Here is a 72,089-nt window from a genome sequence, read left to right on the forward strand (position 1 = left end):
CAGGACAGACGGCAACCACACGAGGATTCTTCTCAGATCACACTTTATTGGAGCACTTCTTGGTTGAAGGGAGAGCTGAAGGTGAGGGGCCCCGGGGAGGAAAAAGCAGCTGCTTATATATGCTACTAGGCAACGGGTCGCAATCTCATAGGCTCAGAGGACCTCGCCACAGCATTTGAGCCACGGGATTGGCTAGGGAACGAGCAAGCGCACCGGAGTACTACCATCAGGCAGGCATATGCCCAAATAAGGTAAGGCACCGAGGGTGCAAGAAGGAGGAAGTTCGCCATCTTGTAATGGCGTTCTGCTGGCGGCTGCCCACAGACAACTGCTAACCAAAGGCACTTAGTGTGATGGAACCGATGTTAGTCTGGTGTAGATGGTATTGACTGACTTCAATGTTGGCCAAAAACACTGAAAGCAAGATTCTTCGTGGATAAAAGATAAATTTATAACGTTTAATTTTCATGGCCTTTTATTCACTGATAAGGAATTAATATTCCTTATGTGATTAGTAAAAAATAAAACAACTAGATTATTCTGGCTTCTATTCACTTATAAAAGAGAAATTGGCAATTCTTTATGTGAATCTTATTGAGTACATATGATGTCATTTGTGAGGAATGAGTACATATATAAATTCTTTTAGGATAGGGATCTGTTGAGACTTGCAGTTCATTGCTAGGTTTATATCTCTAAATATTTAATCATATTTTCATAGTATTGTTCCTAGTTTATTTCATTGAGTTCCATTGAAAGCAATGATTTCTATTTTGGATTATGATGTCACTCTTTCTCTTTTACTTGTACTTCAGAATTCCCAAAACTCATGACTGATTGTGTTCAGTGGGGTGTGCTAAAAGTGAACAGCACTGGGATCCAAAAGTTAATAATTAACTTGATTTGTTTAGAAAACCTTAGGGAAGACTATGCACATCCAAAGAGATTAAACATACTTTCTTACAGTACTTTCTCACATGAGAATTTGATACTCACTGGACCTTTCATCCTTGTCAGTCATCAGGGATCAGAAAAATATAAGGACTTCTCCAAACACATGGTCTCACTGGATACATTTACAAGGAACTTGTCACTGTCTTTGCCAATAATCAATTTGAAAATTTCAAAAAAGTTCTTGGCTCCCAAATCTAGCTTTGTCATCATGACTATTCTTGAGAAAGAATTGCACTTCTGAAGGGATTTGATATCATGGTGTTGTGAACCTATATCTTAGGATTGGGCTGCCTCTCTCACCCATAGTGTTGACTAACATGTCAGGAGCAGCACATTGTGTTGAATGTTCTTCAGAGAGAAAAGTCAGGTGGGCATATTGTTTTTCATCCTCAACGGCAAAAAATCAGGGAAAGCAGGTCTGGTAAGTACACAACTCTTAAAATTAGTTCATGGTAGGAGGAGAACTATAGAGATTTAGTCAAGAGATAGAGCATTAACTTAAAAAGAGAAGACAGTATCCATAAACTCATGCTAAGTTTTCATGTAGCAAAAGTACAACAAAATCCTCTCTCAGCTTTCCTATTGACAACTATAAAATCTAAAAATATATAATTTAGAAGGTAGTCCAGGATTTCCTCAAATGCATCATTCAGGTTTCCATTTATTGTGCACATGAATCACAAATTAATTTTGCAGCATGACAATCACAAATTTTGGAACATGACTTTGTGTTTGTAAATAGGCTATAGAAATGGAATTAAGAAAATAATCTAATCCTAGGAAAGAGCCAGGATCTGTCCTCCTGGGGAAAATGTTTCTGTGACTGGGCAGGATCTTTGTCTCCCTAATGGTCACTGTTTTCCATTTTGAACTTGGGGACACCATGTTAAAGTTTAGATGGCAATGTCAGTGTGAGTCTTACAAAATTCTTGTCTTGTACACATACAATTTCTGTCATTCTCCCCCACCCCACACACCTTTTTCTTTTACTTTTTCTTTTCTTTTTCTTTCTTTCTTTCTTTTTTTTTTGATATTCTGTATTTACAGCTATCCCATGATGGTTTTTTCACTTTTCATTACTGAAGTTTCCAGAATTTAGAGCCTTATATTCATCAGGATAGAGGTTAAATCTAGACCTCATACCATACTTACCCCTTGATCTTCTAATTATATAATCCATAAGATTACATATATTATAAATTCTATCCATGTATATGTTTTTATTTATAAGATTTTCAAGAGTCTTGACTTATTACAAATAGACAAGACAAAGGCAATATAAATAAAACTTTTAAATGGAAATTATTGATAACTCAATGTCTTACTGTGTACATATGTCTTCATGTCTGTGTGTAGCAGCTTTCTTGTGTTCAGGTAATTATGAACTTATGAGAAAGTGATGGGTCAGACTAAAATTTCAGTTGTTCCTCCAATATTTTTCTCTTCCACTCATCTGATCATATGAGATTATCACTCATCTGAAATTCCAAGGTTATATTAGGCCTTCTGGTGAGCCTCACCTAGAGATCTAACTGACTCTGACACTTACCTACTATTTGAATTATCACTGTGAGTTCCTGAATCCAGATTTTTATCTGAATTTTGGAGATTGAACACAATATCTTTTTCTGGTAAGGCAAAATTCTAACAGCTTAACTAATAACTGTCTACATTGGCAATTCCTGGTCTTATGGTAAAGATGAAATCCTGAATGCTTTCTCTCTTTGTTGTATCATTTCATTTTTTCTACAACTTCTCCAGGTTCTAGTCTTTATGTGTGATTCCGAAACACAGGACAGATTCCACTGCAGTACATTGTCTTCAAAATGTTGACATCTCTTGTGTTAAAACAGACATATCCTTGAATTTGTATGTTTGTTTATATTGTCACAGATCATAAATGAAAATAACGTCCCAAGTTTACGCATTGACTAAGAAACTGAAGGCTGGCTTGAGGTATCAACACTAGGAAACCATGGACTAACACAGGAAGATTATTGCATTTTCCAAGCCAACTTGCATTATTGAAGAAGTGTCTGAAAAATAAAATCATACTATAGAAAATATTTTAACTAGCTTTCTTTTTATTTAAGTCTTTGCATCAATGCTAGAGTTCTATTTGTGTTATTGGCAGGAGTGGAAACTATTAGAGGTAGGTTCATGTCTCTGCTAAACTGTGAAAGACAAGAACACTATTTCCCAGTATTAATCTTTGTATAGCTTGAATCATAGTGAAAGATCTCTTACATTTTTTAAGTAGATTTCAGTACATTTTGGTGCTGTGAATGCACTCCTGATTTCATGTATATTGTTATAAACTATAGCATTATGAAAATATTAGTAACTCCATTGCTTATGGACAGGTATGGATGGTTTGTATTCTTTCCTTTCAAGTCTTTCGTTGGCTATAAGTCCTGAGTACTAGGAAGGCTTATCTATTCCATAAATGCTAGGTTTTCTACATTAAGGTGTTCATGTATTCTATACACTCACAGCCTCTCATATGTGTAATTATTCGAACTAATGTGAACAGCAGAGCCAAGATTCTTGTGGTGTTCATATGTTTGTCAAGAACTACTGTTTCCTAGACTCGGGTTTCATATTTCTACTGCTGAGTGAGGCGCCAGGTAATAGATCAGATTGTAATGATGGGCATTCTTCCCTTATATATTATTTATAAATTATCTTTTTCTAACTAATGTATGTTGGGATCATTCATCTGTTTTCTCTGCAATGTGTTAGATAACATTAATGCAAAAGAATGTCTCCTCCGTCCACCTCTCAACTCTGCACCACCATTCTTTAGTGGGCATGTGTAGGGGTTGTAACTTAAGGCATTATCTCTTAATGTATAACATTACCTCATTCAACTTCTTCACATAATGATTAGTGCTGTGTAATGAACATAATTGCCAAAGGATAGAAAACATTTTTCTGTTGTAATATTTTCAATTTTAATGTTAACATTGACAGGAGAAAGTCATTCACAGTGAATTTCTTTCTTGGAGAAAATGACGAGAGAAGACATTTTCCCCCCATATGGGTAGACTTGTAGAATTCAGCATTCTTTCATTTTGAACTCACTGGCCATTGCTTCTGGCAGGATAACTTTGGCCTATTCTTAGTGCTGACTTTTGTGAGAAATGTAATCGGAACTTACTCCATTAATATGTGCATTTTGAGGCTTCTGCAGTTCCTATAGACCATTGTCATTAGTGCTAAAATACCTGTGTGAGGTTGTATGAACAGAGTCTATTTTTTGCTGACAATCTTGTGTTTTCACACTGCAGCTAATGTGATTCTTGTGCATTTGTGACATCAGGTACACAGGACCTTTTCAGCAATTAAAACAAAATTCTGAGAAGTGATTGCTGGCATATTTTGAAGTAAATTTTGCTCAGTAATAAAATGGACTTCAGGAATTTGGGAATAGGAATAATATTATTGCTAGAGAATACAATTGGACTTCTGGGAAATGTTTCTCTTCTTTCTTACTACCTATTTATATATTACAAGAAACACAAAGTAAAGCCCATGGATTTAATTAGCATCCATCTGATCATGGTTAACTTCTTGATCATTCTCTCTAAAGGAATGGGCCACACAATGACAACTTTTGGCTTGAAATATTTCTTCAATGATTGGAGCTATCAACTTTTTATGTATGTTCAAAGAGTTTTCAGGAGCATGTCCATTGCTACCCTCTCTCTCCTGAGTGTCTTCTCGGTCATCATCATCATCCCTGGAAACTCCTGTTGGAAGAAACTTAAAGCCAAAACTCCCAAGGACATTGGTATCTACATTTCTATCTGCTGGATCTTGTACATCATGGTAAACATTCTTTTCCCTTTGTACATGTCCACACAATTAAGAAGAAAAAACAGAACAAAAGAGACAGGCTTTGAACGTTATACTGTTGCAGGCCATGACAAAATCACAGTGTCCTTATATATAGTTTTATCTGTGTTTCCTGAGCTTCTATTTTCTGTCCTGATCACATGGTCCAACATCTTAATGATTGTCTTTTTGTATAGGCACAAAGAGAAAGTTCACAATATTCGCAGTACTTGTGTTTTCCACAGTAACTCCCCAGAATCCAGAGCTACCCAGAACATCTTTTTCCGAATGTTTATCTTTCTGGCTATTTATACCCTTTCTACCATCTCACATGGTTGCAGTGCTCTATTGTCTGTTCAAAATTGGTTTCTGATGTATATCACAATCATTACTACTTTGTCTTTTCCTACTTTGAGCCCCTTTGTACTTATGAGTCAATCCTCCCCTCTCTCCATACTCTGCTTTCATTGGATAAAGGATACAGAATAGGTACTTAAACTAAATGCTTTTTCATGAAAAAAGAAACAACCTAAACATTCTTCAGGAAACACATTTGTCTATTTAAGGTAAACCTTAGGGTTATTCAGGTTTCTTTCAGTGGTGGGACTTTAACCCAGTTCTTGTAATACTTTTGTCATCCAGGCCTATTCACCTTGTATAAGACCTGTTTCACAGCTTTTCTTTGGGCCAGGCTGCCTTGAGGTATACATGCTCAATATGTTTTCAAAAAATTATCCCCACATTTCACATAGGGTGGATGTACATATAACATGCTGGATATGGAAGTCAAACTCCACAGGCACAAGACTCTGAAACCACAGCTACTGTTTAAGTCATAAATTTTCAAAAAGGAAACCTCATTCAGTTAATATGGTTTTCATAACCTAAGTGCCCAAACATCTGTTATGGGCAAGCTCCTGATTACTTGCCTGGAGCTGATACAGATGTAGGAGCCACAACCTGCCATGGGCCAGTATGTAGCTATACTCTATCACATATGAAAGTTGGAATCATACCTTTCATGGGACTATGTTAGCACAAGCTATTGAGAAAGAGCATCTTCTCCAGGTTTGATTAGAGATTTATATTAACAATTCAAGCTATATGCAGCAATTTATTCAGCACTCTCTTTAGGTTAATCAAGCCTGCTTTTATTCTATGTTCCTCCACCCATCAATGATGTGACATTTCAATTTTTGGAAGATGTTGTCACCTTTTGGTCTTCATTATCATTAAAGAGGGCTGTGCTGGAGTATCCAGTATCATCTCAGATTCACAACAATGTCAGTAATTACAGCAGCAAGTGCCTGAATTTGGGTGAAGATAGAAAGAGAGTGACCATGAATAGCATCTTTTTGAGACATTGGAAGAAGACATCGCAAAGAGGTGATATTATTCGTACATTAGTGTGGAGAATCCAGAGTTCTGAAAGGAGTTACAGAGCCAGTAGTCTATCCTTCAAGGATATAGCCATGTTCAACTTCTTCTAATTACATTTGACTTTCTGATGTTCCAAATACATCCTAAAATATTGGCACCCCAATATTTAAGGCATTTGTTTTTTTTTTTTTTTTTGAGGAATTCTTATTCTGAGTCAGCTTAACAAATGGGTCCTAGGAGGAGATGGTGGACCTTCAAAGGAAGATAAATGAACCACAACAGAGTGAAGTAATGTAGCACAGGGGTCCTTTGTGTGTTAAAAGACCTGATAAAATTTCAAGTGTTGTGTTTATAGGTAGTTGTTTATAGGGATTTCATAAAATATTGTAAAATTTTTGAGAAATGAGTGCTTATTTCTTGGACACTGTTTAGTATAGATATAAAACCATCTGTAATAAGATGTAGGGTGTTTGTTTATAAGGTCAAAAGAGATAACTTGATATTATGGTAGATCAATTTTCATGTTTTTGAGGACCCATCCACATTGATTGGTCCTGATTGTATCAATTTTCTTGCTTAATAGCAACAAACAATTGTTTCACTTCTTACACATCATTGCTGGCATCAGTTGATAATAAATTATATCTAAACAAGTCTATTGCAAGACTGCTTTTGAGCCTTAATTGGCATTCTCATTTCAGACTGTTCCATCCTAGGCCATCATGGCTGCATGTACTGGGAATGACATGGAAAGATAACTTGAATACTGCCAACATCACAGCCTATAAAAATAAATGAAAATAGACAACTTAAAGGAAACTCCATCATCACTGAAGTCCCTTAAAGCCTGTTGAATTTTGAAAACATAGCCCATTGCTAGTTGGGAAATTAAAAAACAACTAGTCTGGATTCAACTCTGTAGCTAAATCTTGACAATACCTTCTGAAGTTGGTACCAGTGTCCTTCTCCAGTATTTGTTTAAACTTACATGAGTATGTTATATCTCAGATGCAGCTATTTGGTACCAAGAGCTACAACATCTTCCCCATGGTATGCATATTGCTGCCTTTGAAAGGAAAGATGGCAAACTCTGTTTACTGGCTTTGAGTAATAGCATCCAGTATTACAGACAAAGCTTGGGGTAAGCAGGGGTGTGTGATGTATTCTCCACACTGGGTAAACGGGATAAGAGTACCCAGAAATATGGTTTCCATCAGATGTACTAGGAAATATTGGAAAATATCTATAAATCAGTAGGGCACTGTGGTAAGTTTAGCAAATTTTAGAGTACTTCTTTATATGGCCTACCTTATCATAAGCACTCAGTTTAATAAACTAAGGTATTACAGATGGGAGAAATTTGAATCTCTTGCTTCTTTCCAGACTGGCTTCTGAATCATCTAATAAGCAGCTTAATGAACTGCAGTGGTACTTTTGAACTACCCAAGGATAAAACAAGTATCATACATGGGAACTACCACTACTTGCTGCCCAACTACATAGGCCTTTTGAAACATTCTGTGTCATATATATATATGTAAACTTGAGTATTGAACTTTTAATAAAAAGAATATTTTTATGTAATTTTTGAAATTCTCCTATATGCCTAAAATGTATCTTGAATATATTCATCTCTCCTTTTCCTCTAGAATGTTTTACCACACAATTACAAATAAAGGATTTTGACCAAATTATGATGAAGTATTTTGAGAATTTATATTACATTGTGTTTAGTTGAAGTAATGTTGGAGCTGTGCTCAATGAACTCTTTCCAGCAGCAAGTTGAGCCTTACTTGGCACAACCTAAACAAACAAGTATTTGATAAAATATAAACACTAATCATTCACTATTCAGTACTCCATCCGTAGAGAGAAGATTCCATATTAGAATCTTAGTATATGCTGCATAAGCTAATATAAGTAGTCATTGATGATTATGGTGTCTAGAACTGTTAGGCAGCCAAAACAGATTAGGGATTCTTAGGCCTGACTGTAATCATTGTGATCAGAGAAACCTTCCTTATCTTCCATCATCCAACTCCTGTGTTCTTTACACCCCCAAATATCTGACTTCCACATAGACTTTCTAGGCTATGATGCCCCTCAATCATGTTGTCTTTCTGAGATGCACCTTCGTTCACTCCCTCCAGTCAACTCCAACAATGTCAATTTTAGTTGCCATCTTTATCTATCTGTTTACTCAACCTAAATATCTTATCCCACCAACTATGCCTTTTTGGATTGAAAATGTAGGCTATAACTGTGTTCAACTTTCAGGAATTTTCAATTGCTCATGACTTTAGTGGCTGCCCAAGTCCTGCCCATGATTCTTGATACATGTCACTATCATTTGTGACATTTTGCCTGGCCTCTTTTTAATCCTCTACTACCTCTAATTTTGCCAACTGCCTTTCAATTTCCTGTTCTGTTTTTTCTTTACTCTCCATTTCTAAATATCCCAGCAAGTCTCATATCTTTATTAATACAACTTAAAGCTCAAATGCCCCCTTCACAACTCAAGTTTTGGACCTTTGCCACAAAGTTGCTGCCAATTTTTGTGGAAATTTTAGGAACTTCATAGGTAGGACATAACAAGGTAATAGGTTCAGGGCCAGAGATTTCCTGGAATGGTAAATCCTGGCTTTTAGAGTGTGAAAACTCTCTTACAACATGGTAGGATGAGACTCATCAGACATAGGAGAGAAGGCTTTTAGATCAATTCAAAACCATCAGGAATAGCCTGTTTGTCATTAAGACATAACCTGGTATACACAAATGTAGATGGTGTTTTCTGTCTTTCCTGGATCCACAGCCATTTGGCCCTGAATAAACTCACAGAGAGAGGCTTATTTGCACCCCTTACCAGCAGGAAGTAGTTTGGAAAGAACGACGCCCAAATTCCCAAATATTGTCTATAAATGTTTGTTTTCATTTAAATGGACTTGGTTATATAAAATAAATAAAGAAATTTTAAAAAGATTTATATATAAAGAATGATCACTTGACTCATTCGCTCTGCAAACCATCAATTCAGGGGGTGCTGTCATGGGGGGATTCGAAGAAGATTCAGAAATCCTGGCTGTAGTCTGTCAGGCTGCTTTGTCCAGCTGTTTTGCATGTAGGATCACTTGGTACTCTGTTTCAGGTGGTCTGGCTTGATCAAACCACATTAGTCTGGAAGGAATCCACAGCTTTTCATTTTCTGTGGAAACAAAAATAGAAATCCTTTTTGCCAGTAACTTGTCCTTGAACTTAAATTTTGGAGTCAAAGCATTTTTTTTTAATTTAATTTATTATTTTACATGTCGATCCCAGTTCCCTCTCCCTCCCTCCCTCCCAACCTCCCTCACTTCCTTCCTCCCTCCCTCCTTCCCTCCCTCCCTTTTACCCTCTCTGCCCTCTGACATGCACTATAACCACCCTCCCATCCCCCCACCCCAATTCCATATGTAGGGGAATGTCATCCAGTAGGGGTCATGTAGGTCTGACAGGTCATAAGAAGTAGGGACTAGGGCTTCTCTCCTGTCTCTAGATTAAGGCAGTTATCCTCCATGGGGGATGTGTCAGCAAGGTCATTTTGTGCACCAGGAATACATCCTGGCTCCACTGTCTGAGGTCATTTAGACTGCTCAGTCCTTCTGGCTGAGACCCATATTCAAGGGGGCCTGAGTCAGCCCCATGCTGGCTTCCCAGCTATCAGTCTGGTGGCCTGTTAGCTCCTCCTTGTTCAGGTAAGCTGTCTCTGTGTGTTTCTGCCGCCTGGTCTTGTCCTCTCCATCTGCATCTGGGTTCTACTTCGACTCAGTGTTTATGTATGGGTGTTTGCTCCTGTTTCCAACAGGCATTAGTTGAGGGCTCCATGGAGAAGTTAGTTGTTGATCTTAATCTCCGGGAAGGGCATTTATTATAGCCTTTCCACAGAAGCTCAAATTGTTAGTTGGCAGCAGTCTTGTAGTTCTCTAGACCTTTCTTTGTGTTCAATTTTATCTTCAAACCAATATTGGCTCCCTCTTTTATGTCCCCTCTCTCTCTCTCTCTCTCTCTCTCTCTCTCTCTCTCTCTCTCTCTCTCTCTCTCATTCTCTCTCTCTCTCTCTCTCTCTCTCTCTCTCTCTCTCTCTCTCTCTCCCTCTCTCTCTTTCCTGTCTTCTATTCCTAACCAGGCTAAAACTTTCTGGTCACACATGTTTTCCTTTCCTCTCCCTTGTTTTCTCCTACTTCTCTCTCTATTCGCTGCCCCCCCACTTCCCCTGAGCTCTGGGGGACTTGTCCATTACCAGTTCTGTGAGGGACTTTATATGAATCTCTTAGAATACACCTTGTTCCTCTGGTGTGTGAATTATAGGCTGGTGATCCTTTGATCTAGGTCTAAAATCCATATATGAGTGAGTACATACTGTGTTCCTCTTTTTGTGACTGGGTTACCTCATTCAGGATGGTTTCTTCAAGTGCCATCCACTTGCCTGCGAATTTCAAGATACCATTATTTTTTTCTGCAGAGTAGTATTCCATTGTGTAGATGTGCCACATCTTCATTAACCATTCTTCAATTGAGGGGCATCTAGGTTGCTTCCAGGTTCTTGCTATTACAAATAGTGCTGCTATGAACATAGTTGAACAGATGTCTTTGTTGCATGGATGTGAATCCTTTGGGTATATGCCTAAGAGGGGGATTGCTGGGTCCTGTGGTAAACTAATTCCCATTTTCCTGAGGAACCGCCATACTGATCTCCAAAATGGCTGTATGAGTTTGCACTCCCACCAGCAGTGGAGGAGTGTTCCCCTTTCTCCACATCCTCTCCAACATGAATCATCATTGGTGTTTCTAATTTTAGCTATTCTGGCAGGAGTAAGATGGCATCTCAAAGTTGTTTTGATTTGCATTTCCCTGATAGCTAGGGATGTGGAGCATTTTCTTAAGTGTCTTTCAGCCTTTTTGATTTCCTCTATTGAGAATTCTTTCTTCAGTTCTGTACCCCATTTTTTAATAGGGTTATTTGGTGTTGTGTTGACTAGTTTCTTGACTTCTTTGTATATTTTGGAGATCAGCCCTTTGTCAGATATAGGATTGGTGAAAATTTTTTCCCAGTCTGTGGGCTGCTGTTTGGTCTTGTCCACTGTGTCCTTTGCCTTACAGAAGCTTCTAAGTTTGAAGAGGTCCAATTTATTAATTGTTTCTCTCAGTGTCTGTGCCCCTGGAGTTATGTTCAGGAAGCAGTCTCCTATACCAATTTGTTCAAGGGTACCTCCTACTTTCTCTTCTAAGAGGTTCAATGTGGCTGGATTGATGTTGAGGTCTTTGATCCATTTGGACTTGAGTTTTGTGCATAGCGACAGACATGGGTCTATCTGCAGTCTTCTACACACCCTCATCCAATTGTGCCAGCACCATTTGTTGAAGATGCTGTCCTCGCCCCATTGTATAATTTTAGATGTTTTGTCGAAAATCAGGTGTTCATAGGTGTGTGGGTTAATATCAGGATTTTCAATTCGATTCCTTTGGTCTACCTGTCTATTTTTATGCCAATACCAGGCTGTTTTCAGAACTATAGCTCTGTAGTAGAGCTTAAAGTCAGGAATGGTGATGCCTCCTGAAGTTCTTTTATTGTATAGGGTTGTTTTGGCTATCCTGAGTCTTTTGTTTTTCCATATAAAGTTGATTATTATCCTTTCAAGGTCGGTGAAGAATTGTGGTGGGATTTTAATGGGGATTGCATTGAATCTGTAGATTGCTTTTGTCAAGATTGCCATTTTTACTATGTTTATCCTACCTATCCAAGAGCATGGGAGATCTTTCCATTTTCTGGTATCTTCTTTAATTTCTTTCTTTAGAGCCACAAAGTTCTTATTATATAGGTCTTTTACTTGTTTGGTAAGCGTTACACCAAGATACTTTGTTGCTTGTGGCTATTGTGATGTTTCTCTGATTTCTTTCTCTGTCTCTTTGTCGTCTGAAAAAGTAGGGCTACTGATTTTTTTGAGTTTATGTTGTATGCTGCTAGTTTGCTGAAGGTGTTTATCAGCTGCAGTTGTTCCCTGGTAAAGTTTATTGGGTCGCTTATATAAACTATCATATCATCTGCAAATAGAGACAGTTGACTTCTTCCTTTCCAATTTGGATCCCCTTGATCTCCTTGTTGTCTTATAGCATTAGCTAGAACTTCTAGTACAATATTGAAGAGATATGGAGAGAGAGGACAGCCTTGTCTTGTCCCTGATTTTAGAGGAATTGGCTTAAGTTTCTCTCCATTCAGTTTGACGTTGGCAGTTGGTTTGCTGTATATTGCTCTTATTATGTTTAGGTATGTTCCTGTTATCCCTGACCTCTCCAAGACCTTTATCATGAAAGGGTGTTGAATTTTGTCAAAGGCTTTTTCTGCATCTTGGGAGATAATCATATGGTTTTTCTTTTTCTTTTTGTTTATATGGTGGATCACGTTGATAGATTTTCATATGTTAAACCATCCCTGCATTACAGGGATGAAGCCTACTTGGTCATGGTGGATGATTTCTCTGATGTATTCTTGAATTCGGTTTGCCAGTATTTTATTATTTTAGCATCGATGTTCATCAGGGATATCGGTCTGTAGTTTTCTTTCTTAGTTGTGTCATTGTGAGGCTTGGGTACCAAGGTTATTGTGGCCTCATAAAAAGAGTTTGGCAATGAACCTTCTGTTTCTATCTTGTGGAACAGTTTGAGGAATAATGGTATTAGTTCTTCCTTGAATGTCTGGTAGAATTCTTCATTGAATTCATCTGACTCTGGACGTTTTTTGGTTGGAAGGCTTTCGATGACTGCTTCTATTTCATTGCAGGTTATAGGTCTATTAGAGTTGTTTGTCTGTTCTTGATTTAATTTTGGTAAGATGATAGTTATCCAGAAATTTATCCATTTCCTTTGAATTTTCAATTTTTGTGGAATACTGATTTTCAAAGTATGACCTGAAAATTGTCTGGATTTCCTCTCTGTCTGTTGTTATGTTCCCCTTTTCGTTTCTGATTTTGTTAATTTGCATGTTCTCTCTCTGCTTTTTCGTTAATTTGAATAAAGGTTTGTCTATCTTGTTGATTTTCTCAAAAAACCAACTCTTCATTGCATTGATTTTTTTGTATCGTTTTCCTGGTTCCTATTTTGATGATTTCAGCCCTCAAGTTGATTATTTCCTGGCGTCTACTCCTACGGGGTGAATTTGCTTCTCTCTGTTCTAAGGTTTTCAGTTGCGCTGTTAATTCTCATATGTGACTATCCTCTGTTTTCTTCATATGGGCATTTAGTGCAATGAACTTCCCTCGTAGCTCTGCTTTCAAGGTGTCCCATAAGTTCGAGTATGTTGTATCCTCATTCTCATTGAATATTAGAAAGTCCTTAATTTCTTTATTTCTTCTTTGACCCAGGAGTGGTGCAAGTGCACATTGTTCAGTTTCCATGAGTTTGCAGGTTTTCTGCTATTTGTGTTGTTGTTGAATTCCAATTTTAAAGCATGGTGGTCCAATAAGATACAGGGGACTATTCCTATTCTCTTGTATCTGTTGAGGTTTGTTATGTCTCCTAGTATGTGGTCGATTTTAGAGAAGGTTCCATGTGGAGCAGAGAAGAAGGTATATTCTTTTGTCTTTGGATGGAATGTTCTATAGATGTCTGTTAACCCTAGTTGAGACATAACTTCTGTTAATTCTTTTTTTTTTCTTTGTTGAGTTTCTGATTTGTGGTTCTGTCTAGTGTTGAGATTGGTATATTGAAGTCTCCCACTATAAGTGTGTGAGGTTTTATATGAGCTTTGAGTTTTAGTAGTGTTTCTTTTATGAATGTGGGTGACTTTGTATTAGGGGCATAGATGTTCAGAACTGAGACTTTGTGTTGATGCATTTCTCCTGCAATGAATATGAAATGACTGTCTTCATCTCTTTTGACTAATTTTTGTTTGAAGTTGAACTGGTTAGATATTAGGATAGCTACACCTGCTTGCTTTTTATTTCTAATCAAATGATTGGAAGATCTTTTCCCAATCCTTTACCCTGAGGTAATGTCTATCTTTGAAGCTTAGATGTGTTTCTTGTATGCAGCAGAAGGATGGATTCTGTCTTCATATCCATTCTGTTAGCCTGTGTCTTTTTATAGGTGAGTTAAGACCATTAATGTTGAGGGTGAGTAAGGACCATTGATTGTTGATGCTTGTTTGATTTAGGTTTGTTGTTGGCAGTGGTATTGTGAATATATTAGTTCTGCTTTACCCTTGGTTCTGGTGTAGTTGGATTATCTGTTGCCTACATTTTTGTGGGCATAGTTACCTTCCTTGGGTTGGAGTTTTCCTTCCAATACTTTCTGTAGGGCTGGATTTGTATATATGTATTGGGAAAATCTGGTTTTGTCATTGAATATCTTGTTCTCTCCATCTATATTGACTGAGAGTTTTGCTGGATATAGTAGCCTAGGCTGGCATCCGTGTTCTCTTAATACTTTTAGAACTATCTATCCAGGACCTTCTGGCCTTGAGGGTTTCCATGGAGAAGTCAGGTGTAATTTTGATAGGTCTGCCTTTATATGTTACCTGTCCTTTTTCCTTCACTGCTCTTAATATTCTTTCTTTATTCTGTATGCTAGGTTTGGCCTTTTCTTGGTGTCCCACATTTCCTGGATGTTTTGTGTTAAGGATTTGTTGGATTTATGATTTTCTTTGGTTGATGAATCTATTTCTTCTAGTTTATCTTCTGCGCCTGAGATTCTCTCTTCCATCTCTTGAATTCTGTTGGTTATGCTTGTGTCTGTAGTTGCCGATTTTTTGCCCAGTTTTTCTATTTCCAGCATTCCTTCAGTTTGTGTTGCCTTTATTTTCTCTATTTCAGTTTTCAAGTCTTGAACTGTTTCCTTCACCTGCTTAATTGTTTTTTCTTGGCTTTCTGTACTTTCCTTAAGGAATTTATTCATTTCTTCCACTTTTTTGTTTGTTTTTTCCTCCATTTCTTTAAGGGATTTTCTCACATCTTCTTTGAGGGCCTCTATCATTTTTATAATGGTAATTTTTAAGTCTTTCCATTCTTCTTCCTCTGCTTTGTTGTTGTGTTCCGTTCTAGTTGGTGTAGATTCCCTAGATTCTGGTGGTGTCATTCTTATCTTTCTGTTGTTAAGTGTTTTCTTGTATTGCTGTCTTCCCATAGCTTCTTCCAGTAGGTGTTGGTGGGGTCTCCCCCTCTCTCTATGGTACTTCCCCGGTGGGCTTATGTGGGTCTGAGATTCAATATCTGTAGCTCTGTGTGGTCCAAGCTCTCTAGGAGGTTTCTCTGCAGACAGGGACCTAGGGATGGGATCAAGGATGAGGATCCAGTAGAAGATGCCAGCAGGTACTCACAGTGGTCCAGCAGAGATAGGCGGATCTCTAGGAGGGGCCTGGGACTCCAGCAGAGGATTGGAGGTGGGGTCAGAGACCAAGCAGGTGGAAATTACGGGTGGTCCTGCGTGGATAGTCAGTTCTCCTTTGTTCAGAATTGCTCCGAGAAGTCTCCGAAGTAGGGTGGACTGTTGGCTCCACCCTCTGTCCCAGTGCTCAACCAGAGCAGCAGGACTGTGGGTAGGGTAGGGCACAGGGTAGGGGGGGCAGGCTCGTGGTGGGGTTGGGTGGGGGTGTATCAGAGCTCCAAGGGTGCTCTTTATGGGAACAGGAGATAGGAGCAGTAGGATCAGGGGCCAACCCAGGGAATTTAGGCCGGGGGAGGAGGGGTAGTGGTTGTAGGGGACAGGCAGCCCTGATTGGGCCCAGACTCACCTCTGGCCAATAGCTGGCGGAAGAGGACAAGGGCTCAGCTGAAACTTGGGAAGGTTTTGCAGGATAGTCGGATCTCACTGGAAACTGGAACTCTCCAGCTGAGGCCTCTTTCTTTAGCAGAGGCCCGGATTTGGGGGTCAAGGATCTTGCCATCAGGAACTCAGAGTGGACCGGCAGAGATAGGCGGATCTCTGGGAAGGGCCCGGGGCTCCAGCAGAGGACTGGAGGTGGGGTCAGAGACCAAGCAGGTGGAAATTACGTGTGGTCCTGCGTGGATAGTCAGATCTCCTTTTTTTCAGAGTTGCTCCGAGAAGTCTCCGAAGTAGGGTGGACTCCACATTCTTTTCTTGTAATTAATTAATTTTAATTTAGTATGTAATTTGAAGCTGTATTTCCACAGCTCAGCATTTCATCAAGATACTGGCTAGTGTAAGTTCCCAAGTAATTCTGAATGTCAGTCAGGAAGATTGCTAAAGTTGCTAATGAGCCTGACACAGTCCATTTTACTTTAATCATATTTAAGAACAACATAATCTGTGTTCTATGAGCTGTTTCTGTAGGTTTCTCGAGCCTGGTCTTGACCCCTTGCTCATCACTCCTCCCTCTCTGCAACTGGATTCCAGGAGTTCGGCTAGTGTTTAGTTACTCTCTATTCTCTATTAGCTCTAAAGTATAACAGGTCAGTCAATACACAATATTTAAAAATGCCTCTCAGTGTGACTCAATTATCAGACTAAACTCCATGAATTCTGTTATGAATGCAAACTTTGTGGAAATACTTGGAAGACTTTCATATTTTCGTGTATGTGGTAGACCACTGTCTCTCTAAATAACTCTTTGACTTATCCAAAAACTGTCAGAGTGACTCCCAGTGGCATGGATTCAAGACTGACCCACAAGTCTCACACTATGATTGCATGCTGCTCTTTATTTATTTCACTTCACCCCCTCCCTTGCTGCACTAACTTTGAACTAAGTCCCATGAATTCAGTTCGCAAGCAGGCTTACATGCTTCCAACTGGGTCATTTGTTCAAGTGTTCCCAAGGCCCTGACAGCTCTTAGTATACTGCCATTGTTTTTTTTTTGGGGGGGGGGAGGTTATCCTTCAGAGAATGATTTAGGAAACACAATTCTAAAGAGACTATGTATGGGAGTCAAGTACAACCTGATGTAAAGCTGTAATCCAATTGAAATCTTGTTCCCTATTCACTATCTCTCATAGTTCTGGAAGGTGCCATGCATGTTAGTGAGGCAGAAAACCCAACAATGTTACTCGGCAGATGTAATATTACCTAGGCTTTAAGTTACAGTAATACCTAGCCTGACAAATTCACCCACTGATATAATAGAGCCCTGCATGTTATGGGAATAAACAAAGACTTTCTATTTGGGTGTTAGCCCTGCTCTAAAAGATAGAGCTCTTGCATGGTACTACTAACAGGAACAAAAAACTTGTTCCAGGATAGGTCAGAGGTATTGGGGCAAAGTTAATACTAGTATTATGTTAAGTGAATTTGTTATTTTTCCTTTTTATTTAAATTTCAAACAAGCATGTTTTACATGTCAATCCCAGTTCCCTCACCCTCCCATCCTCCCCTATCACCCCTCTTGACTCCCTTATCCACTATTCCTTCTCTGTTCAGAAAGTGGCAGGGCTCCCATGTGCCCTGGCCAATGGGACAGCAAGGAAAGCCTGAACGCTAAAGGATCTGGAATGAAGGAAAGGAGACAGGAGAAACCGGCAGCAAGACAGGCTTTCTGATCAAGCTGCAAAATTTTATTTTTCTCAAGCTTGTTATATAGTGATCAGGGCGGGAAGCTAGGTAGGGCGGGGAATCAAAAGGGGGCGAGGTCATTGCCTGTTAACCCAGCTGCCTGCTGTTCTTCATTATAGATCACTGAAGATGAGCAGGATATGCAGATAAGCAAATTGTTAGCAGGGGAAGTGGTCTTGGGAGTTGCTAAATAATTGCATAAAGAGGGGTTACTTAACTGCATTCCTGTAAGCCCTAAATTCTACTTCTCAGGGAGTTGGGGAGGGGGAGAAGGTAGATTGGGACTGAAGGTAGCAACTTTCTAACTCTAAGAAAAAGCTGGCAATCTCTAAGGCTTATGCCACGATCACTCCTGGCATCCATGGGCATCAATAAGTTGATAAAGGACCAAGGTCCTCCCCCTGTATCCAGGCTTATCAAAGCAACTCAGCACAAGTAATAGGCTCTCAAAATCCAGCTCAAGTGCCAAGGTTAGCTCTCAATCCCACTGTTAGGAGCCTCACAAACAGACAATGCTACACAAATGCCACATTGCATTAGACCAACCTAGAGAGATGTTTTTATAGTCATTGGACATTCCTAGAACATCTGTGTCAGAGGAAAGACATTTCTGAAGTCCCTAAGATTGCTATTCCAAATTTTACAAAATGTTTAAAAAAGCTATAACAACAACAATAGTAATCATCATCATCATCATCATCATCTTACACTCACTCAAAGACTTGGAGAAAAAACAAGAGAACACCTAGCCAGCTAGGCACGGAGTAAGGCAGGAGTACTGACTGTAGCTTGGGCCTGGGCCTTGGCCAGTGGCCTCAAAGCTGCTTTTTTTTTTTTTTTTTTTTTTTTTTTTTTTTTGTGAATTGGTACTTCTAGATTGGGTGCCAATTTGTAACTCAGTTCTAATAGGTCTTAATAATAAAAGCCCGGAGTCACATATAGGGGAAAATGCTGAGAGACCAGAAAGAAGGATCAAGCCAAAGCCACTTTTACCACTCTAGCTTCCCTGCAGAAAAGAACTAATTCCTGTTTTCCTCTCTCCGGCAGCCATCTCACTGCCTGTCTGCCTGCATAGACCAGAAGGCCTCTATGGTTAGCTTGTGGCAAGCTCCACTTTCTGATCTTCAGATACACTTTATTTGTACAAACAAGATTTCACCACACTTTATAAATTCAAAAGCCACCATCATCTCTGACTTCCAAACAGACATTCTAGCCTATGCATCAATTTCTGCTCTGTTATGTGACTGACATTCTTGTTTTGTCTACTCAAAGGACTTCTCAACCCTCTTTATCTTCATTCATGCCTGAAAACCCCACCAACCAACATTTTATGTGGCAACTCCTTGAATTATATTAGCCTCCAATTAAAACTTATCAGTTCACTCACCATTGGCTTAAACGCCTGGTATGCAATGTGTTTGAACATTTTGAGCATTTTCAATTCCAGATGAGTTAAAGGAGTGCCATTTAATGGATCTATAATGCCTGAAATTTCTCCTGGTCACTTTTGGTTCCCTGATTTTCACTGCAGTCAACAGACTGTTTTTCTCAATTTCTTTCACTCCCATCAGGATTCAAGAACAATCATTTTGTTTTCACTAACATGATTTGAAAAAAGGACTTGTGTTAGAAGCCTGATTACCTGATTATAGCAAGCCTGGTTCCATGCAGGAGGCTAGGGTTGGAGTGTGTTATTTTTGGCTGGGTTCTACTGGAGGTGATCTCTGTACTGTAAGCACTCTCTGTACTGTAGGCAACTCCTGAACCACAGTCTGATGGGAGATGTCATTCTGTAAATATGTTTCTGTTATTGGTTAATGAATAAAGCACTGTTGGCCAATAGGGAAGCAAGATAGGCAGGACTAGGAGACAAGGAGGTTTTGAAAAGAGGTAGGAGGAGGGTCAACATGTAAGACCAAAAGAACAGAAGTTCAGGCCCTCTCTCCAGTAAGATGAGACCATGTAGAAATACTTAGAATAATAGAAACGTGTTAATATTTAAGACAGAGCTAGCCAATAAGAAACTAGTAACTGGCCAACAGCATTATATCTAATACAGCATCTCTGTGTGTTATTTTGGGCTGGCATGGATGAGGGACCAGGCTGGCGGATACCTGCTCATAACAACAGTCAGGGAGTAAAATACCATGGACCAAGGTCATATCACATCAAAGATCTACCATGAGTGGTGACATGCACCTGTGAATGATAAGACTAAATTAAAAATTCCATACATGTGAGAAGGTCAGAGAAATTTTAATGGACCTTTTCATTTTTTTGTATTTTGCTACCAGGTGCTAGTTTATATTCTTATATTAGGTATGTGGATATACACAGAAAAAAATATGACATGGATATTGGCTTCTGGACGATCCATGTCTTGAGACCTGAGCTAGGGTTATGGAACCTAGTCCTGTGCATCAACAGGATGTACAGCATATTTGTCTAACTCTATAGTATCACAGACAACATGTTTAAATGTTACCTTGATCACTCATTTCTGGAACTCTTTTTTCATATTCATTCTCTCATAGAAAAACGTGAATACTCATTATAAATGTGTGTGTGTGTGTGTGTGTGTGTGTGTGTGTGTGTGTGTGTGTGTGATGCAGGTCTAAATTCAAATTTTAAGATTATATTTTGTTTGACCCTACTAATTTCACATCCTTGACAAGATAATGTTTCATATTTTTATTTCCTAAGAACCAAATCACTTACCCTACTAATGTCCCAAACTGTCTGGAAAACAGACATCTTCTGCATTGTGATACAGATTAATTGGTTGTCTCAAGAATATTGCCTAGATGAAATACTTATACATATGATTCAGAGAGTAGTAAATACCACTTTGTATGGATCATTAAAAATTTAGCTATTTTCTTGGAATCACAGCAGTAATTGATTTGAGGATCTGTGAAAGTTTGAGATTTGTCTTTATCTAGTCAATAGATATTGACAGAAAAGTTAATATTCCAAGAAAAATGATGTTGTTGTGTAACTTCGCACTAACACAGTAGGGCCATTCTGAGATATTCTGATACCTGTCACTATTTTTAATGTCAATGGCAAGAAACGCTTTAAATGTATGCAAAGTTACATATCCTCTAGGTTAGAAACTCTAGCAAAAACTGGTTTCTATCAGTAATAATAGTAGGTCAGTCTTATACTTTTCCTTGAATGATGATGCCTATTTCTTTTCTTTGTGTAGGATACCATCTTCCACCCAGTGATGTTGTTGACACAATAGGAAAAACAATAAATATCTTTTTATAGGACATAAACATGCAAGAGAAGGTTATGAAAAATTATAAAGTATAAACACCTAACACATATTCTTAACAGTATTTCTGAACTGAGTACTCCTCTTATAAATAGAATTCTTTTTCAAACACAGTATCAAAGTTCAGTGAGATGTGGCCCCTTATATTTCCTCAAGAAAAAACCCAATGACACAGGTGTTATTTGGCCTGGATGGAGCAACTTGATACTGCTCTAATAAAATATTATGAGGAGCATATTGATCAGGAAGAAAATGCAAAAATCTGTGATGCTTTGCATAAGATAGGCAAATGGCCTCCTTCATAATATTTTATTGAACTAGACAAGTCAACTAAACTAAAGTCCATACACAAAAAGAAATGAATTACACACACCAGATTAGATTATGGGATTTTTATACACCTTTTCTAGAAAAGCAGAATTGCAATGCAGTGGAGTCACATCTCATAATGAGAGGGCAAATAGTAGGAAAACACATAGAAATAATGGATTTGATCTTGATCAGGCACCAACTAGGGTTATTCAAAAGAGCAATAAAGCTTTGTAAAAATGAGGAGACTGTATAAAATGCTAGAAAGATAGATACAAGAAGAAGAATTCTCTGGGTGGCTCTGGACTCAGGGGATGTTCTTGTGGAAGTATGAGTTATATGAATATGTTGAACCCTTTGCTTGTGTCTATAAAGAATGACTACCATTGAGCCACTGGAGAATGCCATAAGCACAGAAAACAAGACTTCTGGAAACATCAATAATCCTGCATAGAGTAAATCTACAAGTTTATATCTACCCAGAGTTGAACAAAATTCAAAATCTCGTTTTACTGTCACATTATTGCCAATATTTTTTATATGAACATACACAGGGAAAATAAAGTTTATCATCATATATGTGACCCATCCAAGAGAAATGGAGAGGTTAACGAATTTTGGAGCTTTTACTTTCATATCTTTCCAACATGAGTTTCCAGGACTAATTGTGGTGGCCTGGTAGGCACTCAAGATGCAGGTGGTGCTTATGGACAAACTTCTGCCAACTCTTTGAATATAAAGAACAAGTTTACAGCCAAAATCATTGAAGAACTGTTTTAACCCAAAAGTTACCATTGTTTGTGGTACTCCTTCAGAGAGAATAATCAAGGAGTTAGCAACGGTCAGATGTGTGAGAATCAAATCTGTAGGCTTCAGTTTCCTTTGATTGTAGTAATAAAGTAGATAGCAGGAAAGAAGGGATAAATTTCTCACAATTCCAAACATAGTCTGTGATAAGAATACTATTCCTATTGCATAATTCTTTGACTCCATTCTGCTACTTGGCAGATCCTCCTTTAATAGCAGCAAAAAAAATTCTCCCTGAGAAAAGTGATGAATTTGAATGCTCTGTATTCTTGGCTGTTCATGTCCAAGAATCACTTGAGTTTGAGATTTCAATCTCAGTGTGTGCAACCTAGTAAAATTCTGTGTCAAATAAAATTAATTTTAACACAGTTAACTTTCATTGAGTTTATGGCAATCTTAAAACATACATACTCACACACATATACATATACATATATATGTATAAACGTACATACATATATATACATATATATATACATATATATCTATATCAAGAAAATTCTCACTCTATATGGTTGTAAATTCTGGATTAACAATAGGGTATCATTATTCAGGGAGATGCAGTGAACAGTGAATGCAAATGGAAAGAACACTCAATATCACATTTTTAGCATAAACTGCAATTTTCCACTCACCATCTTCACAGGAGGCAAGATCCATTCTGAATATACTTTTCATCTGAATTTTAATAATAAATAAAAACTTCTTTAATAAATTGAATATTACTTTATTCATACACCATTTTTATCTTCTATTAAACAATGTTTCAAATGACCAATTACAAAACACTGTTTTGAGTGCTGACCTATTCTCTTTTCTTTCTCTCTCTCTTTCTCTTATTTTATCACACACATATAAACATACCCCACCAATAATTATTTTTAAAACTAATGTAATGATAACAATTGAACTGTCAGATTTATTGAATGTGTGTGAAGGTCCACTAGTGTCTCTAGAAGATAAATGTAAGAGAGCCAAACAATTTCATCAGGATTCTAATCATAAAACAAATATGAATGTTAATGATGAAGCTAGTACATTTTCATTGTGATGCACTCTGAATTTTTGTCTACCTTTATGATGTATTTTAAACTTCATGATATTCTGGACCCCATTGGATAAAGAAATAAGTACAAGGATACAGGAGTGACTGAAAGCACATCATGCTTGGCACTTGTGTGGAAGCTTGGCTTTCTAAGATAAATACACACACACACACACACACAATCACACATACACACAAACACACACACACACACACACACACACACACACACACACACACACACACAGGGAAATGGTTCTAACCACTCAATCATACCAAACCAGTATGTACAGGATAATAAATAATGCTCAATCAATGGAACTTGATGAGAGCTGTAAGGTATTCAGAAACACATGGAAATAAAGTACACAGGAAGAATACACTTGGTATTTGAGAACTGAATAGAAGGCTCTTGATAAACATTCAGTGTAGAGAAGGAATAGATACTTTACATGTCCTTTGGGTATATGTTATATGGTTTCTAGTTTTGTATATTTATGGAGTTTCTGTGTGCATGAATATGAGTGCCTATGTCAATATTTGTTTCCTATGCTTTTTGTTTGGCTCTTTTTCCTGTATTTGTTTTGTCTTACTGTGGTTTGTTTTCATATTATGTTTTTATTTTAAGATGTCCTTTGTTATCCTAATGAAAGACTGGGGATTTGGGTGGGTGGTATGGTGAAGAATGTTAAAGTAATTGGGGAAAGGGAAAGCAGAATCACTATATTGCTTTTAAAAATCCATTTTCTCTTTGTATTTAAATGGAAATGGAAAAGAGCTAAACCTACCACATCTTTATCACTCTGAGACATATGGACCATGCTTATTTCCCAGCCCCTAGTTACTCTCCTAATTTTCACTGAGTGACATTACTTTTCAGAGCCATTGGTCTTGAACAATTGTCTGCACTCTGACCACATCAATTGAAACTAGAATTGTCATTATGAGTCCTTATTAAAATGTTCATTGTCTTAAGAGGATTCCTGAGAACAGTTTCTCTCTATGATTCATCAATGTGATGGGGATAGTTCTTTCTGATTCAGAAAAATGGATGAAAAAATTATAAGGCAGTGATTTCCTTTGGATGAGAGTGGTGATTTGAAATGTTTATGAACTGTTTTCATTTCATGTTGGTATGTTAAACATTTTAGTCTCAAAGAAATTATGTGGACAAATCTAAAATATTATATACTGTATCCACATTAACCTTAATAATATAAAATCAAGAAATAGATATTTTAAGAGACAAAATAAAGGAATCTTTCTCGAATTAAATTTAAAACTTAAAAGAGAAGTGGCAATCTATTAATCACTGTTATAGTCCTCTTCCTTTTGCACCTTCTGTAATTTGGATAAAAGTTAAATGTAGAAAATGCCCTTAATTTCACTAGCAAGATAAAAATCTTAGAAGATGCTTCATAAATGTCTGTCTAAATTCCTAATGCATTGTGGAGACTTGACAAACATGAGCATCTCCCAGCTTCAGGAATGATAGTCATGTAAGTTTATGTTCAATATTGTAATGCAATACATATCTTCAGTCAGTCTGTGCAGATAGAACTCTGAATAATTACTTTAATTCTGAAGAACCTTCAAATCATAATGTACAGTGATTTGGAGCACTCATCAAGGGTCACCCTCTGGGATGATTTTATGGTATTATTTTGTCTATATCAGAGATTGGAACTAGATTAGGAAGAATTTTCTGTTTAGTAATTCAGCTTATACCCAAGAAAATTTTCCTCTCATTTACCTGAAATTTCACCACATCTATTCAGTATCCCTTTTGCAGACATTAGTACTTACTCAGAGTTTCTTCAGAGTATTCCTAAAGCTCTCAGAGTGAATTGCAAAAACACACCAAATGCTAGTATCTGAAGGGCAGTGAGGTCAGAGTAGACATCTGACATTATACACGAAAGAGAAGTTGGAGAAGGAAGCTTCTCAGTCTTTATATAAAGGTCTAATGCCCTGTGACCTCATCTCCCCTCAGGACTGCAATGTCAATTTTAAATGAAGTAGTAATGTGAGGAAAGAAATTTTCTAAATTGTTCTGCAGGTGGTAATTACCAAGCCTCTTATGAATTTCTTATGGATGCCTCAAAGAGTATAAGTACTTGAAGAAGCACTTACTTTTTCATTATCCACGGAGGCAAATATCACTTTATGGAGAAGTTAGACAAACAATTTGCACAGATCTATGTGTCTCACTAGACTCTAGTTAACCATGAAAATCTATGCCAAATAAAGTTAATTAATAATTTTATCATTGTTAACTCATTCCATTTTAGAGTACTTTGAAGCATAGTGGAGACTGTAATGAATTCAGAGATCATTAAAGAAGTACCTGTAAATGAAATGATATCACAATGTACACTAAAACTCATGGAAAATTAATTGAATGCAAATTAACTGGAAAATTATGATATAGAAATATGCTAGGAAAATTAATTATATCAACCAAGTAATGATCTGAATTCAAATCAAAGGAGCATCACAGATACTCATTTATTGAAACACAAGTGCTTTATGTGTCAAATGTTAAATCCCATTCTTTTCATTAAATGTCATATAAGTCAGTGCTATGTTCTAAATCTAACAGCCTTGAATGGATAGCCAAATATTCTAGTTTTTTTTTTTGAAAATAAGGAATAATTCACTGTTAAGCAATTAACATGGACCCAGAAAACTTGAATGTTTAGGCTCAAAAGAAGCTGTTATCAGTGGTTTTAGTAGAAACTGCAGCCCCAAAAGTGGGACAAGTTGCAACACTAAGTTAGGCCTACAAGCACATGGGAAATTGCATCTCATGGTGCCTTCACCAGAACCTGAAGATACTGATGTGTCTCAGGATAAGGTTACAGGCATGTGGGGAATTTCCTAACTTGAGATGAAAGATGAAGACTCAAGAAGGAAGCTTGAACTGGTGCAAGACAGTATCTACCATTCAGAGAAAAATCAAAGAATGTGACAGGTTCTAAGTATCAGTCCCAAAGAGGGAAAATCTGAAATCTCTGAAAATGCAGTCCTTTTGTAAACAATTACAAGGTCTGCTACATTAAAAGAAGAACTTGGATTTTGTTTCCAACTACTGAAATATAAAGAATGAAATCTTCACACATATTAATACCAGATGCAAAAGTCCAATCATAGAAACAACAAGCAAAAACAGGAGTTTTACATTTTTTTTATTTTATTTTACATCCCAACCCAGTTGTTCCTCCCACTCTGACTCACATCACCTCAGCTCTGCTGCAGCCCACTCTTCCCTCTTCATGGATAAGCACTCTCATGAGGAGACAACATAGTCTGGCACAATAGTTTAGAGCAGGTCCAGGCCCCTCTCCCATGCTTTAAGACCATGGGGAGTGGACTCCACCAAGCTAGTTTATGTACTGGGATTACATCATGGTCCTACAGCCACTGAACATGGCATCCTACACTAAGAAATTGGCTCCAAATAGCAAGTTCATATATCAGGTTTGTATTGAGGTCCTCTGATAGTCCAAGCTTCACAGCTGTCTCCCATATAGAGAGCCTAGTAGTCCATTCCCCTGGAATCTCTACAGTTGTAGATATAGAGTTCTTGAGTTTCCTAAAGTTTGATTCAGTTGTCTCTGTAGATTTCTCCATTATGATCTTGACCTCCCTTGCTCATATCTTCCCTCCTCCCTCCCTTTGACTAGATTCCCAGAGCTCAGCATGGTTCTTGGTTGTGCAACTTTGCATCTAGTTCCATCAACTGCTAGATGAGGGCTCTACAATGATAGTTGGGGCATTGATCAATCAGATTGCAGGGGTAGGTAGGCCAGTCCAGACATCCTCTATACTACTGCTGGGAGTCGTAGCTGGAGGCTCCTTGGAGATTCTTGGATGTTACCCTAGCACCAGGTTTCTCCCTAAGCTCATAGTGGCTCCCTCTATCAAGATATTTCTTTCATTGTTCTTCCCATGCATCCCTCTCCACCTCAGCCATCTCCTTCTCATTCCCTCTTTGCTCCTTCTTACCATCCCACCCCCAGTTTGCTCCATATTTCTCATCTAATTTCCTTTCCTAAAGGTTTTCCTTGTTACTTACCTTCTTTGGAGATGTGGACTATAGTCTGGTTATTCTTTGCTTTACATCTACTATCCGTAACTTGAGTGAATACATATTGTGTTTGTCTTTCTGAGTCTAGGTTACCTCACTCAGGATGATGTTTTCTATTTCCAATCCTTTGAATGAAAATTTCATGAGGTCATCATTTTTAATGGCTGAGTAGTACTCCACTGTTTAGATATATGACATTTTCTTTGAACATTCTTCTGTTCAGGGGCATCTAGTTTATTTCCAGGTTTTGGCCATTATGAATAATGCTGCTATGAACATTCATGAGCAAATGTCCTTGTGGTATGATTGAGCATCCTTTGAGTAAATGCCCAAGAGTGGTATTGCTGAGTCCTCAGGTAGATTGATTCACAATTTTCTTACAAACTGAGATACTGATTTCCAAAATGGCTGTACAAGTTTGCACTCTCACTATCTATGGAGGAGTGTTCCCTTGACTCACATCCTCTCCAACATAAGACTGAAAAAAACAGATTTAAAAAATAAACATATCTATGTTTAAGAAACTAAAACAAGACATGAATATACTTTCAGAGAAAATGTCAAAGAGCTGAAACAAATAAGAAAGCTAATTCAACATATGATGATTAAATTCAACAAGGTAATTGCTTTAAAAAAAACCACCAAAGTGAAATGATTATGGAAATAAAATTTTTCATAAGTCCAAATTAAAGCCCAGTAAACAGATTCACAACAAAATGGATTGATCATGAGGAAAAAGGAGTCTTGGGCTGGAAAACACGTTAGAAAAAAAGTGGATCAGTCTAGTGGCTGTGAACTCCTCCTTGTTCAGGTAAGCTGTCTCTGTGTGCTTCTGCCGCATGGTCTTGTCCTCTCCATCTGCTTCTGGGTTCTAGTTCGACTCAGTGTTTATGTATGGGTGTTTGCTCCTATTTTCAACAGGCATTAGTTGAGGGCTCCATGGAGAAGTTAGTTGTTGATCTCACTCTCCGGGAAGGGCATTTATGATAGCCTTTCCACGGAAGCTGAGATTGTTAGTTGGGAGCAGTCTTGTAGTTCTCTCGACCTTTCTTTGTGTTCAATTTTATCTTCAAACCCATATTGGCTCCCTCTTTTATGTTCTCTCTCTCAGAGTACAAGCTAATCCTACAAGCTAATTCAAAACAGCTGGACAAAACAGCCCTACAGATTACAGCCAGGATATCTGAATCTTCTTCGAATCCCCCCAAGACAGCAGGAAATAGTCTGGAAAGAACAACGCCCAAATTCCCAAATATTGTGTATAAATGTTTGTTTTCATTTAATTGGACTTTGTTATATAAAATTAAATAAAATAAAAAAAGAAAAAAAGTGGATCATTCAGAAAAGGTTAATGAAGAACGTTACTAAAATATGAATGGGATATAGGAGGACTCAGGATAGCCATCAAAAGACTAATCTCCAAATTCCTGGAAATGAGGGAGAATAGTACATAAAGTTATTGAAAATATTATTAATGAAACTACAGAAGAAAAATCCTCACATTTAAAGATAAATAGGCATGAGGTCAAATCTAAGTGAACGAGAAATGCTTTAGCATATGAACACCTCGTTCCTAGGTGAAATATTTGAATGATGAAATCTCAATGGAGGGAATACATTAATAAGTCAACTTGTGAGAGCTTATACCTCACTTGAAGCCCTCTATGTAAATCCTGTGTGCATATGAATGTAATCACTTCACTTCCTATTCTGGTGAGCATAAGCCAACTTTTTCCTCTTTTTTGCATGCTCCTTCTTGAAGCGTTAGGTTTAATACACAATTTCTTATATAAGTGGGGTTGGTCATGATATTTTATAATAACAACAGAAAGTAACTAACATACACTACTCATGCTTTCCTTCCCAAATTACTCTATTTTACTGTAATCACTTTTCCTCAATCCCTCTTTTACTCACATTAGGCCATGATCCATTGCCGTTACTCACATGGTTACAATGGCATTTACCCATGCACAAACACACAACAAACTTGGTGATTTTATATATGGAACCAAACTGATGGCACTATATAAAGAAATTCTGTAAACATACTGTGAATGAACAGCTATCAGTAAGAACAGGGTAATTCTTTGGAGGGGGGACCCAAAAATAATTTATTTTGCCCATTTCATTTTCTCTGAATTTATTATTATTTCCTATTTTACATATTGATTCCAGTTCCCCCTCCCAGACTTCCATGCCCCCGATGCTCCCTCCCATCCCATTCCCCACCCACACCACAGAGAGGGTGATGCCTTCCAAGAGATCATCAAAATTTTCAAGTCATTTGGAGTAGGATCTAGACCCTTCCTCCTGTCTCTACATTAAGGGAGTATCCCTCTATGGGGAATGTGTTCCCAAAGTCCTTTCATGCACCAGGAATACATCCTGGTTCTACTATCAGTGGTCTTGTAGACTGTCCAGGCCTACTAATCGAGACCCATGTTGGGGGGGGGGGGGTCTGTATCAATCCAATGCTGGTTTTCCAAATATCAGCCTGGGGATTCATGAGCTCCCGCTTGTTCAGGTCAGCTGTCTCTATGGGCTTCTCCAGCCTGGTCTTGACCCTTTGCTCACCACTTCTCCATCTCTACAACTGGAGTTCAAGAGTTCAGCTCAGTGTACTGCTGTGGGTGTCTGCTTCTGCTTCAATCAGCTACTGGATGAAGGCTCCATGATAGCATATTAGGTAGTATCAATCTCATCATCTGGGAAGGGCATTTAAGGTAGCCTCTCCACTATTTCTTAGATTGTTAGATGAGGTCATCCTTGTGGGTCTCTGGACATTTCCCTAATGCCAAATTTCTCTATAAACCTATAACGGTTCCCTCTATTGTGGTACATCGTTTCTTGCTGTCCTATATTCTTTCTCTAACTCAATCTTCCTGCTCCCCATGTCCTCCTTTCCCCTATTTTCTCTTTTTACTAACTCCCTCTCCCCCATTCCAATTTTCTCAGAAGACTTTGTTCCTTTCTTCTTCTGTGAGGGATCTTGTATGTCTCCCTTATGGTCTTCCTTGTATCCTATTTTTTCTGGCAGTGTGGATTATAGGCTGGTGATGCTTTGCTCTATGCCTAAAATCCAAATATGAGTGAGTACACACGTTTTCTTTTTGTTACTCGGTTACCTCACTCAGGATGGTTTATTCTTGTTCCACCCATTTGCCTGGGAATTTCATGATTCCATTGGGTTTTTGTTGTTATTGTTGTTGTTGTTTTGCTTTCCTATGAGTAGTAGTCCATTGTGTAAATGTACCACATCTTCTTTATCCATTTTTCAGTTGAGGGGCATCCAAGTTGCTTCCAGGTTCTTGCCATTACAAATAATGCTGCAGTGAACATAGTTGAACAGATGTCTTTGTTGTATGAATGTGCATCTTTTGAGTATATGCCTAAGAGTGGAATTGCTGAATATTCTGGTAGACGGATTCCCATTTTCCTGAAGAAATGCCATAGTGATCTCCAAAGTGGCTGTATGTGTTTGCACTCTCAGCAGGAGTGATCCCCTCTTTCCACATCCTCTCCAGCATAAGCAGGACAGTAACACTTTAAGCACACTGACATTCCCCTTCTCCTAAGAATTTTCAAATGTGAACGTACTTCATGTAGTAAATGGAAGAAATGTGTACCTCCTCCCTGCCCATACTACTGTTATATATTCTGACTTGAACATGTCTTGTGTATGCTGTCCCAAAATAGCTATGAGTTCAAATTTATGACCGCAAAGTACTTGAGATATAAAATATGGAAACAAATAAATACTTATTTGGAAGTTTCATCTCAACTGTGTAAGCTTCCTACTGCTACAAGGTGCTATGGTCTCTACTGGAGGAAAACAGTAATCAATTTCACCCAGCGATAAATAGAGAGAACTACATAAAGAACTGTCCTGGCAAGGTAGGCTTACCTATAAAGCAGTGGAAGAAAAATGGCATAAGTAACCAACCACATTATGATAGTGTACATGATAGCACCATGTAATGAAGTGTCCATAACTAAAATAGTTAATGTGTCTAAGAACATGTGGCTATCCTGGCTTTTTGCTATAATGGAAAGTATATCACTCCTCTATGAAATGGTCTTACAGATAAAACAATGCATAACATTATTAAATTGATATTTTATATATAATTATCAATAAATAAAATGATAAAATAATAATTTACTATACTGATACATTTGCAGACATGGGTATCTGAGGTTATATATATATATATATATATATATATATATCATTACAATATTACAATTTACAAAATTATTATAGGATTATTTCCTTTTGATATTTCTTATACAGAAAAAGCAAAATCTTGAAATAATGGAGTCATGTCTCATCACTAAGGGGCATAAAGTAGGAAAACACATGGAAATGATGGTTGTGATATTAATTAGCCACAAATTGGAATCATGGGCAAGAGCCATGTAGCCCTGTAAAATGGAGGAGACGGTATAAAAAGGTAGAAAGGTGCAAACCAAGACAAGGATGTTCTGTGTGGCTCTGGATTCGGGGGAAATTCTAGTGGAGGCGTGAGTGTTGAGGATGTATTTAATCCTTTTCTTGTGTCTATAAAGTATGACAATCATGGAGATGCTGGAACATACAATAAGTATAGAAAATAATACTTCAGGGAACACACAAAATGCTGTGTACAATGAATCTACTATTTTGTCATGACTGAGAGAGTGACACAATTCAAAATATGTCTTTTTTGTCTTATTTTCACCATTTCTTTGGGTAGATGTATACATGGGTAAAACAATATTTACTGTCATGTACAGGATCCAAAAAAATGAAATGGAGAGGTGAATATATTTTGGTAATTTAATTTTAAGATCTTTGTAATAGGGGACACTAGGGCAGATGGCAATGGCCTGGAAGACACTTAAGAGGCAGGTTGTAGCGATGGACATGTTCCTACCAAGTCTATAAATATATAAAATAAGTTTGCATTCAACATCACTGAAGAACCTTTTCCACTCAAAAGCTCTCATTATCTGGGGCACTCCTCTAGAAAGAATGATTAAGGAATTTGCTGTGAACACGTGTGTAAGAATTAAGTCTACAGTCTTTAATGTCTGTTCGCTGTAGTAAATTAGTAGATAGTGAAAAAGAAAAGATACGTTTCCCAGAATTCCTAATGTACTCTGAAGTGAGATTACTGTTCCTATAGCCAAGTTTCTGGAGTCCATTCTGTCAGGCAGCAGTTTTTACTTTAAAATTATACTAACAATTATGTCTCTGGGCCAAATTATGCACTGAAAATACCTATCCTGTTATGCATGTGAAGAATAATCATTTGAGTTCATATTGCAAAGACAGAGTGTGTTAATTAACAAGACTGTCTGAAAACAAGTAGTTTGCAATCAGTAATAACTCTCAATGATCGTTGAAGTTTATAATTGTCCATATTTATGGAGTGAATTTCTAGTAAATCTTTACATTTCTTAAAGTCTTCAGCATTTAAAATAAGACCATATTTCAATGAAGAAGCAATCACCAGTTGAATGCAATTGGAAAGAATGTTCACATCCACATTCTAGAATGAACTGTTCTTTATACAATACATTGCTGGAAAGGAGACAAAAGTTTGCAGCTTCAATGGGAAGGAGCTGCATGATATATTCATCCAGAATTTAAACTAAAAAATGTACATTTTACCTCATTGAAGTGAAAATTTCTATGTTCTTATATGAGAAAATATTTATAAAATAGCAGAAACCAATCTTATAGTTCAAATGATAAGTTAGATAAGGTTAAGAAATACAGCACATCATATTTCACACACACACGTACACAATTCACTATGAGATATTGTGGGGAAAACAGAAAAAAAAAGTATGTATCCTGTTTGGTGAATTCATATGAAATGTACAACAACCACACCAATGAGGAAAAACCAGGGGAAGGATGTCCATTTTTCTAAATAGGTCCATTGTTAAATGTCAAATATAGGAGCAGAAATGTAAATGAAAACAAGCATGAAACACCAGCCCTTGGTAAGAATAATAATAAGGTAGGTATATGACACACTGTCAACAGTAATTCCTACTGACTCAAAAGTTTTACTGAAGCATACATTGTGTCTACTTGTTCAGTTTCACTCCTGTGGAAATGTCTTCAAAGATAAATTTTAAAATAAATGTGTAAGAAATTGCTTCTAACCAAGGACCCCCCCAGTGCATTCTTTAAGAATTAATTCTTTCAGTTAAGCATGGTGTTGTGCACATTTAATTCTTCCACCCAGAAAATAGAGATAGGCAAAACATTGTGAGTTCAAGGCCATGATCATCTACATAGTTAATTCCAGGACAGCCAGAATTACATAGACCATGAATCAAAACGAACAATAAGGAATATATTATTTTTGCTGATATTCATAGTGCTGTCCTCTGTATCAGTATAAATAGATAAGGACTGCACTAACAAAGAGTAAATGCATAAAAAAATTTTAAAAAGTTCATTTGATATATATCCCTTGAGGCAATTTTTAGTGCAGGTCAGCAGTAATCCAGCCTCTTACAATTTAGCACAGATATGAACCCATGATCCCAAAGTCCTATTCTGCCAAGAACTCAACAGGATTGTATGACTGATGTGATGAATTATGAGTATAAAAATTATACTTTTATAGTGTTATATCTATTTCATAAATCATAGAACTGCAAACAGGGTTTTACTCTGTAATCTAGGCTGGCCTGAAACTTCCTATAACTTCTCCTTGGTATATTCATCCAAGCATCTGTTTCTTGGTGTATGTTACATACTAAGTAGATTTTTTACTTGTGAATTCAAGTGCATTAGACATTGTGTGTTCTATGTCTTTCTTTTGTACAAAACAAAATCTAATTACCTTTCACAACAACAGGAAGTGATTTTGTTGTAAAGGTTGCTGACATATAATTGATATGAAGTGTGTCCTCTGGAAGATGAAAGCCTTAGTATTATAGGTCCATATAATGATCCAAGGCAACCCACCCAATATTAAATTGATGAATATTACAACTTACTCATGATACACATTGAAAACTATCCTGAAACTTTGTTGCAATTTATGATAATTTAGTTGTTATTTTAGATCAGGAAATCATACCAACAATAATATTTTTGAGAATATATGGGATCCTATAGAGAATAGTTTTAAAAACAGTACACTTAGCAACATACTCTGATCAGTCAGTCCACTTGGAGGACTTGGTTTACTGAGGTGCTGAAATTATTGGCTGAGGATAGTGTTATCATATGGCAGGTGAGTTAGGACAGACAAACAATCCAGATTAACAGAAAATTTTCCCAACTGAGCTGCCAAGTACTTGAAAGAAAATTATTAGGAGTGGCATGCATCATATTAATGAACCATGTATAAGGCCCTGCGTGCTCTTTCAGTGTACAGAACAAATAAGAAAGAAGAAGCCAGATGATACAGGAAACCAATTTTCATCCAGACAGGTGTGAAGCATCCCTGTTTTACAATTCCTGCAGGTACCCTGCCAGTTTCAAATGATTTTCCTTTGTCTTCAAAGCCATGAAATTTAAGATGTATGTATGAGTTATCACACCTATTACATCACCTTAAATCAACTTTTTTCATAGAGCATTACCTATTCAAAACTTAAATGCATCGAATCTTCCTGAAGCTAGACTGAAAACTGCAAACAGAGGTGACAATGTTATGAATCACCATTACAATACTATTCCTCTGCCACCTACTGTGATTTCAATAGAGTTTTGATGTTAACAATATCAACTCCCTTCACTTCCAAAACAAATCCTGAGGGGAGAAAACCTTGTAGATGATTGTCTAAAGAGAAAATGTCATTCTGAGCAATCTGCACACTAGGAAAATGAGAATATAGCCTGGTTGCTTCCACAGCCAGTCACCGAATTTTTTAGTCAACAATGATGTATCAGCCACATTTTTAAATTTTATATTGCTATAAATTTTATTTCTATGCTAGCCTAAATTGACATCATGTAAAATGCAATTTATTTCTACAGAAACTGCCTGTATCCAAGTTGGACTTAATGAATGTAAGAGATAGATACCCAATATTTGTTTTTCTGGCTAACATATTTTTATGATTTCATGTGTCTGAATTGAATTGAATACAGTTGCTTTTATGAGCCTTGTTCAGTACTCATAATAGTCTATGAAATATAAAAACTAATATAAGACATAAGACATAATGCTGTGTGTAGGATATCAGTTATTACTATGGTGGACAGAGAGCTCAGGTAGTAAACTGATGGCAGTGTAGGTAGATGACCTATGTTCAATCTTCAGATATCAAGTAAAAATATAGTTACTGTATTGTAGTATACTCCAGAGAAGCACATATGGAAAACAAGTCTTGGATCACCAGTCTAGCCATGTGAGATAAATCCAGGCAATGCAGGGACCCTGTTTCAAAAAGAAACAAGGTTATGTTATCTAAGGAGTCCAACAGCACACTGAAATGATAGTTCTCCTGAACTCATGGTGCACTTGCATCTGCACACACACACACACACACACACACACACACACACACACACGTACATATATGCACATACACATGCACGCATATGCACACACAGAAAAGAACATTAAATTCTCACCAAGTTCAAATTGAGTTTCACATTTTATAATCTCTATGTTTATCAAACTTGTAATTAAAAATCACATTTGTTAATTGGATTTAACTTCAAAATACACATGGATAGAATACAAGAATATAAAATATGCGTTTTTGTAACTTTAAACACACAAGAAAATATGAACTATGAAGAGATTCCCATGGTCAATTCATGCTTTCTGTGCACAAATTATGGTTTTCGAGAATGTCTGATATCAAATTTTAAAATGACACTCATGGTTGGCATACCATTCAAGTATCACTAAACTAGAAAAAATAGCAAAATGTGGATTACATGGATCTGGAGATGGTTGTTAATCAAGGTTCACAATTACAATGTCACCTTCTCTTCAGTACCATTTTCCCAAGTTCAAAAGATAAAGCAGCCTCATCAGTCATCAGCATTGAATGTCAGGACACATTCAGCTCCTGAGCCATCATAGATGGAGTGCTGCCTAGAAATATGTTTCACCCAGAGGCAGATCAGGATGAGATGATTTTGATAATCTTCACCATGCCTTTTAAGCTTTTATGCCAGCATGCATGTTTATCATCTTGAGAATTTATCATCTGGTTCATGTATAACATTAAGAGTTGGAAGTGGGAAAAACATAATCATTGCCATCCTTCATCACCTTTGAAATCAAATTCATGATCACTGGAATGGTTCATCAATAGTCAGGCAGGGATTTTGTTATTTTATTTTTATACATCAGAAATTAGCACAAATTCAGTGAAGCTGTTGGCCTTAGTAATTTTGTTTATATTCCAGAAATCCTTCCTCTTACATTGATAGAATTCACAATGTTCTGTTTCTACCTAGAATACATTTCCAGACATGAGTGCTTACCAGATTTCCCACCTGTGAATGCTTTTCCTTCCAGACTGAAGTACACAATGATCACTTGACTCATTCCCTGTACAAACCATCAATTTGTGGTGCAGCACCTGACATAGCAACTCGTACCAAGAGAATAGGAGGTAGCTGAACCCTAAGATAAAGGATCATAGCTCTGTGACCTCAACTCCCTTCAGAATGACAAACTTCTGATCTGTAGTTGCAATAATTGCTCGGGCTTTGGGAGTCAAGGGATTTTCTGGAACATGTTCATTTTCTAATGAACACCAATTACTGTCCACTTTCTAAAAGGAAAATGTGTTTGGGAAGGCTGCAACTTTTTCATGATCCCCGAAGGCTATGTTGGAGGGACTGTTCTAGGAAAAGCGAGCTCTCGTGTGGTTTTTTTGTTTTGTTTTGTTTTGTTTTGTTTTTTTGACTTGTTTTCTCTGGGTCCTGTTACACCAACAAACATCACTTATTAGTTTTCAGTTCCCATTGCTACCCATTTCCAACATTCAGCAGGGCACAATCAGTCAGGAATCTGGGAATATCTTGATATCACAATTTTCACTAAAACTCAGTGCAATATTGGTACAACTGCATGCAAATTAACTAGAAATAATGGTAGTAAATATTTCAGGAAAAGTTACAAATATCATGCTGAATTCAGAGGAACTGATCAGATCCTTATAATCAAAGAAATAATATGTGTGTGTGCATACATGCAATATATATGTATGTATACAAAACATTGCACACAAAAGAAGGCATCTATGTCCAATAAATTGACAAAAAATAAGTGCTATTATTTGAATCTATAGATATTGAGTGGAAACCTGATAAATCAGGTTCTTTGCTTTATAAAAGATTTTAATATAATTTAATATGTGCTGATTATAGTTTCTAATTCCTCTACTACTTCCCATCTTTTGCCTCATTTGGATCTACCACTAGGTAGATAGCAATAGGAGGCTGTGTCCACTTATACTTTTAGGTCTAGGTCTTCACTGGTCCAAACTCATAGACTTCCTGGATGTACTATAATAGACTGTGTTTTCATATATGTCTGTCTTGATGTGATTATAAGGCCTTGCTTCCTATTGTAATATGTCCCCTGTGGCTTTTTCAGTGTTTCTACCTCTTTTTATATAGGGTTCCCTGAGTTGTAAGGTGATGTGGTCACTGTCCAAGGGACCATGTCATCTCTCATCAGACTCAGCTGCTGTTGTCAAGGCAATCTGGCCAACCTAGACTGGCTGTCAAGACAGATATACTGTCCATGCTCTTGTTATTGACCTAGGCCAGCCATCAGGAAATATGTGCTACACATTATCTTACTATCAGTCTAGGCCAACTGGCTCTCACACCCATTGAGTCTTAGTTATCCCACAAATATTCAAAGTTTCCTCTCAGGAACACTGAAGATTTGTGTTGGAATTTTAAATCAGATTGCACTTAATGTATGTATTGTTTTGGTAGGATGGCCACTTTTACTACATTAACCCTCTCAATCCTTGAAATTCTTGAATATTGAAGATCTTTTATTGGGATATAATTTTGTGTTATTTTACCCTAGTGTAATGTCTAATCTTGATATTAAAGTGTGTTTCTGGTACACAGCAGAAGGACAGATTCTGTTTTCACATTAACTCTGTTAGACTGTCTTCTTATTGTAGAATTGACACCACTGATGTTGAGAGCTATCAATAAGAACTGTTTCTTTATTCATGTTGTTTTTATGTGGAGATGTGTGTGCTTTTTCTTCATCATTGATTTAATTGTCTTTATTCATCTATTCCTTGTGCTTTCTTGAGAGGAAATGGTTAACCTATTCATGTTAAATTATTTTCTTAGTTAATTGTTAGAGCTGCATTTTAGATATCAAAGACTGTCTTTTTTTTTTTTTTTTTTTTTTTTGCTTATTTATGGTGATTGACTATTTTCCTGGATATAATAGTATAATAGTATAGGTTTGAACCTTTGGTCTGAGTTTGTGGAAAATTTCTCCTTGCCCTTGTTGCTTTGGGAATCTTTATTGAGAAGTCAGGTGTTAGTCTAGTTGGTATGTATTTACATATTACATAGACTCCCAAGAAACAGAGGTGGGACCAGAATCCAAGTAACAAAACACCCAGCCAATTAAGACCAGAAAGCAGTACCTAAAATTTTGTTCTTCCAAAAGCAAAACAAATTCTGTACAACCTGTGTGAGTCTTTTGGTTGATGCTTTAATCTAAGTCCTGATGATACCTGAGGGCTCAGATCACTTTACAGCTTCAATTAAAATAATACAACATACACCTCCTTCTATGGTTAGATCTACTCACTGTGTGTGTGTCTTTTTGCTAAGTATCTCAACAATCTGTCATGTTGAACATCCTGTGTTCTATACTACAATTCGGCCTCTACTGTGACAGCTATAGGTAATGGCTTTTCATGATACCTCTGGTGTTGACACTGTAATATACACTGAGTGTCCTTGGTGGCTCTCTAATATTCTATAGGAAAATTCAGTGATCCACATACTCTTCCATTTAACATGCCTCCAAAGATAGCACTGCATGTTAAACAAGACAAAATCAGATATCTAAATTAGGATTTAGCAGCATCAACCACATTGACACATCTTTGGTATTATAAAGTAAATACATTTTATGAGCAAGCAACACTTCAAACTTTCTTCTTTCACATCCTTGGTTTGGTCTTTCCCTAAAAGCCCCTTCTCACAGATCATGTCAGGATCAGAAGACACTTTGTTGCAATTAATCTGAACAATTACAGCATCTCTTTTAGCCCGTGCCTATGGCTGAAGCATTAAGCTTCATTGTATTCTTTTTCTTTCCAAACTATAAAGTTTATATTCTTTTCTGTCCAAACTTTTGCTTTTCACTGACAATAGCATAAAAGTTACTAAGATTCTGTGGAGTCAATGTTACACTGTATTTGAATGTCCTGGGACAAAGTAATTAACCATCTATTAATTTATGATTCATCTAAATTCTCAGGATGTGGCGGAAAATAGCCACAAACTTTGCCAAATGTCACAAAATCTACTTTTTCACAGAGTGCCTATTAACTCCCTGATTCAGTCTGGAATCTCTTGAGCCAGCCTTGGTAATTCTTGCTGTCAGCACCACAGTTTTCCAGACTACACAGAAAATGGCTAGTTAAGCTCTGCTTATAGTGCCCCGCTGCTTCTCTAATTCAAAGTTCCAAACTCCTCCACACTCCTCCAAAATCAAGTATAGTCAGCATCTTCGCAGCAACCTCCTACTCTCTGGGAACAATTTACTTCTTAGTACCTTTTCTGTTGTTGTAATTGTTGATGATATCCTGGCATTATTCTGACCCAGCCCCCTGACAACTGGCAGGGATACATACCTGCATTTAGGCAGATACGTACAAATCATCCTGTGTTTCTTGGCTACATCACACAGTACATACCTGCCTAAGACTCTGTAGACATGTGCAAGATTTCCCTTTAAAGCAATCACCTCTGTAAGGAGTAGGTTTTTCCGCCTGCTTCTGGTCTTGTCCCGCCGCCACGCCAGCCCCAAATAACACACTGAGACTCTGTATTAGATATAATTCTGTTGGCCAGTTACTTGTTTCTTATCAGCTAGCTCTGTCTTAAGTATTAACCCATTTTTATTAATCTCCATGTGGTCTTATCTTACCAGAGAGAGAGGCCACCAGCGTACTACTCTGTCTTTCATCTTGACTCCTCCTTACTCCTTCCTCATTCCTCCTCCTAGTCCTAGTCTCCTAGTCCCTCCTATATTCCTTTCCTATTGGCCAACAGTGCTTTACTCATTAACCAGTATGAGAAACATATATACACAATGTTATCTCCCATCACACCTCCAGCCTGTTCTCTCTTTTTTTCCATTTCCACTCCAGGCCCAGCCACACCAACAACTCCTCTCCCTCCCTTTCCCTATAAACTCCACATGGGTTTTGTTGAGTTTGGTGGTTCATGTTTTGTCAGCAGAAACTGCAGTCAACAACAACAGTAATGAAATTCTCTAACTATAGACAGCTTACAGAATCTAGATAGAATGTTCATCATGATTGGCTAGGAGCAGAAAGCAACAGCCATGGCATTGGGAGCAGGAAGCTGAGTATTCACTACCTCAGTAACAGCAGGAAGCATAGACAGCCAACTGAAAATGCACATGGCTGTTAATATCAAATCCTCCTAAGTATAATAATTTGCCCAGGAAGGCTGCCCCATGCAATTCTCCCCAAAGAGCAAAACAAATGAGCAACTAGTGTTTAAAGTCCTGAGGCAATGACAGACATTTCTCATTCAAATCAACACGTTCATTTTCCATCTAACAAAACTTGCCCTGCACAGAACACTTGTATATGTCTATAACTTATTGAAGTTAATTACTTAAACTCTTAAGTTCTGGTGACTGAAGGCTTACAGATGAATAAGAAGAGAAGAGGTCTGCTGGAGACTGAACATTTATCATGTCTTTGTTGTCCTTAAACACTCCAAGAAATATTGTCCCTGGCCAAAAGGCAAATATTAAGCCTTCAACTTTTCTACTTCTTTACTAATTGTGAAATAATAAAATTCAATTTTTTCTCATCAAAATTAATGATGTATTTTTCTAGTTGCACAAAGTGCTTTTGTATTAGAAGTGTAGCCCAGGTGTATGTACTATTTAAAGTTGCTTTTAACTCATGAAGGATAGTTAGTTGCATGTAAATTCTTTGATAATTGGTTTATGTTCAGAGTTTGTGCCATTGCTATGGTGATAGTTACAAATTTTCTAAGATTTTTTATCATAGTTGTATTTCATTTGTAAGCAGGTTTATACATATTGTAATTTTTATTTCAGATTAAAACATCATGTTTTCTTTAATACACACACTTGAGTAGACATCCCTGGATTTTGACTATGTTTGGCCAAGTGTTCGTACACTGGGCAGCTCTGGAATTTGGTAATTAACAATCAACCTCTAGAGAAGAATACAGAGAAACCTGGAGTGGAGTAAGACACACAAATTTCTTTGCCATATTCCCACACATGAGACCTTCATATTTTATGGGTCCTCTAACTATTGTCCATCAGAGATCATGAGGATTTTAAGAGCCTCTCCAAACACTGTCCCTTTGGAGACACTAGCTCAGTTTCATAATCAGCTTTGGTAATTACCTATCAAATGCAGTTTGTGAAAAGTTGTTGACTCCCAAAGCAAGAGCTGCCAATGTCTCTGTAGGTGAAATGAAAACTGCAGTTCAGCAGGGAGATGTGGTCACACCTGTAAACCTTTATCTAATAGTTGAAATGCCTCCCTTTCCAAGTAGTTGAATTTCAGAAAATTCAGGAAGTTACAAAGTGTGCATTGACCAGAAATTTCTGCACAGTGAATCAGTCAGGTGAGCACATTGTATTTAGTCTGAGAAGAAAATCCAGCTAAGAAGGTAAATGTTGGGAAGTGATTATATCTGGAGAGTTGACTCAGAAATGGGAGACATATGCAATGCAATTTTAGATGTCAGATTCTGTATCTTGCAGTTTAATATTTATCCAGAATCTTGATTTATTACTGTAGCTTTGCCTTAATCAATGCAATATTCAATATAAATATGCATATATGAATTAGTGATAATTTAATTTCTTCTCAGTGTATGTATAAATGTGCTGATGTGGGCAGGAATATTGGGTTCAAGATATGTCTATGTGTGTTTGTGAAAGTGTCCATATGTGTATATGGTGAAAGAATTACTTCAGTTTTTTTCTTTCTGACCCACACTTTATTTTGAAAATATTATTGTAATATTTGTAAACAATGTCTTTAACTGCCTGGAACACTCTAAATGTTTTTGGCTGTGTGGTCAGGTACCCCATGTATCTTTATTGTTTTCCATTCCACTGGTTGGGCTACACCTAAATTTTTATTGACCTGTGAAGGCTTAACTCAGGCCTTTACACATCCAAGGAAAAGACTTCTTCTACTGAAACATCTCCCTAATCTCCCTTTTGGATACACTATCCCATTTAGTATTAGTTCTCCAGTGTAGTATCAAAGAATCAATGTAATATCTAAGAGTTAATGCCAGGAATCCAGAGTCAGTGGCAAGAGGATTGAAGAAAGTTATAGTTCAACTCACATTACAAAATGGGAGCCTTTGCAAAGTCATTTTCTTTGCAAAGTCATTTTAAAAAGAAATACAAATATAACATTCCTAATTTGCTGTGACACAAGCCTGTACCACGTCACAAAATAGTGTCCTATTATGTTGATTTTGCATGTTGTTTTATGGGGATAGGCAATTATATCTATATTAACCTATAACAGAGATGATCAGACTTGAACTTTTTGATTTTCCTATAAAATAATTATCTTTAAAGTTAATTTTCTTTATAATTGTTGTACATTTCTTCACTGTTCATTAACACTGCTTCAGAGACCAGCATCACCTGAGTATCAACTGATGTTGTGTACTATTAGAGCACATGTACGAAGGTCTAAATTTCAAAGCTGAAATTTATATGATAATTGTGACTTTGATGGCAAAAGTCCCAAGAATGGGATGATAGACATGTAGTTTTATATACCTTCTGTTATACAACACCTCAGAGATTTCAAAATGTTTCCTATAATGTGATCCCCATTTTCTTAGTGTGAGGTGAATGTTGTATTGTTTATTTCAAAGATGGAAAGAGTAAGATAACTGACCTAAATCATGATGGCCCAATTAATTAGAACTAGCAATTAAGTAAAGCAAGATCTTTTATTTGTGTACTCAGAATATCTTCTCCTAAGGTGGTGTTCAAGTTGTCACCCTTGGAAATGAGTAAGTTTTATAGCTCAATAGTAGCAGGATTTCAAATGGGAGGCCTGGCAGGCAAAATAGTTGGCCTTACTAGAAGAGAACATAAAAATTACAAGTTAGTAATAATGATCTCATGAAACAAAGACATTATTCCAAGCTTATCATAGTATACTCATAACAACAAGTAGTCATGAAAAAAAATGGAATATAGGTAGCGTTGCAAGATGGTTAAAACTTTTTCAAACAAGGGGATGGGTGGTCTTTCCCAGAACAGGCATTATAGAAACAGTACAATCCATTTGTAATTAGGTTATAGATGGGTCAAAGCCCAATCCTTGAGAAAGAGATGTTTAGCCATAACCAGGAATGGAAGCCAGTTTGTCTTTATTACTAAATGTTTTTTGAGTCCAATATGGAAGCAGTCTTTCTCATCATTCCTTGCTTGACTTATATATATCTTTCAAATATTTAATAGGGTTGTAACATTAAATATCTGTGTGATAGAATAAATTTTGTAATACAGGAAAAGATGCATGGCCTGTTCATAAATTACGCTGGTTAGTTTAACATCAAAAGAACATGGACAAAATAGGTAGTCATTTTCTTCCATTTGCCAGAGAGTTTACATTAGAACTAATATTCAAGCCCTTTGTTGAGAACAAGGGATAAATTATTTTCCTCTGTCTGAAATTATGGTTTTGTTGTCTGAGCCCAGTAATACATCCACCCAAACATGTGGGCATCTGGTGTTTTGTTCATGTCTGTGACCTCACAATGACAACAGACATTGGATTTCATAATAAAATTATATATTCCTCATCTGTTAGTTCCTTACTAAGTGTGATTATTTTCTTCCTGACTTCTGTTAAAGTGATTCAATTTCTTTAACTAATTTGTGCATATTAAGAATTTTTGACACAATAATCCTGTGTCTCTCTACTCCCCAATTCTTTTTCCATTTATTTTACATACTAACCACAGTTACACACCTTGCTCTTCTCCTATTTCCCCAACCTCTACCAAACCCACTCCCAGCCACTCCTCAACAAGGCCTGCAACACCAAGTTGAGGTAGGACTGAGTCTCTCATCCTCCATATCAAAGCTGACCAAAACCTCCCAACATATGGAATTGGCGTCAAAGAGCCAGCTCATGCATCAGGGATAGATTCTGGACAACCTGCCAGATGTCCCACAAACAGACCAGGCTACAAATATAGCACCTCCATGCAGAGGGTCTGGTTCAAACCCATGCAGGATTCCCAGCTCTCTGTCTATAATCCATGAGTTCCAATTCAAACAGGTGAAGGAAACTGTACTCTCCAACTGTTTATGCGAAAAAGTATGCTTGCTTATGTCTGTGTCTGTTTCTTTAAAATTTGATACACACTTCTTTGCATAATTTCTATTCTACACTTAACCTTTATGGTTATTGTGTTTCCACAGTATAATAAACATTCTATGGAAGAACAGAAATATCCTTATTTTGTGGAGATACATGTTCATTTTTATGTTTAAATTTTGGGTGAGAAATGCATGGGTTTCTGTCATGCTGAAGTGGGTACTTACAATTGCTTTATCTTCAACATGAGTTGGAATTAGAAGTTCATTTTAAAATCTAGAATGCAGCATCCTTTCCATTTGTACTCACTGCTCACTGTTTCTATAAGAGCAACTTGGACTTGGTCTTAAAATGGATAGTTCAAAGCAAAGTTATGCAAGTACTTTCAATAAATATGAACCTTTGAAGACTTCAACAGCTTTATTGGAAAATATTCTTTACAAGTATTGTAGATGAAATAATTTGCGAGTTGCAGTCGTTTTTGTTTCTCAAAATATTTTTTCCAGTATTGAGAATGTGATTTCTCTCACAGCAACAATTTGGCTTCATGATTTGAAGAATTTTTGCTTAGAAAAGTGATTTTTGCAACTATTTAAGAAAAAAAGTTTTAAATGACAGAATGGATCTCAAGAATCTGACAATAGGAATAGTATTCCTACTTCAGAGCATAGTTGGAATAGTAGGAAATTTCTCTCTTCTTTCCTGCTACCTCATCCGTTACTACAATAAACAGACATTAAAGACCACGGATTTGATTCTTACACACATGTTCATAGCCAACATCTTGATCATTCTATCTAAAGGATTTCTCCATACAATGAGAACTTTTGGGATCAAAGGGTTCATCAATTATTTTGGCTGTGAATTTCTATTGTATATTCAAAGACTTGGCAGGAGCATGTCCATTTGCACCACCTGCATCTTGAGTGTTTTTCAAGCTATCACAATCAGCCCTGGGAACTCTTTCTGGTTGGCCCTTAAAGTCAAAGCTCCAAAGTATATTGTCCTGGTTACCTCCTTCTGCTGGATTTTATACTTGTCAGGAAATATAACTTTTCCTGTGTATATGTATACCAAGGGGAACAGCAATAGTCTGGCACATGAGAGTGATAAGAAATACTGCTCCACTGCAGGTCATGATGCCCTTGGAAGTTCATTATATACAGTGTTTTTTGTTCTACCTGAAATTTTGCTTTCTGTCATCATTATTTGGTCTAGCTGCTCCATGGTTGTAATTTTGTATAGACACAACCAACGTGTTCAACATATCCGCAGCTCCAGTGTTTCCTTCAGAACATCTACTGAGTACAGAGCCACCCACCGCATACTGGCCTTTGTGTCAGTGTTTATAGGTTTTCATTCCCTCTCTTCCATCTTACAAGGTTGCATTGCTCTCATACAAAGCCCTCATTTGTTGCTGGTGAACATTACTGCAATCATTTCAACATGTTTTCCTTCTTTAGGGCCCTTCCTTATGAGCCATGACTACAAATTTAAAAGATTTTGCTTTTCCTGAGTAAGGAAACCCAAAATGCCATAGTGTTCTTATAGCTATAATGATTGTATGTTCCCTTTCTCTTAGTTTCTATATTAAATTTCTCTTTTTATATAAAACAAATATACAACTAATATCATTGCCAGTGGTCATTTTAGGTAAACTGTACTTTGATTTGGGATTTTATGTTTTTGAATGAACTACCTATAATATCATAGCAGATATGATCAATCAAATGGGTTGCTCTTTTGTCAGAAAATAGGACTGTTTTTACATATCATATATTCTCTTTTTTGTAGCAAATTGAATAACTTGGACCTAAATAATTTAATGTCGGTTATGGACAATGTGGGACCAAGTAATATAGTCAATAGATATCTTTTCCAGAAGGAAACACAGTAAAGAATAATTGTGAGTGATGTAAGGTTATTTTTTAAAGGTGTGTATCATGTATATTTACTATTTTCCCACAACTTTTCTTTCTACTCTCTGGTGAAAGTCTTGGTGTCCCCCTGGAATTGGAGCATAAATATTTTGTAAATGAAGCTTCTTTGGGTAAGGTCCTTTGGAGAATCTTATCCCCCTGTCAAGGGTCTGTGGAAGAAATACTGTAGGCACCTGTGCTGGTGCTAGAGAGCTCATGGGCTTTAGGCCTCCCTAAATTTTACTATGCTTAGTCTTACCATCATTTGTAGTCTTGTTTTGCCTGCTGTGATTTTATCTAAGTTTACTGGGAATACAGGCTGATAATTTTTCTAAACATACAGTGATGAGAGATGTCATTCTGTAAATGTTTCTCTTATTGGTTAATGAATAAAGCACTGTTGGCCAATAGGAAAGGAAGATAGGCGGAACTAAGAGACAAGGAGGATTCTGGAAGTAGTAGGGAGGAGATTCAAGATGGAGGACTACAGGGTAGAACGCCAGCCCCTCTCTCTGGTAAGATAAGACCACGTGGAAGTACTTAGATTAATAGAAATGGGTTGATCATTAAGGCAGAGCCAGCCAATAAGAAACATTAGAAACAGGCCAACAGCTTTATATCTAATACAGCATCTCTGTGTGTTATTTGGGACTGGCGCTGCTGTGGGACCAGACTGGTGGGGAAAATACTACTCAACAGTACAGACAAAAAATAAGCCTCTCTGCTGTCACTCATAAAAACTGGTTCTCCAATGGCACATGGCTGCCTTTACAGTCATTCTGAGTAAGCAGGACAAAGTCATTAAGGTTGATGATGCTTCCTTACTTAACTCTTCTTTAAAAAAGAGATAACTATATTCCAAAGAACTTAAGAAATTGCTCAGGTCAGCTGACCCCCCTGCTCATCACTCATCCCTCTCTGAAACTGGATTCCAAGAGTTTGGCTGAGTGCTTAGCTGTGGATCTCTGCTTCTGCTTCACTCAGCTACTGGATGAAAGCTCTAGAATAGCATTTGATGTAGTCATCATTCTCATTGTAGGAGAGGTAGCCTCTCCACTATTGCTTAGATTCTTATTTGGGGCATCCTTGTAGATCTCTGTATAATTCCTTAGTGCCAGATTTCTCTTTACACTTATAATGGCTCTCTTTATTGATGTTTTCCCTTTCTTGCTCTCCTCTATTCATCTCCCCATTCAATCTTCCTGATCCCATATGTTCTCTTCCCCTTCTCTTCTCCCCTTCTCTTTTTCCTTCCTTCCTCATCCCTCTCCAAAAGCTGCCAGTTTGTTCAAGGATTCTTGTCCCTTTTCCTTTAATGGGGGATCATGTATTTCTTTCTTATGGTCCTTCTTGTACCTTGCTTCTTTGGAGGTATGGATTGCATTCTAGTAAACCTTTGCTCTATGACTAATATCTGTATATGCATGAGTACATATCATGTTAGTCTTTCTGTGACTAGGTTGCCTCACTTAGGATGGTTTCTTCTAGTTCCATCCATTTGCCTGCAAATATCAAGATCATACTGATTTTTTTCTGCTGAGTAATACAACATTGTGTAAATGTACCCATATTTTCTGTATCCATTCTTCAGTTGAGGGGTATATAGGTTGCTTTCAGCTTCTGGCTATTGCAAATAATGCTGCTATGAACATAGATGAGCAGATGTCCTTGTATGAATGTGCATCCTTTGGATATATGCCTAAGAGTGCAATTGCTGGATCTTGAGGTAGACTTGTTGAGCGCTATCGCCTTGCCTGCAAGAACGACGTTCAACAACAGGATTCTTCTGCAGTTATGTTTATTGCAATGCTCATTACAGCAAGTTGAGGGAAAACCCCAAGAAGGAAAAAGGGCTCTACTTATATATGCTCAGAGGAGTCGTGTCCATTACTGACAGGTGCAGCCCGCAAGGCTCGTAACGGTCACCCCATGACGTGGATCGCACATCCACGCCTTCCTGGCTTATGGACAGGAAACCGGTGCCATCTTTGGGAATGGCACCGGTGGCTCTCTACATAGACTGGCTCCTATTTTATGGAGTATCTGCCATACTGATTTCCAAAGTGGCTGTACAAGTTTGCATTCCCACCAGCAAGGGATGAGTGTTCCTCTTTCTCCACATCCTTTCCAGCATTAACTGTCATTGGTGTTTATGCTGGTCCAAGACGATTTCTCAGAGTTGTTTTCATTTGCATTTCCCTGATGGCTAAGGATGTTAAACACTTTCTTAAATGTCGTTCAGCCATTTTATATTGCTCTATTGAGAATTCTGTGTAATTAATTCTGTACCCACTTTTTAATTTAATTATTTGGTGCTTTCATGAGTAGCTTCTTGAGTTCTTTGTATATTTTGGAAATCAGCCCTCTGTGGGTTGGTGAGGATCTTCTCCCACTCTGTGGGCTGCTGTTTTGTCTTGTTGACTTTGTCCTTTGCCTTAAAAGAAGCGTCTCAGTTTCAGGAAGTCACATTAATCAATTGTCGATCTCAGTGTCTGTGCTACTGGCATTATGTTCAGGAAAAGATCTTCTATGCCAATTTGTTCAAGGGTACTTTCAACTTTCTCTTGTGAGAGGCTCAGTGTGGCTGGGTTTATGTTGGGGGTCTTTGATCCATTTGGACTTAAGTTTTGTGCATGTTGATAGATATGGATCTATCTTCAATCTTCTATGCCAGCACCTTTTGTTGAAGATACTTTCTATTTTACATTGTATAGTTTTACCTTTGTCAAAAATCAGGTGTTCATAGGTATGCATGGTAATATCAGGGTCTTCAACTCAATTCCATTTTTCATACTGTCTATTTTTGTGCCAATGCCAAGCTGATTTCATTACTATAGCTCTTCAGAAGAGCTTGAAATGAGAGATGGTGATGCCTCCAGAAGTGCCTTTATTATACAAGGCTGTTTTGGCTAACCTGGGTTTTTTGTTTTCCTATATAAAGTTGAGTATTGTCCTTTCAAAGCCTGTGAAGATTGTGCTGGGATATTGATGGGCATTGCATTGAATTTGTAGATTCAATGCAAGATTGCCATTTTTATTATATTGATCCTATGTATCCAAGAGCATGAGAAATCTTTCTGTTATCTTCTTTAATATCTTTTTTTAATGACTCAAAGTTCTTGTCATACAGGTCTTTCACCTGTTTGGTTAGAGTTACCTCAAGATATTTTATGTTATGTGTGGCTATTGTAAAGGGTGATGTTTCTCTGATTTCTTTCTCAGCCCCTTTATCATCTGTATATAATAGGGCTAGTGACTTTTTTTAGTTAATCTTGTATTCTGCCACTTTGCTGAAGGTGTTTATCAGCTGTAGGAGTTCCCTGATAGAATTCTTCGGGTCACTTATGTAAACTATCATATCATCTGCAAATAGTGAAAGTTTTACTTCTTCCTTTCCAATTTGCATCCCTTGATCTTCTTTTGTTGTCATATTGCTCTAGCAAGAACATCAAGTACAATCTTGAATAGATATGGAGAGAGTGGACAATCTTGTCGTGTTTCTGATTTTAGAGGAATCCTATTGAGTTTCTCTCCATTTAGCTACACTGTAGAATTAACAAAACACCTGAAAGCTCTAGAACAAATAGAAGTAAACTTACCCAGGAGGAGTCAATGGCGGGAAACAATCATATTGAGGGTTAAAATCAATAAAGAAGAAACAAAGATAACAATACAAAGAATCAATGAAACAAAGAGTTGGTTCTTTGAGAAAATCAATAAGATAGACAAGCCTTTATCCAACCTAACTAAAAGTTAGAGAGAGAATATGCAATTTAACAAACTTGGAAATGAAAAGTGGGGCATAAAACAGACACTAAAGAGATCCAGAGAATCATCAGGTCATACTTTGGAAATCTGTATGCCACAAGATTCTAAAATTTAAAGGAAATAGACAATTTTCTCAAGATTAAGTCAAGAACAGATAGGCAGTTTAAATAGACCTATAACCCCTAATGAAATAGAAGCAGTTAGCAAAAGCCTCCCAACCAAAAAAAAAAAAAAAAAAAAAAAAAAAAAGCCCAGGGTCAGATAGTGTCTATGAAGAATCCTACCAGAAAATTTAAAGAACAGCTAATACCAATACTTCTCAATATAAGCAGAAGGATCATTGCCAAACATTTTTATGAGGTTACAATTATCTTGGTACCACACAAAGACACAACTAAGAAAGAGAACTACAGGCAAAAATCCCTCATGAAAATACTCAATACAATACTGGCAAATAGAATCCAAGAACACATCATAAAAATCATTCAACATGATCAAACAGGCTTCATACCAGAGTTGCAGGGATGGTTCACCATACGAAAATCCATCAATGTAATCTACCATATAAATAAAATGAAAAAGAAAAACCACATGATCATCTCAGTAGATGCTGAAAATGCCTTCAAAAAATTCAACACCCCTTCATGATAAGGGATTTGGAGAAATAAGGGATAACATGAATGTACCTAAACCTAATAAAGGCAATATACATCAAACTGACAGCCAACATCACACTGAATGATTACATTTTTGTATTTTTTTTCATTTGAAATTCTTCACAAAAAAATAACTCATTTAAATACCCAGTGTCTCAGCATTGGGACAAAGTGATCAAAGAAGGAAGGCTTGATAAGCAACAATGATGGGAGATGTCATTCTGTAAATATGTTTCTCTTATTGGTTAACGAATAAAGCCCTGTTGGCCAATAGGAAAGCAAGATAGGAAAGACTAGTAGATAAGGAAGTTTCAGGGAGAGGTAGGAGGGGATTCAATATGTAGCAGAACTTTGGATCCTCTCTCCGGGAAGATAAGACCACATGGAAACACTTAGATTAATAGAAATGGGTTAATATTTAAGACAGAGCTAGCCAATAAGAACAGGCCAGCAGCTTTATATCAATACACTGTCTCTGTGTGTTATTTGGGGCTGCTGTGGCTCTGGGACCAGACTGGGGGTCTGTGGGAAGCTGTTTGTAAAACATTAATGCTTGGAAAGTGAATTCTTCTCTGTGAGAAAAGCTGATGAAGAAAATGGTGTTTAGAACTTTTATAAATCCCTTATGTAGATAAAAATTTGATAATTACTTCTTTGACTTGCATAAAAAAGTGTCAACTATGTTTATAATTTTATGTGTAGCAGAAAATCACTACAGGTAAATGGCATTGCCCATTGACTGAAATATTGTATCAGTACTATACACTGGTTTATGCTAGCTGAACCCAGATTAAGGAGCAGGCTAGAAACCTGCTCCAATAATTGAGTAACTAATGGATCTCAAAGGCACTAATGAGTTCTGCCATTTATCTCATTATAGTCTTAAAACAATGTCTCTAATGTGAGGTGTCACTGAATGCAACATCTTTTCCATTATAGAGACTGTAGAAAATTAGCCTCTAGATGGCACTAGTGAGCCAGCAATGACTTTGAAAAAAAATCTCAGAGAACAATTCTTGAAAGTTTATTTTGACTGGTTTGATATCTTGAAGAAAATGATTCTCATTTTTGTTATTTGCTCTCATCATGGATTCATTTGTATAAATATTCATACTCATAGGATCTCTAGAAACCATTGATAATTGTTGAATACTGTGATGTTTTGGGCAGTGATATAGAGTAAATGTGAGAGTTCAAAATGAGAAGGATGTGCAAGCAAACAGAGAAGAGTAGGCTTGGATTGATGTGCAGAGCCTGAACCATTAAGATGTTGTGCAAAGGGGAAAAAAAAATAAAAGAGACACAAGTGCATCATCATATTATAAATAGGCTAAATGAGTTTAGCTCAAATGCAATGCCAGGCTCAACATGAAAAAAAGGGACCAGGAGAACAAGAAAGTGAAGTTGGAGGATACAGATATTGGGAAGACAGTAAACTGGCAAGAAATGGAGCCACAAAGGCACAATTCCTCATTCTCATAGTTCAGTAGACATTATAGTGTAAGGAGTAAGGTTTTTTCTGCCAGCCTGGACCCACCAGAGCGCCAGCCCCAATTAACACACAGAGACTCTATATTTGATATAATTCTGTTGGCCAGTTACTTGTTTCTTATTGGCTAGCTCTGTCTTAACCCATTTCTATTAATCTAAGTATTTCCACATGGTCTCATCTTACTGGAGAGAGGGGCTGGCATCTGCTCTCTCCAGTCTCTACATGCTGACTCTTCCCTACTACTTCCTCGAATCCTCCTTGTCTCCTAGTCCCACATATCTTGCTTTCCTATTGGCCAACAGTGCTTTATTCATTAACCAGTATGAGAAACATATTTACAGAATGACATTTCCCATCATTATAGGAACAGTATTGCTCAAAAGACAGGATAAAGTGCTCTCAAAGCATGGAATAAAGTCAATGTTGTAGTGAAAAGAGACCCATAGTCTAGTGCAGTACCTAAGGAAGTCATTTCTCTTCCTAGGGTTTACATCAAAAGTTGAACATTGATAAATGCATATGATGTTGGGACATCATTAAGCTGTGGAGTTTTTAGCATTTCTTCAGCAAAGGTGCTGAAATATTTTGAAATTTATTTTTATTTTAAACTTTCTTGTTATCTGCCCAGCACACATGAACCTGGAGCTTCTAGCCATGATGGCAACAGTAGCATCAATACCAGCAAAGATTGAAGAGTTTCTGATAAATAAGCACATATCTGAGACTGGAAGGTAGGATATAGCAAATAGCCAGTTCTGTGATGCAAGATTACTGCACAAAGATAGATGAAACTGATTAAGAATCATCTTATGCTTGCAAGGACCTGCTCCCCAATATCAAACCACTTCTGATCTATTCTCTCTATTGAATTTCCACAGACTCCCTGTGTGATATCATCAATTTAGAACAAACTGTAAAAAAATATGTAGTAAGTTTGTAGTTATTTCATCTCCAATCTGTATCAGTAAACAAATTATAACTTGTTGAGAAATGATAAATATGAAAATAGATGGTAGGTGGATAAAAGAGACAGGTGTAAAAGGACGGAGACTACAGAGTCATAAGATATGGGTCACCACTCACAGACTAATGGACAGAGGCATTCATTTTTATAAGGACTTGAAAATGCCTGAAAGTTAAAAATAAATGGCTTTTGAGGTTGGTGCTCATCTGAAACACATAGAATTGCCAGGAACAGTTGTGTGTGTTTTCATTATCATGAAAACCCCTAATAAACCATTTTAAATGCCATAATTTATAGGTCTTTGAAAGGTTTTGAAGAATACCTATTCATTTGAAATATATCTGTGTATATCTAGAAAACCTAAGTAACAAAACTATAAGTTTGATGACGTATAATCTGTATTTAATTATACATTCCATTTTTAAAAGAGCTGTATAAACACAATACCTAAATAAAAGTAGAAATGTGCATATAAAAAGTGACCTTAAGCTCTTTGGGATGTCCTGGCCTGGTAACTGTAGGCAGGTCAACTCACCCCCTGTGGCCCAAGCAATCCAGAGTCTTCTGACAAGGCTGTGCTAGTCCTATCCCCACTCAGAGAGGAGGTGAGAATGGGCCCCTGTTTCGGGCTTGACTTATGTTTCCCCTCTTTGGGATCTCCTGGTCTGGGGATTTTGGGCAGATCGACTTGCTCCCAACATATCAAACAATCCAGAGTCTGCTGACATTACTGTGCTAGTCCTGCCCCTACTCAGAGGAGAGACAGGTTGACAAACCCCAGGTGAATGAAACAATCCAGAGTCTGTTGACATTGCAGTGCTAGCCCTGCCTCAACCCACCTGGAAAGAGAATCTCTCAGACACCACCTGTATCCACTGGAAGAAAGAATGGGAATATCACAATATAAGGACACTTTAAACAACATAAAAACCAATATCATGCCACCAGAGTCTAGGGGCTCTACACCAGCAAGACCTGAACATCCCAATACAGACAAAGCAGAAGAGAATGACCTTAAGAATAATTTTGTGAAGATGATAGAGACCCTTAAAGAGGAAATGAGAAAATCCTTTAAAGAAAAGAAAGGACAAACCAAAAATTGCAAGAAACAATTCAAACAATGCAAGTTTTGAAATCTGAAATAGAGATAATTTAAAAAGGGAAAACATAGTCTGAGGAAATGCTGGAAATAGAAAATCTTGGTAAATATCAGGAACTACAGATGCAAGCACAACCAACAGAACAAAAGAGATGGAAGAGACAATCACAGGCATTGAGGGTACACTGGGTGAAATAGATTTATTGACCAAAGATAATCTTAAGTCCAACAAATCCCTAACACAAAATATTCAGGAAATAGGGGCCACCATGAAAAGATCAAACCTAAGAATAACAGATGTGGAGAAGGTGAAGAAACCCAACTCAAAGATGCAGAATATGTATTTAACAAAATCACAGAAGAAAACTTTTCCAACCTAAAGAAAGACATGCCCATGAAAGTACAAGAAGCTTACAGAACACCAAATAGAGTGGACCACAAATAAAGTACCCTCGCCACATAATAATTAAAGCGTCACACATACAAAATAAAGAATATTAAAAGTGGCAAATGAAAAAAGGCTAAGTACCATATAAAGGCAAACCTATCAAAATTACACCTGACTTCTCCATGGAAACTCTGAAAGCCAGAAGGTCCTGGATAGATGTTCTACAAACACTAAGAGACCACAGATGTCAGCCCAGACTATTATACCCAGCACGGCTCTCCATCATTATACATGGAGAAAACAAGATATTCCATGACAAAACCAGATTTAAAAAATACATATCCACAAATCCAGCCCTATAGAAAGTAGTGAAAGGAAAATTCTAACCCAACAAAGTTAGCTACACTCACAAAAATATAGGTAGTTGTCCAAATATCTAGCAAAGAAGATTTCAAATGGAAACTAATCAAAATAGATGAAGAAGGTTATTTCATATTCATCACAGGAAAAATCCATCAGAACAAAGTCTCAATTCTGAGTCGCTATGTGCCCATATTCATAAAAGAAGCATCAGTAAAACTTAAATCATACATAAAAGCCTACACATTTATAATGGGAGACTTCAACTTCCCACTGTTACCCCTGGACAGGACTGCTAGACAGGAACTTAACAAAGAAATAAAGGAACTAACAGAGATTGTGAATCAGTTGGATTTAACATACACATATACAATATTCTGTTCAAACACAAAAAAATATACCTTCTTCTCAGCACTATATGGAACCTTCTCTAAAGTCAACCACATACTCAGCGACAAAGCAAACCTCAACATATACAAAACAACTGGAATATCTCCCTGTATCTTATCAGATCACCACGGCTTAATGTTATAATTCAACAACAATACAAACTACAGAAACCCTACAAATTCATAGAAATTGGACAATGCACAATGCATCACCCCTATAGCAAGGAAGAAAAAAAATTAAAGACTTCCTAGAATTCAATGAAAATACAGGCAAAACATATCTAAACTTATGGGACAATTTGAAAGCAGTGCTATGAGGAAAATTGGCAACACTAAGTGCCCACATGAAGAAACTGGAGAATACTCACATAACAGATTTAACAGCACACCTGAAAGCTCTAGAATAAAAAAAAAAAAAAAAAAAGCAAACTCAACCAGGAGGAATAGATGCCAGGAAATAATCAAATTGAGGGCTGAAATCAATAATGTGGAAACTAAGAAAACAATACAATGATTCAATGAAACAGAGTTAGTTCTTTGAGAAAATCAACAAGATAGACAAACTTTTATCCAAACTAACCAAAAGGCAGAGAATATGCAAATTAACAAAATCAAAACTGGAAAGGGAGAAATAACAACATACACTGAGGAAATCCAGAGAATCATCAGGCCATATTTTGAAAACCTGTACATCACAAAATTCAAAAATTTAAAGGAAATGAACAATTTTCTGGATATATATCATTTACCAAAATTAAATCAAGACTAGATAAGCAATTTAAATAGACATATAACCCCTACTGATGTAGAAACAATCATCAAAAGTGCTGGTTTCCAGTCGAATTCTATCAGAAATTCAAAAGAGAGCTAATACCAATACACTATAATATAGAAATGAAAACTTGGTATTGGCATCGATTTTGGTTTATTGACAGAAATTTAAGGTCAATTTTGTCATATGTATATCTCTCCTCTTGTTTATTATTGTGTTTATTCAGCTCATTTCAAAATGTAATGTATCGTTAAATATTTTATAGATAATCACCTATGTTAGTCAAACCTCATAGAGATATATTTCAAATCAATAGGTATTATTCAAACCTTTCAAAGACCTACACAATAAGACATTTAAAATGGTTTAGGGTTTTTCAGGACAGAGACATGAACTGCTCCTGGTAACACCAATTACTTCGGAAAGGAAGACAGGCATCAAAGAAACTCCATCTGGAGTTTTCTCTCACCTCGGCTACTGGCCTCTTGGGCAAAGAACTGCCCCTACCTTGACTGCTGACCTTGGACATGCTGTCCTAACTGGGCTAGCAGGAGATAAGCTTAAAGAAGACTGCTGAATCTTGCCAAATGAAGCCTGCTGTTTCTGTTTTCAACTCCATCAAGGACCTCAGAAGAATAATAGGTAAACTCTAGAATTGACAGAGATATCCCATTGCCTAGACAGTCACCCAAAGTTGCTCTGTAATGTTAGGGCATCCATGTTTAGCCTACAGGCCTAGAGTGTCTGGCAGACTGCTCAGTGAAGCAGGGAACTACAAACTGTCCCATCTGTATTGGCAGTTTGTCAGTCATTTTTTCTCTGTGTCATGAAGAACATCTGGAAGACTTTTCAATGAAGAAGGCAGTCTGCAGGACTTCTCCATCTTGTTTTTTCAAGTTCAGCAGTCACTTTTCTGTGGGTCCTGCATGTCCAGTTTATACATCATACAGTCAAACAATCCAGGCAAGAGCAGTTTCTTGCCCAAAATACAGTCGGCCATGTTGAAAGCAAACTCTATAACAAGCTTCTTTGATTCCCATCTTTTTTTTCTTTAAAATTTTGTATTTTACATATATTTATTATTTTTTATTTTAAATATTGATCCCAGTTCCCTCTCCCTCCCTCCCATGCCCCCTGACCCCTCCTCCCATCCCATTCCCCACCCAATCCACAGGGAGGGTGATGCCTTCCAGGAAGGATCATCAAAATCTGTCAAGCCATTTTGAGTAGGGTCTAGGCCCTCCCTCCTGACTCTAGGCTAAGAGAGTACCCCTCCATGGGGAATGTGCTCCCAAAGTCCTTATTTGGGAACTGTCAGGTGAGAGAACTACCTCCTACTACACCTAACTCCTGTAAGAACTCTGAAACTTTCACAATAACACATGATATCTCACCTCTTTTCAATGTCTTATTCCAATGTCTCTTGTATCTGCTCTCTTCTTATCTTCACCCACTTTTGGGCACTTTCAATATAGTGTTGTAACTATATTGGGAATTTGGAATGCTTTTGGAAACTCCACAGACTTGTCTGCTCTATATCAAATGAGCTCCGCCTTTTCTACCCATAATGAAGACCAAAAGAGGCAGCATCTTCCACTGAGGGGAAAGTCTCATTGTTGGGGTTGGAGGAATATAGGAGAAAAACATTTTTCATTATTCTAAAAAGAGTGCTGAATAATTGATGCATACATAGAAAAGCAACATGGCTTGCTTGCACTGTTATAAATCTTCACTCAAACCTTGTGAAGATACCTAAATCTTTCTTAATCACATGTTTTTTACTTAGTCCTGTGAGAGTTATGCTTCTGACTTTCATATGTTATAGAGTATAGCTATGACTTGGTTCATGGCAGACTATGGCTGGTAACTCTGGAGCAGCTACAGGAAAGGTGAATTGGAGCTTATCCATAACAAGGGCTTGAAACACTAAAGTGCTGGAACAGGCTTGGGAATATCTCACATAAAGGATGTAAAGACCTTGATGCTAAGAGTTTGCTGGAATTGGATGAAAGCTTCACTACTAGAAAGTTTTCACCAGTTTATTTGAGATTTATCTTAAGCAAAGAAATCTCTTCCCCAAAAAATTTTTGTATTTTTTTCTTTTTTAAAAAGTGTATTCTGAAAAAGCATACAATTTAAATAGCTGTAGTAACATTAGTGGAATCTGTATACTTTATTCAAAAAAGCAGAATCGGGAGAGAGTGGAAGATCTACTCATCAGTAAAAATGGGCTAAAAGTGGGAAAGCACAAAGTTATAATGATCGTGATATTCATCAGCCACCAATTGTCACCAGACAACAGAGCATTGTAACCATGTGAGATGGTAGAGAGTGTATAAAAAGCCAGAAAGGTAAACACAAGGACAAGGATGTTCTGGGTGGCTCTGGATTCAGGGGAGTTACTGTGGAAAGCACAAGTGCTGCGAATATGTTGAACTCGCTGTTTGTGCCTATACAAAAAGACAGTCATTGAGATGCTGGACCAGATGATCAGGACAGAAAATAGAAGTTCAGGATACACAAAGAATGCTACATATAAGGAGACTGTGATTTTGTCATGACCTACAACAGTATACAGTTCAAACTCTGTCTCTTTTGTTATGTTTTTCCTCTTTGATTTTATGGACATGTATAAGGGGAAAACAACATTTACCATGATGTTCAAGACCCAGCAGAGAGAAATGTATAGACCAATGTCCCTGAGAGATTTGGCTCTAAGATTCTTCCAACAGGAGTTTCTAGGGCTGATGATGATAACTGAGTAGAGACTCAAGAGACAGGTGGTATCAATGGACATGCTCCGGAAAACTCTTAGCATATACATAAAAAGTTGGTAGCTCCAATCGTTGAAGATGTTTTTCAACCCAAAGGCTGTCCTTGTGTTGCTCATTCCTTTAGAGAGAATGATCAAGAAGTTAATCATGACCAGATGCATGAGAATTAAATCCAAGGGCTTTACTTTGTGTTTCTTGTAATAAATAAATAGGTAGTAGGACAGAAGAAAGACATTTCCCAGAATTCCAACTGTATTCTGTATAAACAATATTATTCCTATACCTAAATTCCTGGGGTCCATTTTGTTACTGAGCAAAACTTTCTTCAAAATAGGATGGCAGTCAGTACTTATTGAATAATTTTGAATTTGTATTGCTAAGATGTTCCTGTTAACCTGATGTCACAAATGCAAAAAAGAAAAGAAAAATCGTATTAGCTGATAATCCAAGGTGGTTAGCACAAATAGTTCCTTTCCACACTGCCTGTCACAGTTATTTTAACACCAAATCCAATAGTCAATAATATCTGCTGAAGTCTTCAAATGCAGGTATTTATGTTGCAAGTTGCCATTATATTTCTCACAAAAGTCAGCACTAAGTATAGAGCAAAGATATCCTGGAAGAAGCAATGACCAGAGAGTACAAAATGAAACTCAATTTGATTAGGTGAAAATGATGAAGTAGATAATGTTACATTAACACAAGTTCTTAAATTCCATCCCCTACACATACATATGTAAGAATGGTGGTGTAGAGTTTAAATGAAAGCAGAGAGGACTGACACAGTCTGCATAAAGAATTGTTATCTAACATAGTGGAAAGAGAACAGGTGAATGGTACAAATACAAATTAGATAGAAAAAGGCAATAATTTGTGAATAATACATCCTGGAAGAATGCTCAATGTTCCTATCTGATCCCTTATCTGGTTGATCACTCAGCATGAGAAATGAGAAACATGAGTCATAAGAAATAGTAGCACTCAATAAGCATGTGTTGAAATAAGAATCCTGGCTATAATGTTCACATTACTTTAAACAGCTTCCCAGATGAGAGGCTGTGATTATGCAGAACAGGTGTACACCTTTGTGTAATCAACCTAGCTTTTATGGACCAGATGAATCTTCATAGATAATGCTCGGAACTCAATCCAATGAATGAATTAAAAGCAAAGAAAAACAAACCTGTACAATAGCAATGATGTGATTGATTGATGCTAAAGCAATGTCATCCTAGGCAGCAATTCAAATGAAATTAGGAGTGCATTCCAGCACTCAAATGCAGTGAAATACATTTTGAAATTTTAAGAGATCTTGCTCTAATATTCAAATTATGCAAAGATCAATACATGGAAGCAGTATTCTGGTCTTTCAATGCTTAGCAGACACATGAACCTACCTCTAGTAATTTCCACTCCTGCCAATAATCTGCCAATAGAATTCTAGTATTGATGCAATGACATAAATCCAAAGGAAGCTACTTTATAAAATCTTTTTCTATTAGGTGCATGTATTTTCAGACAGGATCTTCTTCAGTAATGGAAGCTGTCCAGAAATGTGCAACAATCATCCTGCCTCAGTCCAGGGATGTCTAGGTTGACACATCAAGTCAATATTCACTTTCTTGATCTATGTTTGACTTAATAAGGTGACTTTCATTTATAATCTGTGACTATATAAAAATACACAATACACAATTCACAGACATACGTTTTAACACAAGAGATGTCAACATGTTGTAGACACCTTGAAGATGATATTCAGCTATGGAATGCAACCTGTATTTGAGAATTAAAGGTAAGGAACAGAACTACCAGTAACTGTAGGGAAGAAAGGACAATGCAAAGAAGATAGGAAATATCCAAGATTTCATCTTCATTCTATGAGCATGAGTTGCCAGTGAAGATAGTTAAGCTATTACAGTTCTTACTGACAAAATGAGGACCCAACTTCAATCTCCAAAATTCACATAAAGACATGGAGGCTGAAGCACACAGTTATAAATCAAATATTAAGGAAGTGGCAGAGTCAGTTAGAAACAGATCTCTGTGTCAGGCTTACAAGAAAGTATAATATTTCCTGAGAATGTCAGATGTGTGAGAGGACATGTCCCACTCCATAAAAACAAGATTTAAAAATGTCTGAGTTTTTCTTTGATTCCAGTCTCTCACATATGTCCATATACCCCTGAATGCAAGGTCCTTCACACAGATGCAGGGACATGTACACACAGCAAGATCTTAAGTTATAACTCATTTCCATATAAAAGCTTTATTTACTAATGCCTTGGTCAATTCAAGCTATTAGTAATAAATCAAGATATAAAAACAACTTATCAATTAAAAATATCACTTTAAAATTTGTATGATATGAAATCATAAGAATTGCATGAATAGAAGACCAAGGAGTAAATATGGTGTGGCCTATGGAAGAAAGCCAAATTTAAACTCTTGTCTGACAAGTATGAGGCTCTAAATTCTGGAAACCTAAGTAATTAAATCCCATCCAGAGATTGTAATGACCTCAAAACATAGTGATAATTGGGAATACAGGGAAAAAAATGGAAAAACTGTATGTGTGCTAGAGTTTTGCAAGACTCAAACTGACATTGCCATCTTCACTTTAACACAGTTTTCCCAAGTTGAAGATGAAAAAATACTGAATGTTAAGGAAGACAAATGTTCTGTCCAATCACAGATGTAGTATTGTCTAGAAACATTTTCCCAGGCACTTGGAGAAAATATTTTAATAGTTCTATTCCTCGTGTCTATTTATAAACACCAAGTCATTTTCCAAAATTTATGATTATCATGTTGCAAAATTAATGTAATTCATGTGAACAATAACTGGAAACCTAACTGATGTAATTAACATAATCCCAAAGCAACTTCCAAATCTGATTTCATTAGGTTTCTCAGTTTTCAACAGGCACCCTGAGAGAGGATTTAGTTACACTTTTGCTTCATCAAGAATTAGTATAAATTCAAGGACACTATTTACTACTTACTAAGTGGCTTAAATCTCAAAAAGCCTCCCTACCCCTTGACTAAATTTATATATTTCTGTTTAAACAAAAAATAAATTTTAAGAGGTATACACTTACCATAGATCCATTCCTTGCTTTAGTTGCCTTTGGGAATGAAAAACATTATTCTCACCCAAATCTTTCCACTGAAAAACTTTCAGCTCAATATGAAGCTACTGACATGACAACCAATACTATGGATGAAAAAGGCAGTCCATCCCTAAGATAAAGATACATTTATCTATGACTTCAACTCCCTTCAGGAATTCAACTTTATCTCATCTGCAGTAATGATGACAGAGCTACCTTGGGGAACCAAGAACTTTTCTGGAATTTTACAGTTGATTATTGCCAAATACACTGATGAGTTCTTTGTAAGTTTATCCAATGGGAAAGTGTATTTACAGAGGTTTATACATTATCCTGATCCCTGATGGCTGAGTAGGATGGAAGGTCCAGAGAGTACCAAAATCTCATGTAAGAAAGTCCTGTAAGATTTATTTGTCTCTTTGGATGTGGCTAGTCTTCTGTGTGACCTCCTAAACAAATCAAGTTAATTATTAACTTTTGAATCCTAGTGCTGCTCTCTTTCAGAACACCCCACTGATCAAATTTAATCATGAGTTCTGGAAATTTTACTGAAGTACAAGTGGAAGAGAAAGAGTGACATCATAATCCTTTCTATTGAGTTCTATTGAACTCAATGCAAATAATCTGCACATAATTATGTGAAAATTGCATAAGTTAGACTTGTAAGTTACACAACAACTACAAGTCTGAACAGAGACCTATCCTAAAGGAATTTATATATGTAATCATTCATCACAAATGACATCAAATGTATCCAAAAATTTCACATAAAAAAATTGCCACTTTCTCTTGCTAAACACTGATTGGAACACTGGATTCACTCTTTAGCATTTATTGAAAAGGCATAAAAAGCAAACATAGAAAATTTTTATTCTATAAAGCACTTTGCTTTCCTGGATTTAGGCCACCATAGAAATGAGAGAGATACCATCTACACAAGACCAACATCAATTCCAACACACTAAAGCCTATGACTTGGAGCTCACTTTGTGCTTAGTAATTCTTTAGAATAAGTTAGGAACACAGAAACCTGTAGGAGTTATTACAAGCAAAGAATAATTCTCAAAATGTCCCAAGTAGAAAAAGACAGAGAAAAATTCAGGATCATAATTTATGCATAAAACATTCTTGCCTGGCTAGGCACATTCTCTACTACCTAATCTATACCTAAGGTAGAAGATATATAATATTTTTATAGAGAACAGGAGTAGATCATATGCATTCAGAATTATGAAAGTGAATAGTGTCTTGGAGTGGAATGAACTCGGGTCTAATCCAGAAGGCAACACAACCACAAAGGACAGGTTGAATTAGTCAAACATGAGAAGTGCAAAGCTTTACAGGATCTCAGAATTTGTTGTGTGATATTTCTTATGTGTCCTGACAAATAAACCTTGCCTGGAGATCAGATGGTGGACCTAGCCACTTCTTAACCATAGAGGTCTGGATGACTGTGCAGACAGAAGACAGTAAGCAATAAGGCTGGGTGGAGCGAGGAAGATATTAGACAAGGCAGAGATAGGATTTCAGCCATTTTTGTCATAGAAAACAGACACCTAAGTATCATGTGGCTGATGATCTGCTTTTCTCATCATATAGCATTTATTTCAATATCAGACTCATGTTTATATTGATAATAAGTAATTAAGATCACACCTGAAGAATTTATCAACCTCTATAATATGTTATGTACAGACCCACTTGAGTCTCTCACTTGTGGTCCTGTACTAGACCTCCATCAATTTGGGCCATCACTGAAGTCAGAAGAAAGAATGAGATTCCTTAGATCCAAAGTAGTAAAAAAGATGTTATGTCCACAGGCTATGGGAGAATAATTGGTTGAGGAAAATAACAAAGAGAACATGATGCTTGCAGGGCTTAGTGGTTTTATGATATGACAAGAAGCATATCTGACATTGGTAGGGATAGACACATGGAAAAGAGAGCAGGAAATTAACAGAGTATCTGGGGAGATATAGCGGGTATTATAGAGAACAATGAACATGTTTCTTTTATACTTCATAATTTGGATAGCATGAAATGCTTCATTACTCAAGTTAGGTAAATATACAATTTCCTTTACCACAATTAATGAAACATAACTACATTTTATATTTTAATATATAGTGACATTTATCAGTGCCATAGACAGTCTAGTAACCATCACCTGCAATGGCAAGGTTTACTTAGGGTTCACAGGTGAGGAATACAACAGGTCACTGTTGGATATATGACGTTAGAAAGAATTGTTAGAAATTCCACAACACAAAAATACACACATACAAATTTTAAAAAGAAAAAGAAACCCCATAGTCTGAAATAATTTATAAGAAAGCAGTTTATTTGAGATTATGGTTAAGAGGTATGAAAATCCACCACGGCAGGAAAGTATGGGAGACAGTAGCAAGCATTTCAGTGATATATTATATATGATTTAATAAATCTTAAGGATTCAGGAAACAAAGTCAGCCACAAGCCACAGAAGCCAGGCATGCACCTTTAATCCCAGGACTCAAGATTGAAAGGTAGATGGATCTCTGTTAGTTCAAGGCAACACTGAACTACACAAAATTGATCCAGTCCAAAAGAGAAACAGCTCACAAAAAGAAGATCTTAGCACTTGGGATCACACAACTTGAATCCCAGGACACATGAGAGGTATTTAAGACAGGAACGGGCTGGCATTCATTCTCCAGCCACATGAAGGAAAAGAAGAAATTGAGTCCCAGGATTTTCCAGCCATTTTGAGGATGGCATAGCAGTCTGGGTTGCAGTCTGAGGTTTGGTGGAGCCAGAATCACTGTTCAGCCTGAGCTAGAGGTAAAAGCTAGAGGACAGTAGCTTTGTGTTTGTTATCTTCAGCAAGAAGTTTGAACCCCAATATCTGTCTCTGAGTCTTTTATTTATCGTTCAACAAAGCATAAAGGCAAGAGCAGGATACTAAGAGTTAACACCCTCAAACACAACCTAGAAACAGAGAAAGGCAGCTAAAAGTGGTTAAGGCTGTAAACTCTCGAAGTCTGACCCCAGTGACATAGTTCCTTCAATATAGCAACATCTTTTAAATTTCCCCAAATAGTGACACCAACTGACTATCTGAGCCTATAGGGGACATTCTTATTCAAAACAAGATAGTGGGTAAAAGTAACTGAAACCCAACAATGTATCTGGACAATCATCAGAACTGATGTAAAGGTGGAAAGAGAAAACTAACTTTATAAAGTTGTGCTGTGATCATAAAAATAAACTTTGACTAAAATATATAACGCTAAAGAGACATAAATGCTCAGCAAACGACCAAGAAATTACAAGGGACACAACATACACCTGTCTAAATACTGATCATTATTCCCTAGTACAACAGACAGCTGTTGATATCAAGAAGAAGGTGATGGAACCACAGTGGTGTCTGTACTTTTTCCCAGGGCCCAGGGAAAAAAAAGAATTTCACAGCAAGGGGGAAGAGAACATGGACAGAGACACAGTGAAGTAGATAAACATGAATTGCAATTCTTAGGAAGAATATAAATAACAAAACAAAACTATGATGTGTATAGAGTACAAATGAGATCTAAGAGAAAACACGGATATGTATCCTTCACATTCCAACTAGAAAAAGAGCTCTGACATGGTCAAGGAGAGACATGGAAATGTACACTCTATATCCTCAAACCAGCAGAGAGGTTAAGACCACCCGTAGCTTTAATGCCCACAGTGTATTCAGAACAAGATTCTGCTGGCCCTCACTCACCTTGACAGATTAGACTGTGGATTTCATCTTCATCTGCTATTGTCCATGGTTCTCCTGGGTCCAGTGTGGAACATACATCTGATTTTCTGGATGGATATCCTGTTCATGGAAAATGACAGAAGACTTAGATAAATCAAAATGGATTGGTACTGTGGTTTGAATCTGAAATGCAACCCATTGTCTCATGATTTGAATACTGGATCCCAGCTGACGATAATATTTGGGAAAGGCAGGAATAACTTTTAGCAGGCAAAGCTTCAGTAGAGAAAGTAGATCACCAGAGGTTGACAATGAAGCTTCATAATCTGTTACCACTTCCTGTGAGGCCTCTGTATCCTGAGTGTGGATTATAAGGTGACCAGGAATGCTGACTCCAACCCAACCCCTTCACTGACTGCAGACTAAAATGGACTGCAACATTCTGGAATTGAAAGCCAAAATGAACCCTTTCTCCTTAATGTTGTCTTGAATCACAGCAAGAATATGTCCAAAAAAAAAAAAAAAAAAAAAACATAATGTTCTGTTTCAGAGACTAAACAGGATTCTCATCTGTAACTTCAGACTTCTTCTCTTGCAGAAGAGTAGAGACTGTCCCCTTCCATGGATATAAAAGTGTCTGAAAATCTACAATTTAGATGTTTAGAAACTGAGAAACAGGAAAAGATATTGGCTGGGTGTCCACCAAATACCTCAAGACCCTTACCCATTGATGCCAGACTCCTGCAGACCTCCAGCATGGCATCCCAGTACAGGTCCTTCTGAGCATGGTTCAGAAGCTGCCACTCCTCCCAGGAGAATACCACAGCCACATCACTCAAAGTCAAGGATTCCTGTAACAACACCATCCTGTTAATCAAGGGATATTCCTTTGGTGATGTGGGAATAATTTAAAGGAAGATATGTGATTGCTTTATTAGTAGAGAAGAAAAATCCTCATAAAGTATTTTCAACTCATATACTTATTCAACAAAGTGGAACCTTCAAAGAGGTTTCTGTAATAGTTGCCATGATGTCTCCTACTAACATAGGAATATCTGCTCTATGTGTGTATATGTCCACAAGTGAACATGTGTTTGCCAATATCAAAGTGTATGGTGCTTCTAAGTATATGAATAATAAATATTTGTCAGTGTGTTTACTTTTTGTTTGGTGAATCCCAAACAACTCACATACCTTTTTGTCTTATTTTTGTTGGACACTTTCTGTTGTTGTTGATTGATTGGTTTTGTTCAGTAATCTCATCATGTAACTAAGGCTGGCTTTGAAGTCCCAAACCTCACATCACAGTCTCCAGAGTGTTGGGAATATAGGTATATACCATAACTTAACTCCTGAATAGTACAGAGTTTTTAAGTATACCATGATCCTCTGTACCAATATTCAAGTAACTAATGAAGACAGCACAGATAGTAGCAACAAAGAACAGTGTATATAACATCAATAACATATTCAAACAAAAAACTGAGGCATAAAGCAAACAGCACTATAAGATAGAGCAAAACTTATTCTAAAAGGTTCATGACATGTATATGATCAAAAATATATTGCACGTGTGCATAATTACCCAAGTTATAATAAAGAAACAATGGTAGGAAAACTGGCTTTGCCACCATGACCTCATAAACCTGACCTCATAAACACCCAAAGCTCATAACCAAAGAACCATGAAAGACCTATGTGAGCCTCAAACCAAGGTGCCATGAAATACTAACAGTCTTTGAGGAGGTGGCTGCTCTCCATCAGGTCATGTATCTATTCACAATATTTTTTCATGGCTGCCACAGACATCAGATTTAAAATGACAACTAGCAGAACCTGGAGACCTGTGGAGTTAGATATTGCTGTGGAATGCTCTCCTCTGAGCTTTTCCTGTGACTGTTAATATTATGAAATAAAAGTAGGACTATTTATATGTGGGAGATCCTCACAAGAGAGTGAATGGTTAGCAGAATGCAAGGGGTGTCTACATGTGTAGCTTGCGAGTGGGGCTCTTTGTGCTTTTAGGTGGCCCACAATACTCATAAGTAACGCCTTATACATGTTCCCATACGTAAGTCTGACAAGGTCTCTGGTTCACCACATAGAAATGGATGGATATTATCTTTGGTTTGTCACTGATGCCTATATGAACTGATGATTGTTTACATTCTCCAGGAAAAGCAACGCAAACCATATCACATCCAACATGAGCCACATAATCTGGAATCCTATGAATATCATATCCCTGCTCAGAATTCTCCAGGCAGTACTATTTACAATTTGTGTTTTTATGTTTACCTAAACTGATTTTCATATTCCTCTACAAATCTTTTAGAGAACAAAAAAAGTCACAAGTTACCTGGGCCTGCATCATTTTCTTTCTTTTTTTTTTTTTTTTATAAAAAAAAATATTTTTAAAAAAAATAAAAAAAAAAAAAACTAAAAAAAAAAAAAAAAAAATAAATAAAAAAAATTTTTAAATTTGTTCCTCTTTTTCCTCCTAACTCTCCCCCTTTTTTTGGGCCCTCTCTTTTGGGTTTTATAAAAAAAAAATATATACTTCCTCTTTTGTTTGTTTTTTTTTTTTCCCCTCTTTTTTTTTTTTTTGGATCAGCTTGTACTCTGTTTCAGGCGGTCTGGTGTGATCAAACCACATTAGTCTGGAAGGAATCCACATCTTTTCATTTTCTGTGGAAACAAAAATAGAAATACTTTTCCCCAGTAACTTGTTCTTCAACTTAAATTTTGGAGTCAAAGCGTTTTTTTTTTTTTTTTTTATTATTATTTTACATGTCGATCCCAGTTCCCTCTCCTTCCCTCCCTCCCTCCCCCCAAGCCCTCCCTCCCTCCTTCCCTCCCTTTTGCCCTCTCTACCCTCTCCCATGCACTCTAAACACCCTCCCCTCCCAACCCCCCACCACAATACAATATGTAGGAGAATGCCATCCAGTTGGGGTCATGTAGATCTGACAGGTCCTGTGAAGTAGGGACTAGGGCTTCTCTCCTATCTCTAGAATAAGGCAGTTATCCCTCCATGGGGGATATGTTTGCAAAGTCCTTTTGTGCACCAGGGATACATCCTGGCTCCACTGTCTGAGGTCTCTTAGACTGCTCAGACCTTCTGGCTGAGACCCATATTCAGGGGGTCCGAGTCAGACCCCTGTTGGCTTCCCAGCTATCAGTCTAGTGGCCCTTAGCTCCTCCTTGTTCAGGTAAGCTGTCTCTATGTACTTCTACCGCATGGTCTTGTCCTCTCCATCTGCTTCTGGGTTCTAGTTTGACTCAGTGTTTATGTATGGGTGTTTGCTCCTGTTTTCAACAGGCATTAGTTGAGGACTCCATGGAGAAGTTAGTTGTTGATCTCACTCTCCGGGAAGGGCATTTATGATAGCCTTTCCACGGAAGCTGAGATTGTTAGTTGGGAGCAGTCTTGTAGTTCCCTCGACCTTTCTTTGTGTTCAACTTTATCTTCAAACCAATATTGGCTCCCTCTTTTATGTTCTCTCTCTCTGTCTCTGTCTCTCTCTCTCTTTCCTATTTTCCATTCCTAACCAGGCTCAATCCTCCTGGTCGCACATGCCTTCCTCTCCTCCCTCTCATTTTCTCCTACTTCTCTCTCCATTAGCTGTCCTCCCCCACTATACCTGAGGTCTGGGGGACTTGTCCCTTCCCAGTTCTGTGAGGGACTTTATATGAATCTCTTAGAATACAACTTGTATCCTAGTTCCTCTGGTGATGTGAATTATAGGCTGGTGATCATTTGATCTAGGTCTAAAATCCATATATGAGTGAGTACATACTGTGTTCCTCTTTTTGTGACTGGGTTACCTCATTCAGGATGGTTTCTTCAAGTGCCATCCACTTGCCTGCGAATTTCAAGATACCATTATTTTTTTCTGCAGAGTAGTATTCCATTGTGTAGATGTGCCACATCTTCATTAACCATTCCTCAATTGAAGGGCATCTAGGTTGCTTCCAGGTTCTTGCTATTACAAATAGTGCTGCTATGAACATAGTTGAACAGATGTCTTTGTTGCATTGATGTGAATCCTTTGGGTATATGCCTAAGAGGGGGATTGCCGGGTCCTGTGGTAAACTAATTCCCATTTTCCTGAGGAACCGCCATACTGATCTCCAAAGTGGCTGTATGAGTTTGCACTCCCACCAGCAGTGGAGGAGTGTTCCACTTTCTCCACATCCTCTCCAACATAAGTCATCACTGGTGTTTCTAATTTTAGCCATTCTGGCAGGGGTAAGATGGTATCTCAAAGTTGTTTTGATTTGCATTTCCCTGATAGCTAAGGATGTGGAGCATTTTCTTAAGTGTCTTTCAGCCTTTTTGATTTCCTCCATTGAGAATTCTTTCTTCAGTTCTGTACCCCATTTTTTAATAGGGTTATTTGGTGTTTTGTTGACTAGTTTCTTGAGTTCTTTGTATATTTTGGAGATCAGCCCTTTGTCGGATATAGGATTAGTGAAAATCTTTTCCCAGTCAGTGGGCTGCCGTTTGGTCTTGTCAACTGTGTCCTTTGCCTTACAGAAGCTTCTAAGTTTGAAGAGGTCCCATTTATTAATTGTTTCTTTCAGTGTCTGTGCCCCTGGAGTTATGTTCAAGAAGCGGTCTCCTATACCAATTTGTTCAAGGGTACCTCCTACTTTCTCTTCTAAGAGGTTCAATGTGGCTGGATTGATGTTAAGGTCTTTGATCCATTTGGACTTGAGTTTTGTGCATGGCGATAGACATGGGTCTATCTGCAGTCTTCTACACACCCTCATCCAATTGTGCCAGCACCATTTGTTGAAGATGCTGTCTTTGCCCCATTGTATAATTTTAGCTGTTTTGTCGAAAATCAGGTGTTCATAGGTGCGTGGATTAATATCAGGATTTTCAATTCGATTCCATTGGTCTACCTGTCTATTTTTATGCCAATACCAGGCTGTTTTCAGAACTATAGCTCTGTAGTAGAGCTTAAAGTCAGGAATGGTGATGCCTCCTGATGTTCTTTTATTGTATAGGGTTGTTTTGGCTATCCTGGGTCTTTTGTTTTTCCATATAAAGTTGATTATTATCCTTTCAAGGTCGGTGAAGAATTGTGGTGGGATTTTAATGGGGATTGCATTGAATCTGTAGATTGCTTTTGGTAAGATTGCCATTTTTACTATGTTTATCCTACCTATCCAAGAGCATGGGAGGTCTTTCCATTTTCTGGTATCTTCTTTAATTTCTTTCTTTAGAGTCACAAAGTTCTTATTATATAGATCTTGTACTTGTTTGGTAAGCGTTACACCAAGATACTTTATGTTGCTTGTGGCTATTGTAAAGGGTGATGTTTCTCTGATTTCTTTCTCTGCCTCTTTGTCGTCTGAAAAAAATAGGGCTACTGATTTTTTTGAGTTTATCTTGTATCCTGCTAGTTTGCTGAAGGTGTTTATCAGCTGTAGGAGTTCCCTGGTAGAGTTTATTGGGTCGCTTATGTAAACTATCATATCATCTGCAAATAGAGACAGTTTGACTTCTTCCTTTCCAATTTGGATGCCCTTGATCTCCTTTTGTTGTCTTATAGCATTAGCTAGAACTTCTAGTACGATATTGAAGAGATATGGAGAGAGAGGGCAGCCTTGTCTTGTTCCTGATTTTAGAGGAATTGGCTTAAGTTTCTCTCCATTCAGTTTGATGTTGGCAGTTGGTTTGCTGTATATTGCTCTTATTATGTTTAGGTATGTTCCTGTTATCCCTGACCTCTCTAATACCTTTATCATGAAAGGGTGTTGAATTTTATCGAAGGCTTTTTCTGCATCTAGGGAGATAATCATATGGTTTTTCTTTTTCAGTTTGTT

General features: G+C 37.3%; 4 protein-coding genes across 4 annotated transcripts; 2 read left to right on the top strand and 2 right to left on the bottom strand.

The window, feature by feature from the left end:
• The first annotated feature begins 4,317 nt into the window (after positions 1 to 4,317).
• On the top strand, positions 4,318 to 5,280 carry LOC127239103 (vomeronasal type-1 receptor 4-like). Its single transcript, XM_051207892.1, has one exon. The coding sequence runs from the start codon at positions 4,363 to 4,365 to the stop codon at positions 5,278 to 5,280; it is 918 nt and encodes a 305-aa protein (XP_051063849.1). The 5' UTR covers positions 4,318 to 4,362.
• Positions 5,281 to 31,565: 26,285 nt separating this feature from the next.
• LOC127239104 (vomeronasal type-1 receptor 4-like) lies at positions 31,566 to 32,431 on the bottom strand. The gene is given in 2 exon segments (XM_051207893.1): positions 31,566 to 31,604; positions 31,607 to 32,431. Coding segments are annotated over 2 exon segments (864 nt in total).
• A 13,015-nt stretch (positions 32,432 to 45,446) lies between these two features.
• LOC127239105 (vomeronasal type-1 receptor 4-like) lies at positions 45,447 to 46,343 on the top strand. Its single transcript, XM_051207894.1, has one exon. The coding sequence runs from the start codon at positions 45,447 to 45,449 to the stop codon at positions 46,341 to 46,343; it is 897 nt and encodes a 298-aa protein (XP_051063851.1).
• Positions 46,344 to 58,807: 12,464 nt separating this feature from the next.
• On the bottom strand, positions 58,808 to 67,893 carry LOC127239106 (vomeronasal type-1 receptor 2). The gene is made up of 2 exons (XM_051207895.1): positions 67,877 to 67,893; positions 58,808 to 59,741 (listed from the first exon to the last, which is right to left on the bottom strand). Exons 1-2 carry the CDS (start codon positions 67,891 to 67,893, stop codon positions 58,808 to 58,810), a joined length of 951 nt encoding a protein of 316 aa, XP_051063852.1.
• Positions 67,894 to 72,089: the final 4,196 nt, after the last annotated feature.

Source organism: Phodopus roborovskii, unplaced genomic scaffold (assembly GCF_943737965.1).
Source record: "Phodopus roborovskii unplaced genomic scaffold, PHOROB, whole genome shotgun sequence".
In the NCBI taxonomy this organism is placed as follows: Eukaryota; Metazoa; Chordata; class Mammalia; order Rodentia; family Cricetidae; genus Phodopus; species Phodopus roborovskii.

What these genes read in the sequence shown, in the direction of transcription:
- LOC127239103 (XM_051207892.1), top strand. Translation starts at nt 4,363, where the DNA reads ATGGACTTCAGGAATTTGGGAATAGGAATAATATTATTGCTAGAGAAT.
- LOC127239105 (XM_051207894.1), top strand. Translation starts at nt 45,447, where the DNA reads ATGGATCTCAAGAATCTGACAATAGGAATAGTATTCCTACTTCAGAGC.